We start from the raw sequence: 72,089 nt of genomic DNA, 5'->3' as shown, positions 1-72,089 counted from the left end.
GGCGGCGGAGGCTGTTAGCCCGAATCTAGGCTAACAGCCAGACCAGAAATCTGTCTCAAGCCCATCACAAACTAACTTGTGCAAAACATAAGGAACGATGGGATTTGTTAAGGTGCATATCTAAACTTTGGTGTGTACAGTTAGGGGCCATAATTCCCAAGGTGAAACCCAATCATACCACCATAAATTTGCCTCGATCAGTTGCTGCTCGCATGACTTCTGACTGAGGCCTGCAAAGAAAAAAGCATAAGAATTGTCCGAGAGCCAAGGACCACCTGTAGAGACCTTCAAAAAAAACCTGGAATTAGCAGGTATTGTCACAAGGAAAACTGAATAATGCACTCCGCCGCCATGGCGCCATGCACGGTCACCAGGCAAGGCCACTTTGCTGAAGAAAAAGCATGTTAAAGGTTAAAGTTTGCTGAACAACATTGGGACAAGCCTGTTAAACAATGGGTTAATGAAGTCTGGTCTGATGACGGGAAAACTGAACTCTTTGGATGTCATAATGCACATCACTTTTGGAGGAGAAATGACATTGCATATCACCCTAAAAACACCAAACAAACAGTGATCTATGTCTGCTTTTCAGCAAATGGTGCTGTTAAATTTCACATTATTGAAGGTAGAATGAATTGGCAAATGTATCGAGAAATTCTTGACCAAAATCTGCTGCCATCGATGAGGTCGATGAAAATGAAAGGAGGATGGACAATTTAGCAGGACAATGATCCAAATCATACCGCCAGGGAAATTTGTTTCAAAAGAAAGAAAAAAAAAGCTTCTACAATGGCCCAGCCAATCATCTGACTTGAATCCAAACAAAAACAAACAAAATCAACTGAAAATCAAAGCCCATTAAAGAAACCCACGAAATCTTCTGGATTTAAAGGCTGCTTGTGTGGAATAATGGGCCAAAATCACATCAGAGCGATGCATGCGACTGGTTTCTCCATACAGACAGGTTTTAAACCTGTCATTGCAAACAATTATTAGACACATACATTTCTGAGTTTATTTGTTCAACATTATGTATGGATTACAGCATTTCCCATTATTGGCAGGTGTTGCATTCCTTACACCCCCATGAATAATGGATGCAGTATAAATAAACCTATATATGTATAGTTCCCAAAGTCTGGATGTTGTGGGGCTGTCCTGATTGACAGGTCTCTGCAGCATCTCGTGAACATTGGGGACAGTGCCTGTAGATTAGAAGACTTCTTTTTAAGAAGGGGGACCAGAAGGTGTGCTCCAACTATAGGGGTATCACATTGCTCAGCCTCCCTGGTAATGTCTATTCAGCAGTGCTGGATAGGAGGGTCCGTCGTAAAGTCAAATCTCAGATTCAAGAGGAGCAATGTTTTTTTTGTCCTGGTCTTGGAACAGTGGACCAGCTCTACACCCTTGGGAGCGCATGGGAGTTCACCCAACTAGTCTTCATGTGCTTTCTAGACTTGGAAAAGGTATTCCAATAATTGCAAAAGGTATTCACATAAATGTGTCCCGAGAGGAGTCTTGCCGGGGGCTCCTTCGGGAATATAGGGTACAGAACCCCCTGATATGCCCTGTTTGGTCCCTGTACGACTGGTGTCAGAATTTGGTCCGCGTTGTTCCAGTGAGAGTTGGACTCCTGCCCTTTTTCACCAATTCTGGGGGGAGATTGACAGGTGGATCGATGCAGTGTCTGCTGTGATGCAGGCTTTGTATTGGTCCATTGTGGTTAAGAAGGATCCAAGTCGAAACGCAACACTCTCAATTTACCAGACCATCTACGTTCCTACCCCCACCTGTGGTAACGAGCTGTGGATCATGACCGAAAGAACAAGATTCTACATACAAGCAGCCGAAATGAGTTTCCTCCAGAGGGGGTCTGGGCTCTCCCTGAGAGATAGTGAGAAACATGTCCATCCGGGAGGGGCTCTGAGTTGAGCAGCTGGTCCTCCACATTCAGAGGGACTAGATGAGAAGGCTGGGGCATCTGATTCTGATACCCCCCGAGCGCCGGCCCAGTGAGGTGCTTCAGGTATGTCCTATTGGAAAAAGACCCCAGGGAGGACCCAGGACACGGTGGGGACACCATGTCTCTCGGCAGGCCTGGGAACGCCTTTGGATCCCCCGAGAAGAGCTGGATCAAGTGCAAAGGAAAGTCTGGGCATCCCTGCGAAAGTTACTCCCTTCTTAACCCGATCTGGATAAGCAGTAGAAGATGAATGGATGGACAAAAGCTTATCCCAACAGTAAAATATTTGTAACTAACAAGACAGAATTAAGGTAAAATACTGTACCTCAGCGCCAACAATGTTTGACTTATTTGGAGGGTCAATCTTTTCCTTGGATTTCTCATTCTCTGACTCTGACTGGCTGCCAGAGTCTGAGCCACTTCCTGAGTCGCTGCTTCCTGACTGACTGCTACTGCTAGAAGAGCTTGAACTGGAACCTGAGCCAGATCCAGATGCTGATCCAGAACCTGATTCATCATCAGAATTGCTGTAAAATTTAAAAGAAAAAAAAAAAGGTAAAACAAATGAAAATGTCTTCCAGTGTAAGATTGTGTTAGTCTAAAGCCAGAATACCCAAAAACTTGACAATATTGATGCAAGCCCAACAATTTATTTGTCCGAAGTCTTTACTCAGCTACTTTAATTCATATCTGTCTTGCAATACTTTTGTTTTTTGTACTTACAGTGAAAAAAATAAGCATTTGAACACCCTGCTATATTACAAGTTCTCCCACTTAGAAATCATGGAGAGGACTGAGGTGCATGTCCACTGTGATAGAGATAATATAGAGAAAAATCCAGAAATCACAATGTATGATTTTTTTAATGATTTATTTGTGTGATACAGTTGCAAATAAGTACTATATATAGACAGACTAGTCTAACATTAGACCTTGGATGAAGTCAAAGTAAATCACAATCTCATACTTATTATATTTAGATACTGAAACATTATCTGTTATGTCCCAGAAATTTTTTCAATGTAACTCAGGGGTGCCCAGATACCCTCCAAGATCTGCCGTAAAAACTGTGCCAAACAAATATGAGCGTTTCATCCGAGATGTCACGCTGTGGCGACCCTTAACGGGAGAAGCCGAAAGAAACTTACTATCTACTTTTCAAGCAGCCAACCTCTCGTGATCGACAAGCGGGGCAGGGGTGGCCGGGTGCACGCGCGCATTCCCGCGACTGACGTAGACAGGAGGCAAGCTTGTCATCTCCCCCCCGTCGGTAGCTCACGAGAGGCTGGCTGCTTGAAAAGTAGATCCTCAGGTGATATAGTCTGGGCACCCCTGGTTTACGGCCATGCTACCCTGGGAACGCCCGATCTCGTCAGATCTCGGAACCTAAGCGGGTTTGACCCTGCTTAGTACTTGGATGGGAGACCGCCTGGGAATACCAGGTGCTGTAAGCTTATCTCCCCGGCTAAATGCAGAAGGAATGCGTCAGGAAGGGCATCCGGTAAAACTGTGCCAAACAAATATGCGTTCATCTAAGATGACACGCTGTGGTCCCAGCTTCTTCCTCTGGGCCCGACCTCATCTATGATTGACTGATGCAAAGTGGAAAACTATTCTGTGGTCAGATGAGTCCACATTTGAAATTGGGTTAGTGCCAATGGCATGGTAAAATTTCACATCTGTGAAGGCACCATTAAGCCTGAAAGGTACATACAGGTTTTGGAGAAACATGCTGCCATACAAGCAATGAGTTTTTCATGGACGCCCCTGCTTATTTCAGCAAGATAATGTCAAACTCCATATTGCACGTTACAAAAGCATGGCTTTGTTGTAAATAAGTGCGGGTACTAGATTGTCCTGCCTGTAGTCCAGACTTGTCTTGCACAGAAATTGTGTGGCGCTTTATGAAGTGCAAAATACAACAGAGACATGGGACTGTTGAACAGCTGAAGCTATACATCAAGCAAGAACGAGAAAGAATTCCATTGACAAAGCTTTAACAATTAGTGGCCTCAGTTCCCAAACATTTATTGCATGTTGTGAAAAGAAAAGGTGATGTAACACGACGATGTCCCGGCTTTTTTGGAACATGTTGCAGCCATAAAATTCAAAGTTAATGAATATTTGCTATAAACAATGTTTGTCAGTTTGAACATAAAATATTTTATCTTTGTGGTGGATTCAATTAAATATAGGTTGAGGATCATTTGCAAATCATTGTATGTTTTTTTACAATGCCCGCCATAATTGACCCCTCCGTGGATATTGCGCAATCCGCGTCACTGACCAATCAGAGACCAGAGATCTGCATAAACCAAAGCCCGTTTTTGCTCCCGCTGTTTTCTCAGACAACATTGCTACCGAAGAACGTCTCATTCATTTATACGAGACGTGTATTTAAAATCAAATTTAGGGCATATCTTCGTGCAAACACAGTCTGGTTAAGCTTCGGCCGCGAACCGGCAAGAAAGCGACACGTTTGTGCAGTCCGATCATCGCTAAATATCGCTCAACAAAGAATAAGTGTGTCAATCGTTCACACGCAGCAGTGTTATGCTAGCGAAGAACTTCGAATTCATTTATACGAGACATGTACTGAAAATCAAATATTGGGCATACCTTTGTGCAAACATATGTGTTCCGGTTGATATTAGATGCATTTAGTTGATGATGCGGTCTTCCACAAAGTTTGATCCATCGAAGGCATTTTTCATACTGGGTCTTCGGTTTTGGAAAGGGTACGAATCGAACTCCACCAACTAGCCTTTCAGGATACCTGTCGTCACTATTACAAAGTCCGTTATTACACCTCTTAACCATATTTTTTGTTAAATAAACCATATACGCGATAAAACGCTAACTAAACCTATACTGGACCATGCAATGTTGTCTGAGAAAATGGCGGGAGCAAAAACGGGCTTTGGTTTATGCAGATCTCTGGCCTCTGATTGGTCAGTGACGCGGATTGCGCAATATCCACGGAGGGGTCAATTATTGGCATACCTGGTTAAGATGTGTTTTTTAGCTTCTAATATTTTTTTTCTATATAATATGAGACCTGAATGGAAAAAGAGAGAAAACTCCACCCTTTGGTACAAGTGCATTTGTCCAGTGGGCAAAAAATCCCACATAAAGAAATAATTATTTGACATCAAATAATGTGTGTCACAATTATTAGCACCCCTGGTGTTAATACTTTGTACAACCACCATTTGCCAAGAAAACCTAATCCTCTCCTATAATGTTTCACAACATGGCAAAAGACAGAAAGAGGGATCTTCAGCCATTCCTTATTGCAGAATCTCTCTAAATCATCCAGAGACCTGGGTCCTCTCCTCTACAGCTCAACCCATAGGTTTTCAATGGGGTTGAGGTCTGGGGACTGAGATGGCCACGGGAGGAGCTTGATTTTGTGTCTGGTGAACCATTTCTGTGTAGAGTTGGCCATATGTTTAGGGTCATTGTCTTGCTGAAAGACCCAGTGACGACCAGTCTTCAGCTTTCGGGCAGAGGGCAACAGATTTTGATTTAAAATGTCCTGGTATTTCAAAGCATTCATGATGCCATGCACCCTAACAAGGTTCCCAGTGCCTTTGGAAGTGAAACAGCCCCACAGCATCACTGACCCAACCCCATACTTCACAGTGGGTATGAGGTTCTTTTCACCATGGAAAGATGAATGCAGCAAACTACAGGCTTCTCATGGACGAAAACCCTCCCCAAAGTGTTCAGACTGGGCCGTGCAATCAGTAGCCTGGTCCCAAGCCCGGATAAATGCAGAGGGTTGCGTCAGGAAGGGCATCCGGCGTAAAAACTGTGCCAAACAAATATGAACGTTCATCTAAAGAATCCCATACTGGATCAGTCGTGGCTCGGGTTATCAACTCTCGCCCCCGGCACTGCTAACCTGCAGGGCGTCAGTGGAAATTCAGCTACTGTGGGTCGAAGACAAAGAAGAGGAGGAAACCGGATCCATCGTCAGAAGATAAAGAGGAATGCACAGAGCCTACAACTGAGTGTAGGGACTTTGAATGTTGGGAGTATGACAGGAAAAGCTCAAGAGTTGGTTGACATGATGATTAGGAGAAAGGTTGATATTCTGTGCATCCAAGAGAGCAGGTGGAAAGGTAGTAAGGCTAGAAGTTTAGGAGCAGGATTTAAATTATTCTACCACGGAGGAGATGGGAAGAGAAATGGAGTAGGGGTTATTTTAAAGGAAGAGCTGGCTAAGAATGTCTTGGAGGTGAAAAGAGTATCAGATCAAGTGATGAGACTAAAATTTGAAATTGAGGATGTTATGTATAATGTGGTTAGCGGCTATGCCCCACAGGTAGGATGTGACCTAGAGTTGAAAGAGAAATTCTGGAAGGAACTAGATGAAGTAGTTCTGGGCATACCAGACAGTGAGAGAGTTGTTATTGGTGCAGATTGTAATGGATATATTGGTAAAGGAAACAGGGGCGATGAAGAAGTGAGGGGTAAATAAATACGGCATCCAAGAAAGGAACTTTGAGGGACAGATGGTGGTGGACTTTGAAAAAAGGATGGAGATATCTGTAGTGAACACTTATTTCCAGAAGAGGGAGGAACATATAGTGACCTACAAGAGCATAGGTAGAAGCACGCAGGTGGATTATATTTTGTGCAGACGATGTAATCTGAAGGAGATTACTGACTGTAAAGTAGTGGTAGGGGAGAGTGCAGCTCAACAGTATAGGATGGTGGTGTGTAGGATGACTCTGGTGGTGGGTAGAAAGATTAAGAAGACCAAGGTAGAGCAGAGAACTATGTGGTGGAAGCTGAGAAAGAAAGAATGTTGTGCGGCCTTTCGGAAAGAGGTGAGACAGGCTCTCGGTGGACAGCAGAAGCTCCCGAAAGACTGGACTAAGACAGCCAAGATAATAAGTGAGACAGGCAAGAGAGTACTTGGTGTGTCTTTTGGTAGGAAAGGGGAGAAGGAGACTTGGTGGTGGAACCCCAAAATACAGGGAGTCATACAAGGAAAGAGATTAGCGAAGAAGAAGTGGGACACTGAGAGGACTGAGGAGAGGCGAAAGGAATACATCGAGAAGCGACGTAGGGCAAAGAAAGGTAGAGGTGGCAAAGGCTAAACAAGAGGCATATGAAGACACGTACATCAGGTTGGACACGAAAGGAGAAAAGGATCTCTACAGGTTGGCCAGAAAGAGGGATAGAGATGGGAAGGATGTGCAGCAGATAAGGGTGATTAAGGATAGAGATGGAAATGTGTTGACTGGTGCCAGTCGTGTGCTTAATAGATGGAAAGAATACATTGAGAAGTTGATGAATGAAGAAAATGAGAGAGAAGGAAGAGTTGAAGAGGCAAATGTGAAGGACCAGGAAGTGGCAATGAGTAGTAAGAGGGAAGTCAGAAAGGGACAACAAAGGATGAAAAATGGAAAAGCAGTTGGTCCTGATGACATACCATTGGAGGTATGGAAACAATTTGGAGAGATGGCTGTGGAGTTTTTGACCAACTTATTCAACAGAATACTAGCGGGCAAAAAGATCCCTGAAGAATGGAGGAAAAGTGTTCTAGTTCCCATTTTTAAGAACAAAGGCGATGTTCAAAGCTGTGGGAATTATAGACGAATACAGTTGATGAGCCACACAATGAAGTTATGGGAAAGAGTAGTGGAGTCTAGACTCCGGACAGAAGTAAGTATCTGCGAGCAATAGTATGGTTTCATGCCGAGAAAGAGTACCACAGATGCATTATTTGCCTTGAGGATGCTAGTGGAAAAGTACAGAGAAGGTCAGAAGGAGCTAAATTGTGTCTTTGTGGACCTCGAGCAAGCCCATGACAGAGTACCAAGAGAGGAACTGTGGTACTGCATGCGTAAGTCTGGTGTGGCAGAGAAGTATGTTAAAATAGTACAGGACATGTATGATGGCAGCAGAACAATGGTGAGGTGTGCCTTAGGTATGACAGAAAAAATAAGGTGGAGGTGGGACTGCATCAGGGATCAGCTCTGAGCACCTTCCTGTTTGCAGTGGTAATGGATAGGCTGACAGATGAGGTTAGACTGGAATCCCCTTGGACCATGATGTTCGCAGATGATATTGTGATATGCAGTGAAAGCAGGGAGCATGCAGAGGAACAATTAGAAAGCTGGAGATATCCACTGGAAAGAAGAGGAATGAAGATTAGCCGAAGTAAAACAGAATATATGTGCGTGAATGAGAAAGGTGGAGGGGGAAGAGTGAGGCTACAGGGAGAAGAGATAGCGAGGGTGGAGGACTTCAAATATTTAGGGTCAACAATCCAGACAATGGTGAGTGTGGTAAGGAAGTGAAGAAACGGGTCCAAGCAGGTTGGAACAGCTGGCGGAAGGTGTCTGGTGTGTTGTGACAGAAGAGTCTCTGCTCGGATGAAGGGCAAAGTTTACAAAACAGTGTTGAGGCAGTCCATGATGTACAGATTAGAGACGGTGGCACTGAAGAAACAACAAGAAGCAGAACTGGAGGTAGCAGAAATGAAGATGTTGAGGTTCTCGCTCGGAGTGAACAGGTTGGATAGGATTAGAAATGAGCTCGTTAGAGGGACAGCCAAAGTTGGATGTTTTGGAGACAGGATTCGAGAGAGCAGACTTCGATGGTTTGGGCATGTTCAGAGGCGAGAGAGTGAGTATATTGGTGGAAGGGTGCTGAGGATGGAGCTGCCAGGCAAAAGAGCAAGAGGAAGACCAAAGAGAAGATTGATGGATATGGTGAGGGAAGACGTGAGGGCAGTTGGGGTTAGAGGAAGATGCAGAAGATAGGCTAAGATGGAAAAAGATGACACGCTGTGGCGACCCCTAACGGGACAAGCCGAAATGAAAAGAAGAAGAAGAAGGATTTCAATATGAAATTTGTGAGGCGTCAAACTTTTTTTTTGCATCAATCGCCAACATTTTGCTGTAACTTTGACATTGCGCCCTGCTCCATCCAAAATCTTAATAACATGTACATATCCTTGGGTGAAATAGTTGAGACCTCTCTGTAGAATGCTTTTGGATAAGTCTGACGGATGTGGCAAAAAACATACTGCAATATTATCAGGAACACGTGACAGAGAATTGACTTCAAACATGTTCTGTTCAATCGCCATTTTCGAAGCTTGTGGGACATGAGTAAGGGGGCGGAGCTTAAGATCGCCACCGGAAAGGTACTGTAAAACTGTACTGTATTATGGCCATAACCATATTCACTAGAATGATCAGAAACATCGATGTGTTCCTGTAACTAATGGCATCATGATCTTTTGCAACAATCGATACTTATATATCTATAGCTATATTTATTTTTTTATAGTTTGTACAATATTTGTGGAATTAATTGTGCTCCCTCTTGATATATTATGCTTGTTTAAAGATGTATTATTTTTAAAGTTTTTTTTTTTAAAGAAGTTTAAAAAAATCTGCCATAAATATGATAAAAACATGCCTGGGGTGAATATAGATGGGGTATGACTTAATCCCAAATTTTCTGAGGCGGTGCTCCCCCATTTTAAGAAGAGGGACCAGAGGGAGTGATTAAACTACAGGGGGATCACACTTCTCAGCCTGCCTATTAAGGTCTATTCAGGGGTGCTGCAGAGGAGGGACCATTGGGAAGTCGAATCTCATATTCAGGAGGAGCAATGTGGTTTTTGTCCTAGCCGCGGAACACTGGACCAGCTCTACACGCTTGGCAGCATCCTCGAGGGTGTATGCAAGTTTGCCCAACCAGTCTAGGTGTTTTGTGGACTTGGAGAAGGTGTTCAACCGTGTTCCTCATGGAGTCCTGTGGGGGGTTGTCCGGGTGTAGGGGGTAGAAAACCCCCTGATATGGGCTGTTCGGTCCCTGTGTCAAAGTTTGGTCCACATTGCTGGCAATAAGTTGGACTCGTTTCCAGTGAGTTGGACTCCCCCAACCCTGCCCTTTGTCACAAATTTTGTTCATAACTTTTATGGACAATATTTCCAGCCGCATCCGATTCAGATGCCTCCCGGACACCTCCCTGGTGAGGTGTTCCAGGTATGTACCAGTGTGAACAGACTCAGGACATGCTGGAGAGACTATGTCTCTCGGCTGACCTGGGAACACCTTAGGATCCCTCCAGAAGAGCTGAATAAAGTGGCTGGGGAAAGGGAAGTCTGAGTATCCCTGTTAAAGCAACTGCTTCCGCTACCTGACCCGGAAAAGCAGTAGAAGACGCATGGATCGATTGCATTGTATTGTTTTATATTCATTGTTTTTTTGTTTTTTGTTTTTAAGCAAAATTCATAAATTGTTGGTTGTTTAAACTAATTGTATGTGCAGCTAGTGGAAGGTGAATTTTGTACTGAATATGAAAAAAAATTATATTTCAAATTATAAAAGGCTTGTTGAATGTAAGCATTAAACTTGCAAGGTTTACCACCTCCAACAAAGTTAACTATTACCATTGATTTAAAAAAATATATATATTTGTAAATTTGCTGCCTTTTACCAAAAAGGCAAGTATGACTTACCTTGATTCGCCACTGCTGTTGCTGACACTTTCATTCTCATTGCGTTGGGCCATCCTGAAGTCTTGAATGTAGACTTCCCCCACACCGCCTCCAACAACGTGGTTGAACTGATATATGGGATTAAAATCCACATGATTTAACATGCATTTTACAAAATGTAATTAAACTCTGCATGTTCATCTATGTAGTCTTGTTTACACATCCTATTTTTTGTAACTGTAAAAGTGTTTTAAAGTTGATGCAGCTGAGCCACAGGTTTCCTTTAGACTAACCTTGAATCAAAAATCATCTTTTGAGGACGAACAGTAAATTCCGAAAATTTCCAAGTGCAGAATGAAAATGCTAAATTATTCGTGTTACCGCAACATAGGGGCAAGTCTCTTACTGTGATCACTTGAGAAATGACAGCACACGGCTACACACACACACACAAAGGCACTGAGTGGACTACTACTTGCAACTACGGACTGGGGCCTATTAGGCCTACGCAAACATGGCATGTTTACGTCTCAACAAAAATCCCTAAGCTCACAAAAGTCAAAATATTGTATTCGACTCGGTGGATACCAACGTTTATTGTCGCCTCCCTCTAGTGTCTGTTGAATGTGGGTCGCTTTTTGAGACGGTTACCAATCTGGTGAGAGGACCAGTTTACCTTTGAGCTAACCTGCTAATTCCGGCTAATGCTCGGCTATTGGCGGGGGAAGTTGTGTATGCAGACACGGTTAACGCGCCAGCCACACTTCTAAATTTAAACGGGGAACACTTTTGAAATACATAGAACTTTCATTAACGACATACAGGGTGTCATTAATATAACTTCTGTTAAATACCAAAGTATACAACTGGTTACCAATAGTTTAAAGATTACTATCTCGAGACTTGAAAGACAAACAACTAAAACATAAAGCGTAAAATACCACGTGTATCATAAATAAAGTATTATCTGAGGTCAACGTTCGTTTGGAGAACGTAGGTTACAGTCGGCTGCTACTGCAACGATCAAAGTGGTTGTCAAGTAAAGTGGCGTTAGCGAACGTCCATTCAACACGAGGCTAGCACGGAAGCTAACAAAATGACCAAACTTTGTGCTTCCTCTTTATCAGGATGCACTGTGATGTTTCTTCTGGAGTCACAGGCGCTATTCCGGCTACACCTGCAAGTGGTGTACCATGCAAATGTAATTTGTAAAGGGGATCATTTGCAGAACACTGAAAATACAAATTACATATGAGAAAATCCCATATATACAAATGAGCTAAAACAACTTCTCCATCTTGTTTTCATCCGCCGCTCACTTCTCGCGGCTTTAAAACATCAACATGTAACGGAAGATTGCGTTCGCAATAAAACTACAGAATAAGTTATTCTTGCCTTGTGTTAGTTTAGCTCCTCTGATGAAACTTTTGCCAAAGTCCGCCGGCTCCGCACTTTCCTCTTTTTCTAAGAGCACCGATTTGTGAGATTATAGCTAGAGAGCTAACGCTATCTTTCGTTAGCTGGCTAGCTATCTCCCAGTTTGGGAGAGCAGCCCAGAACGACCCAGCTCGAGTGGACGTTTGGGACTGTCGTAATCTCTATTCCTTGGGGTGGGTGAGAGGCGGAGGGGTGGGGAGGTAATCCCTCTTTACGATGAGATGTACGTTGAAGTTCCGTGTTTGATGGTCTGTGAAGACAGTAAAAAAGCTGGCATTTCATTCCAGGGTCTTCCAACAACCGGCCTCCGCCATGATGCCGTTGGGTTTCATTTCGCGAGGAAACCCCGGGCAGTGACGTCACGACCGCGACCAGCACAACACTGGACCAAGAGAGAGGTTGCAAACTCAACAAGTTGAACTCGTCGGGGAGCAACGACGGGACGTAATTTGATTACATTAGTTATTATAAACCATGACATTACTGGGGATTTTTTTTATTTAAATAACAGTTGCTTTTTCAGATTTCCATGATGACAAATTTAATTCCATTTGAAAAATAGCTCCAAATAAATAAAGTACTATCTAAAAAAAATACTGAAATACACAGTAACAATTGAGTAATTTCAGATTTTTTTAAAATCAGAGCAAGAAGGGAATATAAAATTATAAATAACTAAAATATGATTGTGCAGATTCAGATATTACTGAACATTATCTCTTAATCAAAAACAGTACAGAAAATCTGTAAAAAAAAACATAAACAAGATAAAATCTTTGAAAAATAACATTAAGGGAAGTTCAGCCCTAAGAAATGGTCTTACACCCTATTCTTTCGACAATACTTCAACAGAACAATACTAATTTAAAAAAAAAACAGGAACAAGGATGAAGTGTAGATAAAAAGTATACACACCCGTGTTCAAACGTCAAGTTTTTGTGTTGTAAAAGAGTTTTGACTCAGATAAATAATTTAAAAACCTTTGCTGCCTTTAAATGTTGACCTAGAATCGTACAATAAGGTGTGAATGTGAGTGCAACTAGTTGTTTGTTTATATGTGCCCTGCGAGGATGTTTTATATACTTGATCACAACGGCTATATATTTTCCATTGATACTGTGTTTGATGAAGGACTACATTGTTTTGGAAAAAATCTTTTTCTGCCACCATTAATAAGGAAGCAAACTTGTCTTTTGTGGGTTTTTATTACAAAGAGAAAGAAAAGTCTTTGCAAAGAGTGGAAAAGGTACAAGTCTTACAGGTTTTCACCTCTTATTGAAGTCCAAACTAAGAGTCCCTTCCTTATATATATGAAAGTGAAAGAGACAGACAAAGACAAAACAACACAATTACCTATGTCCAGCTGTACCAAATTTTATACACAAGGCGCCAGCAGAACAACATAATGATAACACCTCTAGGGACAAGTATTCCGAACAGCATGACTGGGAGAGTGAGAACAACAAAATTTGTGAAAGTTGAAGGTAGAACTGATGCAACCATCCATCCATCCGTACCGCCGCTTATCCTCACAAGGGTCATAGGAGTACTGGAGCCTATCCCAGTTGTCATCGGGGAGGAGGCAGGGTACACCCTGATCTGGTTGCCAGTCAATTACAGAGCACATGCAGACAGACAGCAATCGCACTCACAATCAAACCTAGGGGCAATTTAGAGTCTCCAATTAATGTTACATGTTTTTGGGATGTGGGAGGAAACCAGAGAGACCAGAGAAAATCCACACAGGCATGGGGAGAACACGCAAACGCCACACAGGGGTAGGCTGGGATTTGAACCCCAGTCCTCAGAACTGTGAGGCCAACACTCTACAGCTGTGGGACTGTTCCATCCTAACAGAACTAATATTTGATATAGAGACGTCAAAAAACATCACGTAATTTTTTTTGCGTCACCATATTGCCGGTCAAACAAAGCATTGTTGAAAGTTAATTCCGTTGAGAGGATACGAAAATGCACGACACCAAGAGTTTTGTCCGATACCATTAAACATTTAGAATGTAATAATAAAAGAAGGTACTGTATGTGAAAAAATTAGAGATACTTGGCATAGAGGATCCATATTCAATGCTGAAGTCGATGTTTTCGTTGATAATAAATTTGACTGTTAATTCTCTTCCGCTTGTCTTGGAAAACTGGATATACAGATGTATCTGCCTTGTTTAATTGCTGAAGTCTCTCGTCGTTGAAGAACTGTCTCATCTAGTGTGACAACCAACAGCACAATAGGTCTTAGGCATTGTGAAAAATCTGCTCCGGTTTAACGAATCCCGTAATGCTTAGCAGCTTTGTTTGACCGGCAATCCATCGATCTTTTCTGGTCTTTTCAGCAGGTATTCTATAGAATGATATCTTCAAAGAACTTTCTCGTCTATTGTGACAACCAAAAGCACAACAGGTCTCGGGCAATTTGAAAAATCCGCTCGGGTTCAACAACTCCCGCACTGCCAAGCAGCTTTGTTTGACCGGCAATATGGCGCCGTGAAAACAGTGACGTCACATGCACGATCTCTACATATGAAATAGATACAATTTCCAACACAATTCCCCTTTAATTATTAGATAAATCCACAATTAATCAAAATGAAATAGGAAAAGTAATCTAGCCAAAAGCCAGCGCATACAGCTAAAACATATTGCTAAATATGGAAGGACCGTCTTTTCTCAAGTATAATGCTTCCTGAAGTATAATGCACACACCTAAAGTTGACCTTTATAAATCAGGAAAACCCCTCTATCAATGTACAATGTGCATGACCAATTGCTGCTATCCATATGCTCAAAGTACTTGTATTGTTTTTTAAAAAAAATCATCTGTGCAACAATAATTAATAATTATCTTTGGACTGATGCAGCGGTAATATATATCTCGTGACAGGCCACAGGACACGCTTGTCCCTGCAATTGTCAGGACAGGATCCCTCAACCAACTAAAATGAATGCTCAACGATGGCATAACATTTAACTAATACTGTTGATAACACATATTACAGTCTTAAATAAATAAACTAACACTGTTTAACGTAAATATTTTTTGCACTAAATATTTGTGTATAAAACGTTTGTGCATAGTGCAGTTTATCCACTACATTACACATCCTTGGCCAAGACTTCAAAAGAAGTGTCTGACTGGCATCCATGGCGTTTGTGAGGAAACATTTTTTGACCTCGGAGTCTTGGTTCCCTTTATTCCTGATTATTGTCAGCGCTTTGAGGAGAAGGTCCACCATGCTAATAGCGGAGCCTCTTGCCCCCGTTCGACGACAATCTGCAGCTCTTTATAGCGTCAGGTCGCTATCAAGACAAGAGCTTCTTCCAGCTCTTCCGGAGGGATCCCAAGGCGTTCCCAAGCCAGCCGAGAGACAGAGTATCTCCAGTGTGTCCTCGGTCGCCCTTCGGGTCTCTTTCCGGTGGGACATGCCCAGAACACCTCACCTGGAAGGCGTCCAGGAAGCATCCAAATAGATGCTCCAGCCACCTCATGTGGCTCCTCTCAATGCGGAGGAGTAGCGGCTCAACACTGAGACCCTCCCGGATGACCGAGCTTCTCACCCTATCTCTAAGGTAGTGCCCGGACACCATGCGGAGGAAATTCATTTTGGCCGCTTGTATCCGGGATCTTGTTCTTTCGGTCACGACCCACAGCTCATGCCCATAGGTGAGGGTAGGAACTGAAGTATGTCTTGTGCTCATATTTAGTCATGACTACATAATTTCCTCATGTCCTCAGTGGAGCTCTGTTCTGTAGCCAGATGTGTCCTTGAACGCATCTCTGCACGTAGGCTAACCTTGATGAACTGCATACTGGACACTTTGTAATAATCTATTGGCAGCTAGAACCGATAGAGACAGAAACCCTTTGTCTAAGTGGAAGTTGCATAAATTGCAAGTTTAGTGTAGAGCAAGCCTTTGTCACAGCGATTCTGTGCCCTTTAGTTTGACCACGTCTTGTCACATTTCGTAGTTTGCATCATAGTCATCGGACCTCGTTTCATGACCGACACTTCCTCTTGATGATTTTTCTCAGGACCCAATCACCAATGGACACCAACAGCACCTGTGAAGAAGGCACAGTACGCGGCAGATTATTTGCTTCTTTTACAGTTTTATTTAGCAGCATCTCTTTCACCCAATCACTTAAAGTATTTTCTTCTGACTGCTGCACTGGCCGCTCTACCATGGGCAGTCTAATCTAATCTAATCTAATCTAATCTAATCTAATCTAATCTAATCTAATCTAATCTAATCTAATCTACGAGATACTATTTCAAATGGGAACAATCCTTTATCTGTTGGGGTTATTTTCATATACAGTTTTACTAAATGTAGTTTTCCTTAATCAAGACTTCACTGTCCCATTGCTTCGTTCCACTAATTCTGCACAATCTTTTTTTTCAAGTTATTTCTAGATTTGCAGATACTTGACTATTTTTTTTCATTAACAAAATGTGGCACATTGTTGCCATACAATTTTTCTGGGATGCCATGAGAAGGAATAATATATTTACACAAGAACTTTGCCACAGTAATAGCATCAGCACTTGTACATGGAAAAATCTCCACCCATTTAGATAAGGGCCAGATCAATACTAAACAACATTTGTAATGCTGTTTAACTCAATAAAATTAATGTGTAAAAACTGGAAAGGCTGACTACTTTGGGGAAACTGCTCTCTCTTAGGTCTGCAGTTCCCTTGAGTATTGTGTTTGTAGCAATTAAGACATGATCTACAAATTTTTTTTGAGTAAGAATTGAATCCAAAGGTGCGAAAATGTCTGTATATCTACCATTACCATCCCTCCTGTTGAGACATGGCAAGGCCCGTGACTCAAAATTGTCAGTGTTTTAAACAGATTTTTTTTATTTTTATTTTTTTTTGGTAATAGAGGTTTTCCCCTGATTATGTATATCAGTGGTCTCAAAAGTCCATTCACATCAGGGCCGCTGAAGGCACATTCTGGCTATGGCTGGGACGCAGCCTCAGCGCACATGCACACAATTTGTCATAACATGTCATTATTCAAGCCGCTTATCCTCACAAGAGTTGCAGGAAAGCTGGAGCCTATCCCAGCTAACTTCGGGCGAAAGGCGGACTACACCTTGAATTTGTCACCAGTAAGTCACAGGGCAGTTATCGACACCATCACTGAGCGGGAATCGAGCCCACACTGCCCACACCAAAGGCAGACGTGTGTACCACTACCCCCTCAGTGATTCTAGTTGCACACAATTTAAAAGTCTTTGTTTTTTTTATTTTTAAACACAAATTTAGATAAGCAAGAAAGCTGGTGTAAACAGGTTGTGCGCAAAACTAATAAAACCCTCCATGGCAAAATCACTGACTTTCACTCATTGAAAAATGTTTCTCAGCTTGCATCAGGACTTGTCACTGTCACACCCCGAAAGCCACAACCCCATCGTGATTGGTTGGTTCACCAGCTCTGCACACATCACCGTAAAGTGCCATTCATATAAAACTTCAGGGCCACACCATCATTTGACTTTCATAGTAAGTAAGGTGGGGGCCGCAAAACATCATCTTGGGGCCACAAATGGCCCGCGGACCGCCAGTTTGAGACTCCTTCCCTGTAAACCTTGCCATCAATCTTTCTACCAACCTGCTGCATCCTTCAACTGTTAACTTGCCATTTAAGACGTGCTATTTTTCTCTTTTTTTTTCCATTTAAGAAACATTCCCGTTCACCATTATGCTTTTCTACGTTTGTCCCTGAGAGACTACTTGTCCTTTTTAGGACCTAAATCCTAATCCACTACCTTGTGTACTTCACCGGAACACAGACTTCTGTTAGCATCATTAGGTTTCCATCCATGACCTATGATTCCACAAGTACATAATGGCATTCACACTTGCATTCACCCACTCACACATTTATGGATCCTTATAAATACCCTCTTTAAAGGTGGAGTAACCTTAAAACCTCCTTCTGGCGGAGTAGCCTTGAAACCTCCTTCTGGCGGAGTAGCCTTAAACATCCTTCTGGCGGAGTAGCCTTGAAACCTCCTTCTGGCGGTGTAGCCTTCAACCTCCTTCTGGTTGAGTAGCCTTAAACCTCCTTCTGGCGGAGTAGCCTTAAACCTCCTTCTGGCGGAGTAGCCTTCAACCTCCTTCTGGCGGAGTAGCCTTCAACCTCCTTCTGGGGGAGTAGCCTTCAACCTCCTTCTGGCGGAGTAGCCTTAACTTACCGGTTCACGCGTTGTCTGGACGCCAGCTGTTCGTGATCCCGTCAACCTTCGTCCACCGAGGGGAGATTGGACTCTGGCACCGCCCTGGCCACGGATTCACGTCCCACCAGGGCTTTTCTTCAGGAACAGCTAAATGCTCCTGGCTGTCGACAGACTTCGGTGTATCTTCTCCCTCCTCGATGGGCGGTGGTGTTGTTGGTGTGTTCTATTAAAAGAAGGCGAACAGACAAGGCTTCAAGTTTTACATGCTGCAAGGGGAGCGACAGGACTTCCCTGCTTCCAACCAACTCCAACTTGTGTCCCCTTGCAGCTTCTTTTTATTCAGTGAATCACATGATGAGTGTGTGTGAGTGTGTCTGACTGTTTGATTCTTTACATCTGTTAGATTAATTACATCAAGTTAGATTGATTACATCAAGACAGTGAGTTCAAAGGTACAAGCTTGGTGGTGATGTGTAACCAACTACAGTTTGAACAAAATGAGAACATATGGATGATTATTTTAACAGTGGCACTACAAAGTATTAATGCAAGGGGGCCGAATAATATTGCATGCCCCACTTTTCAGGTTTTCATTTATTAAAAAAGTTTAAAATATCCAATAAATTTTGTTGAACTTCACGATTGTGTCATCACTTTTGTTGTTAATTCTTGACAAAAAAAAAACATTTTATATCTATGTTTGAAGCCTGAAATGTGGTGAAAGGTTGAATAGTTCAAGGCTGCCGAATACTTTCACAAGGCACTGTATGTACCACTAGTGGAAAGCTTTTTTTTTTTTTACCATACCATCCATCCCAAATTACCTGAGCTGCATATCCTCACAAGGGTCACGGGAGCGCTGGAGCCAATGCCAGCCATCCCTAGGCAGGAGGCGAGGCACACCCCAAACGGGTTGTCAATTGCAGGACCAACAGAAACAAACCATTTACACTCATAATCATACCTAAGGACAATTTAGAGTCTTCAACTGGAATGCCCGGAGTGTTGAACTAATGGCACATACAGTATGCTAAATGTACTCTATTGCTTCATGTGACAACCCACATACAGTGAAGAAAATAAGTATTTGAACACCCTGCTATATTGCAAGTTGTCCCACTTACAAATCATATAGGGGTCTGAAATGTTCATCGTAGCTGCATGTCCACTGTAAGAGAGATAATCCAAAAATAAAAATCCAGAAATCACAATGTATGATTTTTTTAACGATTTATTTGTGTGATACAGTGACAAATAAGTATTTGAACACCTGAGAAAACCAATGTTAATATTTGGTACAGTAGCCTTTGTTTGTAATTACAGAGGTCAAACGTTTCCTGTAGTTGTTCACCAGGTTTGGACACCCTGCAAGAGGGATTTTGGTCCACTCCTCCACACAGATCTTCTCTAGATCAAACAGGTTTCCAGGCTGTTGCTGAGAAACACGGAGTTTCAGCTCCCTCCAAAGATTTTCTATTGGGTTTAGGTCTGGAGACTGGCTAGGCCACACCAGAACATTCATATGCTTCTTACGGAGTCACTCCTTGGTTTTCCTGACTGTGTGCTTCAGGTCAATGTCATGTTGAAAGACCCAGCCACGACCCATCTTCAATGCTCTGACTGAGGGAAAGAGGTTGTTCTCCAAAATCTCACAATACATGGCTGCCGTCATCCTCTCTTTAATACAGTGCAGTCGTCCTGTCCCATGTGCAGAAAAACACCCCCAAAGCATGATGCTACCACCCCCATGTTTCACAGTAGGGATGGTGTTCTCATCATTCATCTTCCTCCAAATACAGTTAGTGGATTTATGACCAAAAAGTTCCATTATGGTCTCATCTGATCACAAAACTTTCTCCCATGACTCCTCTGTATCATCTAAATGGTCATTTGCAAAATTAAGATGGGCTTTGACATGTGCTGGTTTCAGCACGGGAACCTTCCGTGCCATGCATGATTTCAAACCAGTCTTGGTGTATTACCAACAGTCACCTTCGAAACGGTGGGCCCAGCTCTTTTCAGGTCATTGACCAAGTCCTGTTGTGTAGTCCTGGTCTGATTCCTCACCTTTCTAAGGATCATTGAAACCCCACAAGGGGATATCTTGCATGGGGCTCCACCCTGATTGAAATTGACCGTCATGTTTAGCTTCTTCCATTTTATAATGATTGCTCCAACAGTGGACCCTTTTTCACCAAGCTGCTTGGCAATTTCTCCATAGCCCTTTCCAGTCGTGTGGAGTTGTACAATTTTGTCTCTGGTGTCTTTGGACAGCCCTTTGGTCTTGGCCATGTTACAAGTTTGAGTCTTACTGATTGTATGGGGTGGACAGGTTTCTTTTTGCAGTTAACGACCTCATACAGGTGCATCTGATTCAGGAGAATACATGCAGTGAAGGTGGACTTCTAAGGGTGGACAAACAGGTATTTGAGGGTGAAAATTCTAGCTGATAGACAGGTGTTCAAATATTTATTTGCAGCTGTATCACACAAATAAATCGTTAACAAAATCATACAGTGTAATTTCTAGATTTTTCTTTTTAGATTATCTCTCTCACAGTGGACATGTACCTATGATGACAATTTCACTCCCCTCCATAATTTTGTAAGTGGGAGAACCTGCAATATAGTAGGGTGTTCTAATACTTATTTTCTTCACTGTAGATGCATGCTCCATCATGGTATCAAAGCAAAGCAAATGTATTTGTATTGCGTATTTCATACACAAGGAAACTCAATGTGCTTTATATGATTCAAATGATTTGAATACAAAGAGATAAAATGTTGAAAACTGAAAGAACATTACATACAGATATTAAGCAACATCTCAAGACATCAGTCAGAAAACTCAAATTTGGGCGTAAATTGGGTCTTCCAAATGGACAATGATCTAAAGCTCACTGCCAAAATATTTAAAAAGTGTCTTAAGGATAACAAAGTTGAAGTTTGGAGTGGCTTTCACAAAACCCTTATCTAAATTCCACCCAAATTTTGTGGGCATATCTAAAAAAGCGTCTGCAAGCAACCAACAAACCTGACTCTGTTACTTTGCTTCTGTCTTGAGGAATGGACCAGGATTCCAGAGTACCCAAACTCAAAACGTTTGACCCAAGTCATGCAGTTCAACAGAAATGATACTCGATAAGGAAGGAAAGGAAATGTATGCACATTTTTTACCTTGAAAAAAGTAAAATAAAATTATCTCTGAAATGTTCTCATTATTGTGGCATTGACTAACCTGAAATGGGAGAGGTTTAGTCTGATTTGATTTAAGTGAGACAAAAACTGAAATGTGTAGTGTGAAAGAGAGAGAGAGAGAGAGGAGAGAGAGAGAGAGAGGGAGAGAGAGAGAGAAAGAGAGAGAGACTTTGCAGTTCGTGCAGTTTCGGTAAATATTTACATTTTCATAGGCGTCAAGGAGTGTTTATAACATTCATTAAGCTTGGTGCTAGCTTGGACAGTGTAGAGAGTGAGTGAGTGAGTGAGTGAGTGAGTGAGTGAGTGAGTGAGTGAGTGAGTGAGTGAGTGAGTGAGTGAGTGAGTGAGTGAGTGAGTGAGTGAGTGAGTGAGTGAGTGAGTGAGTGAGTGAGTGAGTGAGTGAGTGAGTGAGTGAGTGATAATAGCTGCCCACTGTTATATGTAACTCAGTAGTTGCATGTGTTCGAACCTCAGGCAGGACTGTGCAAAATAACTACCACTACTACTCCCCAAGTGGGGTTGCGTCAGGAAGGGTTAGAAACTGTGCCAAACAAATATGAGCGTTCATCTGAGATGTTACGGTGTGGCGACCCCTAACGGGACAAGCCGAAAGAAACTATTTACTTCAGATGTACTTATTAAGTTTGTTCATAAAAAACACTTTGCTTCACTATTATTTTAGTTCAAGTCGATCTGTTTCTTGTTTATTTTGTTTCATAGAAGAAATGCTGTGAGCACATTAATGGAAGCAGAAAAAAATACAGTACTCCAATTTGCCTATTCATGCTATTTATTAATTTATTTTGCAGTTTATGGCAAAAAAAATATTTGGTCAAACATTATTTTGGATTACATGATTGACAAAAGGCAAAACAAACGCAAAAATGCATCACACATGATGTGGTTAAGACACAGTTGCGTGTGTGTGTACATGAAGCGTCAAGAAACGAAACATAACTCGCTCCAATGGCTGAAGCGTTACGTTGCCTCGTAAAACTTCATCTTACCATCGCTACATTTGACCTTTTCATCTACTGCCTCTGGGTTGGTATTCAAGGATTTGCGAGCATTGAGTGTGCTCCAGTATTATTGGTCGCCCAAAAGAGCTCATGCCTGTGCATCTGGCCAATTGGAAGTGGTTGAAGGAGCCAGCAGCCATGGGACGGAGACGGAACACCTTTCATGTGATGCCACTGCTGATCCGCTCACTGTACATCACACAATTACAGTTCTCACGGAAGATTCTCAAAATGAATTCATATTGCGCCCAAAATGGATCACGCGAATATCGCGGACTCCGTTCCATCGCGTGAGTATGACCTCTATTCGCATAGCACTGTTTCGCAACACCATTTGTTTCACAAGGCCATCTACCACCAGATGTCAGACATCTCCCAGTGAAAGTGAGCCACAGCGGCAAAGCCATGTGATGCAAGTACTGTAAATGCAGAGAAAATAGAAAGCAAACGAGGCGCAGTAGTTCAATTATCGCTACCAAAAGAGTGCGAAAGGAATAATGCTCCAGGAGTCAAACCAGGTGTTCTGACCAATTTATTTTGCAGTAACAAACTACACAAAATTTAGAGAAACAAAAGCCCATGTGTAAAATTTGCGAGGACACAGAACATGATATGTTATTTTGACAACGTGAGCTGTTGCTTATCTCATATTTTACAATTCATGAATTGGAGAGCTCCAAAAAAAATGCAACACAGACATTTTGTTTTTGAGCATTAAGACATTCAAATTACAAAACTCATCAGACTGTTTGAAATATAGTTCTTTGATAAATTTGAGATTTATAAAAACTACTAAAGACATTTCATGGACTCCAAAACCCCAAACTTTTCTCTGCATCACTTCACATAGATCTATACATACTTTGAAATGAGTTTTAAGCATGTCACAATTTTTTTTTCATGAAATATATTTGTAAAGTGCAATTGACGTGAAAATTTTACCAGATGAACTGGTAATCCTGACATATAAAGACATTACAATAAATACAATAACCTCAGGAATTAAGTTGTCTGTAATAATGTGTAATGCCACAGTGAAAAGCATTTCAAACACCATCTGGTGTTTAATACTTTTTACAAAAGCCTTTGCAATGACAGCTTCAAAACACTTATTTATGAAGAAACTAGTTGCATCCATTGCTCTGGTGTGATTTTGGCCCATTCCTCCACACAAGCAGTCTTTAAATCTTGAAGGTTCCTTGGGCTTCTTTTATAGACCTTGGGTTTCAGTTCTTTCCATAGTTTTTCAATTCGATTCGTCGGGTTTTTGCTGGGCCACTGTAGCAATTTTTTTTCCGTTATTTAAATCTAATTGAAGGGTTTCCTTGCCAGAGGTTTTGGATCATTATGCTGATGAAATGTCCACCCTTAATTTATTTTCATCATTCTCGTAGATGACAGCAGATTTTTGTCGAAAATGTCTCAGTACATAACCCATTCATCATGGGTTCAATAATTTGGAGTTTACCATTACCATTTGCTGAAAAGCAGCCGAACACCGCATTCCAACTGATCTACTCATTGTTGGTACTTATTGTCTCTCCTCCATGCGTGGTGTGCATTATAGCATCCAAAGAGTTCAGTTTTCCTCCCATCAGACCAGACTATATTCTCCCAGTATTGTCCAAATGTTGTTCAGCAAATTTTTACATCCTTTATTTTCAGCAAAGGGGTCTTGCATGTTGAATGTGGGTACAGGCCGTGGCAGCTGGATAAATAACTCACTGTTTTCCATGTGAAAACAGTACCTGCTAATTCCAGGTCCTTTTCAAACTCTCCACAGGTGGTCCTTGGATGTTGGACAACTCTTCTGAGGTGCACCTGATCGAGGAAAATTTATGTAGGTATGATTTGCTCTCCGCTTATAAACTATAAACCAACTGTGCTCACTGAAATGGTGAAAAGCTTCGATATGCATCTGTAACCAATGCCATGATTGTTTTTTGCAACAAATAGTTTGCGATGGTCTTGAGGCACCCTTCAACTCTTATTCATCATAAAATGTGTCTTGATTCCCATCTTGGCAATGAGACCTTTTGTAGGCCATCAATTAGGAGTGGACCAGCTGATAGGGACTGGATTGCTCTTTATTGGTAGATTTTAGGGTCATCTTGGGTTTCCTTGACTTTTTGCACCCCTGCCCCTTTTCTTAATTTACTCATTACTGTTTTCCTGTCATTTCTCATTTTTAAACACAACTTAAATTCTGATCTTATTCCTTGTACTTTCTTTATATGTATGTGTAACCCGAATAAAAGGTGGTACAGGTAAAATTTCAGTATGATAGAGTAGCAATTAAGTTATAGGTTTTCTTTATGCAATGTGGTGGAATATTTGTTAAACTGTGTGTGCTGACTTTATTTTCTTTTGGAGGGATTTGGATTTAAATGGGTTTGATTCATTTGTGAAAAAGAAATACTTTTGTTTGTCATTTTATTGTTGTAACCATTGTTTGAGAAGAACAGGAAGTGACGTGTTGAGTCACAGAAAAGAGAGGGAGAAAAAGGCTAAATGGAGTGCAAGGTAGAGTGGTTGTTGGAGGACAATGATAGGACAAAGAAAGTGAACGGTGGACATTTATCAAAAGTTAGCTTTAGCTTTAGCTAGTGAGGCCCGTGTTTGGAATTCAAGGAAGAAAAAAGTACAAGGACCGTGAGGACGCTGGACAGAGAAAAAACCACCTTCATCTTTCTTCACTCCTGCCTTGTTAAGCACCGCAGTGACATTGGGGTTTGAATTTTGTTTGCTTTGCCGGTAAGGTTATATTTGTTTGGGGCCTGAAAGTAAGTTAAGTCAGATTTGCTTATATGTGCATTGTGCCCCTGTTATATTGACTTTGTTTATTTGACTATTGTGTATACATGTTTGATTTTCCATCCTTTATTTTGTGATTAAATGTTCAGACTTTTTGTTACCTAACCAGGTTTATTATTTGACTATCTGCAAGACAGTTAAAATAGTGGTGAGTTTATTTGGTAGCTTGATTATTTAAATTAGGATAATATTAACTCATAAGGGGAAATATTATTTCAGAGACTTTTTGATAGAGAATTAAATGCACAAGTAAAGAGTAAAGTTGGAATAGACATTTAGAGTAATTACCATTGAGTTAATTTATTAGTTTCCTACTTTGGAGTGAGGAAAGAACTCAGGGGGCTACCTCGTCGAAGTTTTTTATCCTAGAGAGGGGCTACATAAATTGGAAGCATTGCTGGGATATTCCTGAAAATTATTTGTGAATTTGTTTTGTTAAATTTTGTGCTGGCATATTTTGATAGCTTTAGTTCAAAAATGGATACACTGACTGAGTTGGTAAAACAATTAAGAGGATGGTGCCAACAGGAGTCATTAGATCTGGCTCATGGTGTCTTAGTGCTCATGCATGAAGAAGTAAATACTGATGCCATCCAGGAGACAGTGGAAACAGTGAAGAGTCTTGGACGTGTGCGTGTCAGAGGGCAAACTTCCAGCCTGCACCAGAACCAGTACCTGGTTTTGTGTGAATGTAAAGAAGCTGTGAAGAGAGAAATGGTTCCCTTTGATGTGTACCCCATTGATGTTGGTGGACCGTGGTCTGTCATCACAGTAGATAAAGGCCTGCAGACCAATGCAGCAAGTCAGAGGTTTCCTACTTTGGAGTTAGTATAGAACTCAGGTGGCTACCTCATCAAAGCATTTTATACTAGAGAGGCGCTACATCTGGATTATTATTAAAGGTTGTCCATACATACAGTACAAAAATTTAAATGAATAAAGGTCAGTATTACCCAACAACCAGTGTGCCAGGAAAGATCCTGTGGTGGGCAACAGGAAATACTGTAATTTCTCAAGTATAATGCGCCCCGAAGTATAATGCGTACCCTCAAAGTTGTCCTAAAAAATCAGGAAAAGCCTTCTACCAATGTACAATGCACACCACCAATTTGCCACAACCCAAATGCTCAGAATATTAACCCATTCGTGGGCAACGTCCCATTTTCAGATTTTCACGCATTATATCCTTCAGTATATCAAAATATTTACGTGTTTTAATCTGATTTTGATTTTTGGGACGATCTACTAAAAAAACCCAAGTACCCTCTCGCGGGCAGGGTCCCATTTTTGGGACGAGATTATAAATGAGTAAAGTTATCATATCACTTGAAGCCCAAGTGTCATCGTATAAACATTCTAAAATAGATATTGTTATGAAAAATACATATAACATTATTCACTTCAATGTCTATACAAAAAAATAAATGTGAGTGGAAAGCGTGTCATCCATGCGCAAAGTTGCAGAAGTGTCATTCAACGATATCCAAGTGGTCGCTATATTGGCTGCATCCTCTGTCCATGACGTTACCCGGACATTCGGCAATGAACACGTGGTGCACCCTAAATATGGGAGATGAACACACCCCTTCTGACACGGATGATCTTTTCGAAAAGGAGAACACCACACAACCGAATGAAGTTACCGGAGCAATATTACACTATTGTTTTGAACCCTCTGGGCAATATTACACTATTGTTTCGAGCCATATTCAGATGATATGCACGGCCTAACCCCATCCCCGTCCGATCCACTTCTTTGGCAGAGATGAGCCATCGCGGCTTATCACAGCCGGCCGGTGTGGCTTATTTTCGACGTCGAGGTGGCTTAGGACGGAGCCGAGCCGTGCTGCTTTAAGGGGTTGTTCATAGCCACCGCAATACGCGATGAACAACACCATCGAGCCAGGGCGCTTTACTGCATTGTCGTTGCACGCGGCTGAGTGAGGCAGAGCCGAGCCGTGCTGCTTTAGGGGGTTGTTCATAGACGCTGCAGTACACAATGAACAACACTGTCGAGCAGGGGCGCTTGACTGCGTGAACGGAGTTGAGTGAGGTATTCTCGGCTGGGTTCTTCAGAGCCGCCACCGCCCGCAAAGCCCTACCCGCAGAATTCGCAGAAGCCGTGACCGCCGAATGCGGCGCCTTAGCCGGTATGGCTCATTTTCGGCGCCGTGGTGGCTAATAATGGAGCCGAGCCGTGCTGCTTTAGGGGGTTGTTCATAGCCGCCTCAGTACGCGATGAACAACACCATCAAGCCGGGGCGCTTTACTGCGCGCACACTGGTGAGTGAGGCATTCTCGGCTGGGTTCTTCAGAGCCGCCGCAGTCCGCGAGCCTAAAGCTCAGCCTTCCCTGGTAAAGCGACGTAGCGGCCCGACGCCGTCCGACGCGCACGTCGACATATTTCGTACTCGGATCTTTTGTTACGTTATGAGAGACCGATTACGTGGTCAGCGCCAAACTTTTATTAGCTGTATACACACCTGTTATTTGGAACCCACAAAGCTCTCGTTCTCTGCACCCGTGCAATTCATTTTTCACGATGAACCGGGTCTCTTGCAAATTTATAAAGGGTAAATCCATCCTCCCAAGTGTTCAAGCAATCTCCAGCAATGCAACGAGCCAGCATTTTGCCCAACACGAAGGAACAACGAGCTACCTTCCCGGAGGTAAAACTAATGGAAACAAACGAGTCCACTTGGGGGCCCTTCTGTCCTTTACGTCACTTCTTGCTTCTTCTCGAAAACAAATCCCTTGAGAGGATTTTCATGGCGGGAGTTACAAAAAGCTGTATACGTCAAAATCACTTTTTGTGGTGAAAAGACGCACGGGCCCAAATTGGCTGCCGTTTTTTCATTAATAACATACGAAAAATCATCAATTTCATGACAGTAGCCCTTTAACCATAAATGAAAAAGAAGTGTTATTTCCTTGATTGTGGCCTGTTTGGAGACTTTTATCTAAATAAGGCAAATAATTCCCACCCTACCCATGAATGGGTTAAGAATGGTCTGGATTTATATTTTGTTAGGTTTGTACTTGTATTTAAAAAAAAAAAAGTCCGTACAACAATCATTAATAATAATGTGCCACAGGACACGCTTGTCCTGGTCCCTGTAATTATCAGAACAGAATCCCTCAACCAACTAAAATAAATGCTCAATGATGGCACAAAATTTTATTATTACTATTAACACATATTTCAGCCTTAAAAATATAAACTCTTTAACATTGTTTATTAAACACTGCATAAAGTATTTGTGCATAAAATGTTTGTGCATAGTGCAGTTTATCCACTACATTACACATCCTTGGCCAAGCCTTCAAAAGAAGCATTATGACTCATCTCCAATCCGAAAAAGATTCATAGTCGCTTTCTTTGGTGCATCGCTGTGGAACTCACCATTGATGACTAAAATTTTTTTTTAATACCAAGAGTTTGGGTTGCGAGGCGCAACTTCTCCCACTCCATTCGGCTCCAATTTGTAGCATCTTTCACTATGGCGTCAGGTGGCTATCAAAAACAACAAGAGCTCAAACTACGTAGAAACGAGCGAATAGGGCAATTTAATTTAAAAGGAAGCATTTCAATTGTGTGCGCTCTCCCGTTTTTTTAAATCTTCCCATGACGCTCGTATTGCATAGTTTGAGTTCTCGTTGTTTTGATACCCACCTGAAGCCATCGAGGCGAGCTATCGTTTTTTTTTTTTGGACTGCGGCGCGACTTCCGGGTTGCCGGCTTCATTGGCACAAGTGATTACACGTTTCTTTTATAAGCAGCTGCACAACTAGCCGTTGTAGTTGACATTTTTTTGGGTCTTAGTAGGGTTAAAGTTGTAGTAGTAGGTTAGTAAGGTTAAACAAACTCATGGGCATGTTCTCGTTTCTGACCTTTGGTGCAGTAGCAACAAGCATGCTGTGCTAACAATAATATGCTAACAATAAAATGCAGGCTCCCGGACGAGCTCTGAGAGCTCAGTTTGGGGGTGCACATTACCGTAATATATAACAATGTGTAACATCGAATATCATATCGAAATGTATATGTGTACGTTTTTTTTTTTTTTTTTTTACCACGCTATGTACCTGTATACGACTATATAATGTGATTGTATTTTTTATTTTTCTTCCATACCGAAATATAATGCCATCTATTAACATTTTGAAAATATTTTTAGAAAACGTTGCGCATTATTTTCGAGAAATGACGATAGTCCAATTTCCCATAATAGCTCCAAAAATGATTAATTCACTACAAACGTAACATTGGTCATTCATGTATAACAGTGTCAAAATAACAAGCAGAAGAGTTTACAATGGACCTTTGCATCCACTTTTTGTGACAACCATTGAGATTTTTGGTTATGAGAAAAGAAAGCGTAAGGTTAATCCATACACCAATGATCCAGTATCATTCAGTATCTACTTGGGGTTCAGCACAGATAAAAGGGTACAAGTACAAGGGTAAACTGTATCATACAAATGTAGTAATGAGAATATTAAATATTTAAAAAAACATTTACAGTTGGGTGGGGATGGCAGATGGTGGAAGTGATGACGCTGAGTGATGACGCTAGTCTGAGGCTGACTTGACAGATGATGTGTGACTGGGAGGTCAGGAATTGGCCAAAGTGAGCATGTCCAGTGGACATAAAAAGTATACACACCACTGTTCAAATGTCAGGTTTTTGTGATTTGAAAAAATGAGAACAAAATTATTTCAAAAGTTTTTCAGTAGAACTAAATAAAGGTTTATTTCATTGCACAAGTGTGCAAAGCCACTTGGAACTGGGGATCCGGCCAAAAAGTTCAACCTTGGTTCCATCCATCCATCCATCCATCCATCCATCCATCCATCCATCCATCCATCCATTTTCTGAGCCACTTATCATCACAAGGGGTCGCGTGAGCGCTGCAGGCACTCCCAGCTGTCATTGGGCAGGAGGCAGGATACACCCTGAATTAGTTGCCAGCCAATCGCATGGCACACGAAGACAGAAAACAGTCGAACTCACAATCATATCTAGAGGCAAATTAGAGTCTCCAATGAATGCAAGTTTTTAGGATGTGGGAAGAAACCGGAGACCTGGAAAAAACCCACGCAGGTATGGGGAGAATATGCAAATTCCACACAGGCGGGGCTGAGATTTGAACCCCTGTCCTCAGAACTGTGAAGCCAACGCTCTACAGTTGTGTCACCGTCGTGCCCCTTGGTTTCATTGTACCATAATTATTTCATGATGTTTTTCTTTGCAAGATACATTTCTTTGCTGCCCTACCCCATATACCAGACGTATGGGAAGACACGAATGTTGTCGTCTCATCCTAAACACCCAGAACTTGCAAGAAAATCCTCCAGCTCCTTCAATATTGCTTCACCCTCTTGGCAGCCTCCTTGACCAGTTTTCCTCTTGTCTTTTTATAGAGGGCTGCCCAGTTCTTGGAAATGTCACTTTTCTGCCATATTTTCTCCACTTGATGATGGTATTCCATTGTATATTATTGCCTTGGAAATTCTTATGTCCCCTTCTTCAGACTGATACCTTGGGAATTTAAGATCGCTCTGTAGCTGTGGAAGCATTCTGTGCTCCATGGCTTGTGCTGTTTGATGCGACTCCAAAAATGACAGAAAAACCCTACAAGAACATCTGAACTTGATTTGGGGTTGAACAGAGGCCATTCATTCTACATGGGTTTAAATGTGATTGGTTGGTTCTGAACACAGCCATATCCCAAATTATGAGGGGGGATTACACACTTCTGCAACCACATTTTATCATGTCTATCCACCTCGGGATTTTTTTTTCTTGAATTGTAAAGGCTTTGGGTCACATTAATGATGGAGAAAGCATTGAACCTATTTAGATTGGTTTCATTTTTTCAAATCACATAAACCACCATACAGTATGTACACATAACCTCAGAGTCAGATGTGATTCGCTTAAACTCTTCAACAAAAACAAACTCACAAACAAATAAATAAGCTTCACTTCCAGCCAAATCACAACTTAAATTTACTTGAGGCTCTTTTGATATGATTCATGAGCATGTTTCTTTTATCGGTTAGTTGTCCAATTCGACCGAGCAGAACTCCATAGTTATTTGATTCTGGTTAAAATATGTTAAAAAATGGCCAACCTTATTCTCATCAAAATGTTCGCTTTTCTTGAAATAAACTTTTCTCATACATTACTACTAACACCATGAGACTATTGTGGTATGCAAACCACACTGGAAGAAAATGAATTTTAACTGGTGTACTATAGAAGCAACTTGAGGAAATAAACCGCCAGATCATTGAGATGTGGGGTTGACTTAGATACATACAGTAATTTTAAATGTCACAGTGTTGAGCAATGTATGCCAGTTTATGTGGGAGAGACACTGATAAATGATGCTTGCGCAAGAACATTTATGACCTTTCCTTGGTAAATGTAGCAACTTCACTAAAACAATGTGCCATATTCTGACAGACCAATGTATCATCTTCTTTACTGAAATTACAATGGCTGAGCCAAAAAGACTTCAAAGGTAATATTACAATTCCCATGATCTCAACCTTGATCCCTATTGAAAATAAACCAATTTATGAGAAGCAACTGTATTCTTAAAATAAGTGAGAACTGAAGGTTGTGAAACCAAATAAAGCCACCAGATGCTTCCTGAATGGTGAGCACAATTTGGTCATTGCACATGACTTACTCACATAGTTGTGAGTCAGTCACTCTAGGTACTTCATGTAAAAGACAATTTATTTTATTCTGTTTATTTGGCAGAAAGTAAAGCATCAAAATTGTACTTTACTGAAGTAGTTACATCGCCAAAGTGATTGATCCATTAAATTTAAGAATAGATTGGTTAATGGATTTTTAAAAATAAATTTTAAGACACGCCTTTTCCAATTCTAGGTTTAGCTCGATATCTCCCAACAAGTAGGTTCAGTTCTCTTCAATTTCTCCAACTAGGGACAAATCAATCAGAAGTTCAGGGGTGATGAGCTCTTGGTTGGGCAAGATAAATTTCAGTTTTGTGCATTTCAAAATAATTTAATTCCCAAGTGTTTGAAAGAGAACTGTAACACTTTTTGGGAAAGTCTGTGACTAAATTTTCAAAGTTTATTTAAATATCGAGACAGCAAAACACAAATGGATTTGAATCACAAAATAAATATAATCCAACTAATTTCTTCTGGAACACAACCTGATTTGATACACAATCACCTCAACATTCACATTAACAACATGCATTTTTTTCTGGAGTAAACCAGGCCTCTATACTGAGTATCAAAAATGTACTTTTTGGAGGAGCTTAAAATGAAGTGTAATGCATTATGCAACATGTAAAACACAAATGGAAATGTTTTGTGAATATTTTCAGACTGTATTTTTGTAGTTAAAATATGATGTTTCAACCCAGAACTGTATGGTTATACACTTTAGTCACTTGTTTAAGAAGGACTTAGAGTAAAATTGAATAAACAACCGGCCATGCCGCCAGCTAAATAACAATATCCAGAAGCAAGCAGGAAACCGTCAGTTCCTCCTGGGGTGGGGTGCCAAGTGTGTGTCAATGACCTATCAACTTCGTTGAATGACAATATTCATTATTAAACATTCAGTGACTGAGGTAAACCTATACATATGATGACAACATGGAAGCATTTATACCATTTTACTACCCTTTCATCTTTTCTAGAAGTCATTATATTATTGACCGCAAAGGATTTTCATTGCATTTTATTGATTTTGAACATTGTCCCAAAGTGTAATAACTCACTTTGTTTCGCTCATGGACCTTAGCCTGAGTCATGTAAAGCTAAATTGGGTGGCAAAAGAAATAGTGCAGGATTCAAATTTGAAAAAAATTAGAGTATATTTGTGCCCTAAATTGTCTTTGGAAACATTGAGCTCACAAAGATCAGTTCACTACTCTCAAATGCCAATTCCACCTCCTTAAACAGCATACTGCCCCCCCCCCAAAAAAAAAAAACATTTTTTTTTTTTGCTTTCATAATTCACATTTCTTTTTTCCATTGTTCTCTTGCTCGCTGTTTGGTCTTGACATTTTCTTCAACGTTCTCATCAGAAAAGGGGGAAGTAAATCATCCATCTGTCAAGGAAGTCTGAAATAAGGAAGCTTCAGAGTGCCACCATGCTACTGTTTTCATGTTTCAATGGGGAATATCTTTTTGTCAGTTACCAGCTGAATTGGACCTGCTGTCGTGTTGCTTACATTGCTGGATTGCCTGAAAAGCTGAAGGATATATATTCTGAGTAAATTCCTCACTACGAAAAATTCAGTAAGTATAAGATTTGTTTCTTTTCTCTGTGAATAATTGATCACATTATGTTTCTCTCAGTCAGTGTTATTTTTTTTATTTTGAAAATATGTTTTAAAGAATTATGAGGAATGTTAGGTGGGAGATATAGTCACCCTCTCTTTGTCTCTGTAAAGGCTGTTTTTGAATATTAAAATTTTATATTAATAATTCATCCTATTGCTGCTCTTTTTTCCCTAACCAAAAATGCTTGAATTTAAGCCATTGAGGTGTTGTGGAATAAATTCTATTAAATTTCTCAAGTAAATGAGAAATTCAGTGATTATACAGTGTTGTTTAACAATACTTGGAAAAAAAACATTTTACTTCGCTTTGCCAATACTGTTTTGATCTTCAATTGTTGTAATGTTTTCTATACAGCGTAATTTAAGAGACATATGAGTGTAGATGTGCAAAGGTATCCATCAAAAAAATTCCATTGAAATTTCAATTTGGTGGGGGCTGCCAAAATTCGATTGCATGTTATTTGTAGGGCTCTTTTTGTGACAGGAAGAAATCTCTCCTGTTTGTATGTTCAGCCTTACTGGAAACTAATTTTTGTTTCTGAAAAGGTTGTTGCTAATTGTGTGAGGAAGAGCACACAGCAAAGTAAATCTTTTGTTAGCTGTCTAATTTCAATGTTAGTGAGCAAGTTGTTGTAAAAGTTACATCGTGCGACTTAACACAAAGCTTCTCTTTGGCTCCCTTGGCTTGGGAGGATGGCCACGCTTCCCCATGATGGTAATTCTTGAGATGTGCCAACACAGCTTTTTCTACACTTTGGAGAGCACCCAGTTCAGATCTGTGAGGGGATCAGTGGTTTCTCCTGCTTAAAGGGCCACTGACACCTAAAACATTAAATTCTGTATGTTATTAACCTAGAAAAAATCAGCCAGAATGCACTCATCCATCTGTTCACAGTACGTCAGGATGTTACTGTACATTGATTTTTTTCATCTCCTGCCATGAAAATTCTTTCGACCAGTTTGAGTTGAAGAACCAGGAAGTGACATTTTTAGTCGTAGCGAGGTCGAGTGTTTATATTGGTTTATACCTATTGTACCGGTGAGAAATTACCTGTTTTTTCTGCGTGTTAGCCAAAGTGGCAGCTTGTTGTATTGCTGGATTTTGCTTGAACACTCAGGAGGATGGATTCACATGTTTCCAAAAGACCCGATTCATCATGAAAAATGGATTCCACAGGTGCAAAGGACAAGAGCTTTGTGTGTTCTAAATGATGATCTAAATGGTAGGTGTGTAACCCTAGCTCTATTGAAAAAATAATAGTTGGGAGGGACTAATTTGTCTCACAGTTTATAGCATATGTTACGCGTGAATTTAAAATAAATCCCTTTGGTCAAACCGACAACATATAACAAAGCACTTGTATTGCATTTAAAAAATTTAATCACACACAATACAATATAAGACAAAACAATAATAAAATAGAAGTACCAAGACAGTTTGGTAGCGTGTAACAGGAGCTAGCTAGCCATACGACGTATAGTCACCTAACTGGAACAAATGTTATTTCCAGCGAATGTTCCAGGAATGCAGTGTGGTGTCCGTGTACTTGTCCGAAAGTAGCAGGATTAATAAAACGTCCAACGACGTAATCCTTCTCTCAGAACGTAACAAAAGATCTGCGTCATATCGCCGGTGGCTGCCGTTGGCCCCGACACAGAGATCAATCAGGCAGGGAGGTGGTTTGGCTGTGTACGTTGAGGAGAAACGAGCGATTTATTTATTTATCCATCCATCCATTCATTTTCTTCACCGCTTATCCTCACAAGGGTCACGGAGAGTGCTGGAGCCTATCCCAGCTGTCAACAGGCAGGAGGCGGGGTACACCCTGAACTGGTTCCCGGCCAATCGCAGGGCACATAGAGACAAACATCTGCAGTCACAATCACATCTAGGGGCAATTTCTATCCAATTAATGTTGCATGTTTTTGGAATGTGGGAGGAAACCGGAGTGCCCGGAGGAAACCCACCCAGGAATGTGTAAACATACAAACTCCATACAGGTGGGTCTGGGATTGAACCCGGGACCTCAGAACTGTGACGCCAACGCTTTACCAGCTAATCTACTGTGCCACCTTATTTATTGATTGATTGATTGATTGATTGTACACTGTACGGGTGTTTTTTCTTTTTCCAATGTTTAGACTTTGTTTAACAAGTGCTGCCTCATACAAACAATGACTGTCATTTATTACAATATCTATAATTGGTTCAGGATTCATGGCATGGATGACACCCCAGAGTAGTCTATTCAGGTGGGGAGCCATAAGTCCTTTAATTTCCCTTCTCTTCTGCGGTAGTGAGCCTGGTTTAAGTCACTTTTTACACTCCCCTTGGTTTTTTTTACACACAATGTAGGTGCGGAGCCATCTTTCCCGTAGATTTCAAGCAATACAAGCAATAATGTCTCTTGCTATACATTATTTTGGTGCTTTTCTTTTCTTTTGAGTTAGCACAAATAATGACATGGTCATTATAACTTTGTGTAGATGTGTTTTATCTAAAAAGAAATCGTTTGACCTTAGAAAGCACCTTCTAGATTTGAATATCGCTAACAAAAAGGGGTTTACTTTCCGTTTCACAGGCTTAGCTATCATAAACATTGAGCCTCAAATGAAAATCGTCTTTGTAATAACCAAGTATGGTAGACCCACATGTCCTAATCAACACTGGTAATGAATTACCAAGTATGTGTGCGGTGATTCTATGCAGCGGGGATAAAAAAAAAAAAATCCACCTCAGGGGCCTTAATTCTTGCTCCCCAGACAACAAAGCTCCCCATGGGTGATGGTGGAAACAGATCTTTACCTGGGTTTACATGCTAACTTTTTTGTCATTCTGATTTAATTTATTCTGACTAGAGATTTCTGGTCAACTTTTTATGTGCCATATGATTGTTTCCGATCGGATATACAAGTGCACTACATTTAATTATAATAGCTGTGCGACACCCACGTTGACATAAATGTCACATCATTTATAAAGATGGTGGTCTGTTGTCTATTTAGCATAGTAATTGGGCTTGTTTTCAAACTGTCATTAAAACAGCATGATAAAGACTAGTTACATGCAGTTGAAAAAGAAGGTCATCATCTACAATCTGTGGGTGAAAGCTGCCAGTGGCATAAACGACAGTCATGGTGCATTTACATCAAGACAGAGCATGTCAGTGCATGTGGACAGAGAGCACTGCTGATTTACAGTTTATATGACAAAAATTTACTTCAGATCAGTCAGAGAAAAGGAATATTCTCCTCCTGTGAAATTGAATAAAATTCCATTTGGATTTTGCCTGTTTATTCGTCATCAATTGAGTTGTTTACATGGACCATTTTCATTTTGTTTAGGTTTCTAAATGAGATTTAATCAGAATAGAGGCTCCACGCAAACCCGCAGATGTCCTCATGATGTGCTGAAAAGAAATGCGCAATCACACGGACACACTCACAATCACACCTTAGGGAAATTTAGAGACTCCAATTAAAGCATGTTTTTGGGATGTGGGAGGAAACAGGAGTGCCTGGAGAAAACGGGGAGAACATGCAAACTCCACATAGACGGTGCCGTGATTTGAACCACTAACCCTAACCCTCCTCAGAGCTATGAGGCCAATGCTCTACTGCAGTGCCAGCATGTCGCCTTTGCCAAAACAAGTAATTCTTTTATCTGTTTTATTATTTGCCAGTTATGCTATGCTGCTGTAGTGTGATAATTTTAGTTTCGATGTTACACCATTAGCGTGACCAACATTGTCAGTCATGACCTTTCTACACAGGCGGTGTGTGAGGCAATGTAAACTTCTTCTGCTTACAGATGTAAAATGCAATTGTTCCTCATTGCCTCATCAATGGCATCTTATGCTTATGTACATGCTAAAACATTTGCTAGCATACATGCTAACAGTTTAACCAGTGTGTTTAAGTATATCTTATTGGACAACGACAGCAAATGTTGGAACTCAGTGTCCACATAAGGTGCACCACATTGTAAGGCACCATGTCAAATGTGGTGCCTCATCTAATTAGAAGAGCATTTAAGACTGATAGTGATTGTAAAAATACAGTACATAAAAAAAAATGGAACAACTTGGAGAGCAAAATCTGCAAATGTGAATGCGAATGGTGAACTGCGAATGGGCAAGGGCACATTATAGTTGGAAGCCGGAAGCATTATGGCACATTCTGGGATACATTTGCATAGCCATGTCTCTGTGAAGAAGAGGGTGGTGGAATGTCCAAAGTCTTTACTGTTCATTGTGAGAAGATGAGGCTCCTCCATTTCATTGGTTAGAGAGCATAGATTTGCAAAGTGAATCTTTGTGTATGTGTGTGTGTGTGTGTGTGTGTGTGTCCTGTTCGGCAGTCAGATCAACCAGAATGGAGACTCTGCATTACCTTTATGCTGGAACAGTTTTATTGTGTCAGAGTGGAGTTTTTGAGCTTCCTCTCGAATTTCTTCATATTTTAATACAGTTTCATTGAGGATGAGAGTCAATCAAAACAACACAAATTCTAGAGGGGTTTGAGAGAGAAAAAAAGACAAAGCGTCAACTGTAAACTAAATGAGAAAATAATCATTCCATAGCTATGACAAAAAACAAATATGGATGTTACGTGAGACTGTAGTGCTACACCCTGTGAAGGAAGGACAAGATAGGACAAGACAAGGACAGGAGAAAAGGCATGCAAGAAAAAGATTGTGGACCCAGCTACACAACCAGAATTTGGTGGCACCTACAGTGAATTATAGAGGTCTATGGAACGAGAATGTAAGTGCGGCGATACATACCATCTTTATGTATACATGAATTGTTTATTGTAATGAGTGAGTAGTCCCACACCCAGTGAAAGGTGCGAGGTGAAACAATGGGAGCAACATTCAGAATCCTTTTTTCCAGCGTTTCCTGCACTCAGTCATGCTTCCACACCATGTGATGTCACCTCCTTGCACTGTAGATTAAAGTCCCTCTACCAGTGAGTAACAGTGAAAAAAAATTCTAAAAGTTGGTGGAAGAAAATCCAGAGTAGACTCATCAATGTTTAGGAAGTCTTCTCTCATGTAAATAAATTGCACAAAGATGGAAAACCACAGAAATAGACATGAACTAGAGACCACATTACTGAGGTGACAACACGTTAAGGCGCAATGACATATTAACATCGATCGACTGATCGACGATGACATCCATTGCTGCCTGGTCATGCTGAAACGGGGCTTCCCTCCCTCCCCATCTCCGTCCCTTCTTTAGGTCCGTTATTTCTCACCTACTGGGGGTTTGAGTATTTCCTTGCCTGATTGCGAGGCTTACATTAGGACAGTGGTTTTCATACTGGGATTTGTGGCATGATGACGTGGGGGTTACCGTGAACATAATTATAGTAATATTAACTTACACTCAGCAGTTTTTTACGTTTTTGTTCATTCTCAAGAAATAATGTCTGTAAGTGGAGGGGGGGAGTCCCGAAAATGTAATCTCCAAAAAGGGAAGCACTGCAAAAAAAGTTTGGGAACCACTGGATTAGGAGAATGTTGTCAATCATTGCCAACTGTGGGCCTCATTTAAGACTCTTTTGTGATTAAGGGCGATACAATTAAAGTTAACTTGACTTATTTTCTTCATTAGCACTGAATTTGACTAATCAACTGTGAAATGAATTGATAGTAGTATTACATTCATTTGTTTTTTTAGGTTATATCTTGGCAGTGCACCTTTTGAGTGGACCTTTTGAAGTTGCCTGCCAACAGTTGGCTAAAATGGCTGACAGAGTTAATTGTCTGCCATTCTTCTACGGCAACATTACAAGAGAGGAGGCAGAGGATTATCTGCTGCAGCTCGGTGCAGATAATGGCTTGTATTTGCTACGGCAAAGTCGAAACCATTTTGGAGGTTTTGCCCTCTCTGTATTACATTCTGGCCGCTGCTTCCACTACACCATTGAAAGAGAATCCAATGAAAAGTACGCTATTGCTGGTGGTAAAAGCCACAGCAGCCCTATAGATTTGATTGACTACCACTCCCGGGAGATGGACGGCCTTGTGTGTCGGCTGAAAAAGCCTTGCAACAGACCCATGAACATGCAACCAAAGGTGGGACCGTTTGAGGACTTAAAGGAAAAACTGATCCAGGAGTATGTAAAGCAAACCTGGAACTTACAGGTCAGTCTACCGCCTACAAGCAAGATATTTTTTTTTTGGTGTACAATATAGAGAATCTAAAACATAACTTTTCTGAGTAGGGAACTGCTCTGGAACAAGCCATTATAAGCCAAAGGCCACATTTGGAGAAGCTGATTGCAACTACTGCTCATGAAAGAATGCCTTGGTTCCATGGAAAAATAACTCGTGAAGACTCGGAGCCGCGGCTTCAAAATGGCACACGTACAAATGGAAAATTTCTGTGAGTATTTTGCCAATGTCTGTCTTGAGTTTTCGCTGCAAAGTTATATTTTGTTCAGAAAATACAGCGCACGTCTAAAAGCGTTTCAGAACGTAAAATACAATATTGTTCTGAATTACATTAGAACTTTTACTTACGAAATTAATCCGTTCTGGAAGTCGTTTCGTAACATGAATTTTTCGTAAGTAGAAGCTCATTTTACATGGAAATAGTTTAATCTGTTCCAAGCCCTCCAAAAATCCCACCCCCAAAATAAGCATTTAAAGTACATAATGTAAAGAATAGGAAAAAGAAGAAGGAAAGAAGAGAAGGGTGAGTGACAAGGAAAAGGCATTGTGGGGGACGGAGGAGGAGCCAAACATTGCCAGCCGAAAGAAAACACATGTACACGCGCATACAATTTAATTCCACAAAGGTTTATTGGGGCCCAGGGTGCAGAAAGATTCAAACTTGCAAAAAAAAGAAAAAGATGTACTTTTCCAATGCGTGTTAGCTTGTGACAACGTGTGACAGCCCAAGCATGATTAGGTGATAGTCGAGTGTCCAACACAATCAAAAAGCATCATGGGTAAAGACTGACGTCCCTGATAGCCAATGGGATGCGAACTGGAGACTGAAGAGAGCTGCTATGCACACACTTTAAGGCAAGCATCAGAGGTCTGGGCCTGCAGATTTGTTAATCTTTTGTTGTTTGAATATGCATCTCACACCCTGTCGTGGGTAGTCAAAAGCAGAAGTTAAAAGTATGATTGTGGTTGGTGGTGCATCTTTTTGGATGTGGGGTGTGAAAGTGTCCTTTTCAAATTTGCATTAGGCATCATTGAATAGTTTACTATTGTTCCGACTCTCCTTCTTTTCCTTTCGGCTTGTCCCATTAGGGGTCGCCACAGCACACCATCTTTTTTCATGTAAGCTTGTCTCTAAAACCAACAGCCCCCATGTCTCCCTCACAACATGCATCAACCATCTCTTTGGACTTCCTCTCGGTCTTTTTCCTGGCAATGTCATCCTTATCACCCTTCTATCAATATACTCACTCTCTGGACGTGTCCAAGCCATCGTCATGTACTCTCTCTAACTTTGTCTCCAAAACATCGAACTTTGGCCGTGCCTCAATTTCTAATCCTATCCAACCTGCTCACTCGCAGAGACAACCTCAACATCTTTATTTCTGACACCTCGAGCTCATCTTCCTGTTGTCTCTTTAGTGCCCCTGTCTCTAATCTGTAGATCATGACCGGCCTCACCACTCTTTTCTTAACTCTATCTCTCACTCTAGCAGAGACTCTTCTGTCACATAACACACCTGACACGTTCCACCAGTTGTTGCAAAATGCTTGGACCAGTTTTTTCACTTCCTTGTCACACTTACCATTGCTTGTTCAAGTCATCCACCCTTGCTTTCTCTTCTCCTTGAAGACTCCACTTTCCCCTTCCAACTCTCTTATTCATGCACATATGGTCTGTCTTACTTTGGCTAATCATTCCTCTCCTTTCCTGTGCAGACCTCACCCTTTGTAATTCTTCCTCCACCTGCTCCCTGCTTTCACTGCAGATCAAACATCAAGGCAATTCCAGTCTGACCTAATCAGTCAGCCTATCCATCAACACTGCAAACAGGAAGGTGCTCAGATCTGATCCCTGATGAAGTCCCACGCTCACCTTAATTTCTTCGGTCACACCTCACAATTGTTCTGATGCCCTCATACATGTCCTGCACTATTCAAACATATTTCTCTGCCACACTAGACTTACCCATGTAGTTCCACAGTTCCTCTCTTGGTACTCTGTCATAGACTTTTTCCAGATCCACAAAACACAGTGAAGCTCATTCCGACCTTCTCTGTACATTTCCATTAGCATCCTCAACACAAATAATCCAACTGTGGTACTCTTTCTAGACATGAAACCATACTCTTGCTCGTAAATATTTCTGTCCTAAGTCTAGCCTCCACTACTCTTGCCATAACTTTATTGTTGTGACTCATTAACTTTATTCTTTGATAGTTCCCACGGCTCTGCACATTGACTTTGTTCTTAAAAATGGGAACCTGGACCCCCCCCCCCCCATTCTTCAGGCATCTTCTCACCCGTGAGTATTCTGTTGAACAACTTGGTCATCTTTCAATTTTCATCCTTGTTAGTGCCTTTCTAACGTCCCCCTGTCTAATCATTGCCACCTCCTCATCCACCACACTTTCCTCTTTTACTCTTCCTTACATTCTTAATCACCATAACCTGCTGCACATCCTTATCCTTAATCACCCTAACCAGCTGCACATCCTTCCCATCACCATCCCTGTGTCTAGCCAACCTGGAGATATCCTTTTTTCCTTCTTTAATGCCCAACTTGGTGAACATACCCTCATATGCTTGTTGTTTAGCCTTCGCCACATCTACCTTTACCCTACATTAGATCTCAATGTATTCCCTTCTCCTTGGTAATCTGTGTCCCAATTCTTCTTTGCTAACCTCTATCATTGTATGACTTCCTGTACTTTGAGTTTCCACCAACAAGTCTCTTTCTCTCCTTTCATACCAGAAGATACATCAAGTACTCTCCTGCCTGACTCTCTGATCACCTTGGCTGTAGTAGTCTACCGAGAGCCTTTCTCACCTCTTTCCGAAAGGCTGCACAACACTCTTCCTTTCTCAGCTTTCACCACATGATTCTCTGCTCGTCCTTTGTTTTCTTAATCTTCCTCCTCACCACCAGAGTTATCCTCCACAACACCATCCTATGCTGTCTACCTACACTCTCCCCTAACTCTCCCGAACCTCCTTCAAATTACATCGTGTGAACAAAATGTATTCAACCTGCATGCTTCTAACTCCCCTCTTGTAGGTCACTCTATGTTCCTGCCTCTTCTGGAAAAACGTGTTCACTACTGCCATTGCCATCCTTTTTTCAAAGTCTACTACCATCCGTCCCTCAAAGTTCCTTTGGAGAATGCCGTATTTCCCCATAATTCTTCATCAACCCTGTTTCCTACACCAACATGTCCATTACAATCTGCACAAATCACAACTCTCTTTATATCTGGGATGCTCAAAAAAACTTCATCTAGTTCCTTCAATAATTTCTCCTTCACCTTTACTTCACACCCTACCCGTGGGGCATAGCCGCTAATTACGTTACACATTATTCCCTCAATTCAGTTTCAGCCTCATCACTTGATTTGATACTCCTTTCACCTACAAGACATTTTAGCCAAGTCTTCTTTCAAATTAACCTTTACTTCATTTCTCTTCCAATCTACACCATGGTAATATGATTTAAACCCTGGCCCTAAACTTCTAACTTTACTACCTTTTCACCAGCTCTCTTGGATACACAATATATTAACCTTTCTCCTAATCATCATTTCAACCAACTCTTGAGCTCTTTCTGTCATAGTCCCAACGTTCAAAGTCCCTGTCATGCTCCTGACATCCTGCCCAGGCTGGGCGTGGCCAGCCAATTAGTCGGCACACACCTGCACCTTGTTTCGGCTGATCACGCCCGGTAGTTATAGGACCCGGTGACCACTGGTCCTCCGTCAGATCGTTGAGGTTCATGCCCCGATCCCGCATTCTCGTATCCCTGATTGTCAACCCGTGTGTACCAAACTTCGCCTGTTCTCCGACCCCGTAAGCCTAACTCCGTTGATACTCCTGCCTGCTTTGATCGTTCTCCTGTGTACCGACTCCTGCCTGCCCGCTGACCTGCTCTCTACTCCCGACGTCCCAACTACCGCTGCTGCACCTGACTGCCTGCCCGATCCCCGACCATTGAATAATAAACGTTTTTCCCGAATTACCTTTGCGTCTCCCGTGTACTCCTGCATTTGGGTCCTACCTCCGTTCCGATGGGTCGTGACAGTCCCCACATTTAGTCGTTCGCTCTGTGCTTGCCGCTTCTCAAGTGCAAGTAACTTGATTGTCAGATGTGTTAGACACACATCCATTCATCCATCCATCCATCCATTTTCTTAACCGGTTATCCTCACGAGGGTCGCGTTGAGTGCTGGAGCCTATCCCAGCTGTCAACTGGCAGGAGGCAGGGTACACCCTGGACTGGTTGCCAGTCGATCGCAGGGCACATCAAGACAAACAGCCGCATTCACAATCACACCGAGGGGTAATTTAGAATGTCCAATTAATGTTGCATGTTTTTTTGTAATGTGGGAGGAAACCGGAGTGCCTGGAGGAAACCCACGCAGGCACAGGGAGAACATGCAAACTCCACAGAGGCGGGTCGGGCATCAAACTTGTTGTGGGTGGATGCTTGTTTAAATATGCTGCAGTCTGTAGTGGTAAAACAGCCCTTGAGTGCCTCTGATTACTTCCTCTGGCCACACCCGGATTTGCTTCTTGGCTGGCTTTGCCACATTAACTAGCAGTCTGTATGTGAGCATTAGCATGACAGGCGAGGAGGGAAGGGCTTACTAGGCTCCTTTTTGAGTTGTGTTGACAATATCCAGGATTTAACATGTCCATGAAGTTGCGGAAAGTCTTGGTGTTGGGGTTAAAATCCCCAGCCAGGATTAGAATGTGATGTTTGCTGCTTCCTGATGAGCCTGTGGAGTTTTTACTGTGTCTCACTCCTGTTGTTAGATGAGCTGGGAGGAATGTAAATGGCTGCCAGGAAAACAGCAGTAAATTCTCTGGGCAGATAAAAACGCTGGCACTTAACAATCATCATTTCCAGCAGCGGTGAACAGTGTTCATAACAGCGTCATAGCACCAGATATCGCTGATGGAAACAAGGTCCCGCAGCAAGAATCTTCCCTCCCTCGATGAGTGTTCTGTCTTCCCAGTAGCATGTTAGCCAGCCTAGCCAAAGGCCGCAGTCCAGGAAGGTATCGTTGAGCCATGTTTTCACAAAAGCAAAGACACAGCCCTTACTCACACTTTTTGTAGATGTGCAGAGTAAATGGATATAGTCCATATTGTTGTCCAGCGAGCATATGTTGGCCAGCTGGCCGGTATGGGCTAGCTACTCATCTAGCTTGGACACCTCCGCACTTGCCCCTCTTTTGGTTGCTTCTATTTTGCCTATGGCTCTTTCACTGTGGGTGTTGGTGACTTGGTCCAGTTCTGATGCCTCCTGAATTTATGAACAGTGATCCTATTTTCCTCCCACAGCATGTCATCCTCTCTGCCATCCATGGTGTTTGTGGGGAAACATTTTTTTAATCCCAAGAGTTTTGGTTCCGCAGCGCAGCCTCTCGCCCCCTGGCGCCATCGCTTTCCTATGGTGTTGGAGATGTTGCTGCCAACCCATGCTTTCCTATGGCGTCAGGTGGCTATCATGTCAACATGAGCTCAAACTACGTAGAAACGAGGGTAATGGGCACATTTCAATTGTGTGTGTGCTTCTGTTTTTTTTTTAATGTGTCATGATGCTCGTATTACATTGCGTGCGCTCAAGTTGTTTTGATACCCACCTGAAGCCAGTGATGTGAGCTATCGTTGTTTCGCACTGCAGCGCAACTTCTGGTTTGCCGGGGTCATTGGCACGCGTGATGACATTTCTTTTAAAAGCATCTGCACAACTAGTCATTGTAGTCAACATTTTTTGTCTTGATTTATGTTAAAACAAACTCACGGGCAGTCATTTCTGATCTTTGGTGCAGTAGCAACAAACTTGCGATGCTAACGATCATAAAATGCAATGCCCCCCGCCCACCCTTCCGAAGAGCTCAGACTTCAGGTTGGTGGCGCACATTACCGTAATAAATATGTTTGTGTACCATAAGACATCAAATATCATGTAAAAATGTAAATGTATACCTTTTTTTTAACCACTCTACGTATGTACCTGTATACAACTATATAATGTGATTGTATTTTTTTACTTTTCATCCATACCTAAATATAATGCGCTTTATTAACTTTTTGAAAATATTTTTGGAAAAATTTGTGCATTATTTTTGAGAAATTACAGTATATATATATATATATATATATATATATATATATATATATATACTGTATTATATATTGACATGTGCTGTTTAAGCAAGGGAACGTTCCGTGCCACGCACGATTTCAAACCATGATTTATTCGTGTATTACCAACAGTCACCTTGGAAACGGTGGTCCCAGCTCTTTTCAGGTCATTGGCCAAGTCCTGTCGTGTAGTCCTGGGCTGATTCCCCACCTTTCTAAGGATCATCAAGACCCCACAAGGTGATATCTTGCATGGGGCTCCACTTCGATTGAGATTGACCGTCATGTTTAGCTTCTTCCATTTTCTAATGATTGCTCCAACAGTGAACCTTTTTTCCACCAAGTTGCTTGCCAATTTCTCCGTAGCCCTTTCCAGCTGTGTGAAGTTGTACAATTTTGTCTCTAGTGTCTTTGGAAAGCTCTTTGGTCTTGGCCATGTTATAAGTTTGAGTCTTACTGATTGCATGGGGTGGACAGGTGTCTTTATGCAGCAAACGACCTCACACAGGTGCATCTGATTTAGGATAATACATGGAGTGGAGGTGGACTTTTAAAGGCGGACTAAAAGGTTTTTGAGGGTCAGAATTCTAGCTGATAGACAGGTGCTCAAATACTTATTTGCAGTTGTATCACACAAATAAATCATTTAAAAAATCATACATTGTGATTTCTGGATTTTTGTTTTTAAATCTCATAGTGGACATGCACCTACGATGAAAATTTCAGACCCCTCCATGATTTGTAAGTGGGAGAATTTGCATATAATATGAGCGTTCATATAAAGAACCCCATACCGGATCGGTCGTGGCTTGGGTTAACAGCACCGGCCTCTGGCACCGCTAACCTGCAGGCTGTTGGTGGAAATTCAGCTACTGTGGGTCGAAGACAAAGAAGAGGAGGAAACTGGATTCGTCGGCAGAAGAAGAAGGGGAATGCACAGAGCCTACAACTGATTGTAGGGACTTTGAATGTTGGGACTATGACTGGAAAAGCTTAGGAGTTGGTTGACAAGATGATTCGAAGAAAGGTTGATATATTGTGCATCCAAGAGAGCAGGTGGAACGGTAGTAAGGCTAGAAGTTTAGAAGCAGGGTTTACATTATTTTACCCTTGAGTAGATGGGAAGAGAAATGGAGTAAGGGTTACTTCAAAGGAAGAGCTGGCTAAGAATGTCTTGGAGGGGAAAAGAATATCAGACCAATTGATCTGTCCAAAATTTAAATGGAGGGTGTTCTGTACAATGTGATTAGCGGCTATGCCCCACAGGTAGGATGTGACGAAAGAGATGAAAGCGAAATTCTGGGAGGAACTAGATGAAGCAGTTCTGAGCATCTCAGACAGAGAAAGAGTTGTGATTGTTGTAGATTGTAATAGACATGGTTGGTGAAGGAAAAAGGGACGATGAAGAGTGATGGTGAGTACAGCATCCAGGAAAGGAACTTTGTGGGACAGATGGTGGTGGACTTTGCAATAAGGATGGAAATGGCTGTGAACACTTTTTTACAGAAGAGGCAGGAACATAGAGTGACCTACAAGAGTAGAGGTAGAAGCATGCAGGTGGGTGGATTGTGGATTCTATTTTGTGCAGACAATATAATCTGTAAAGCAGTGGTAGGGGAGAGTGTAGCTCGACAGTGTAGGATGGTGGTGTGTCGGATGACTTGGTGGTGGGTAGGAAGATTAAGAAGACAAAGGTAGAGCAGAGAATAATGTGGTGGAAGTTGAGAAAGGAAGAATGTTCTGTGGCCTTTCGGAAAGAGTTGGCACAGGCTCTTGATGGACAGGAGAAGCTCCCAGAAGACTGAACTGCTACAGCCAAGGTGATCAAAGAGACAGGCAAGAGAGCATTTGGTGTGTCTTCTGCTAGGAAAGGGGAGAAGGAACCCCAAAATACAGGAGGTTATACAAGGAAAGAGATTAGCAAAGAAATGGGACACAGAAAGGACTGAGGAGAGGCGAAAGGAATACATTGAGATGCGACATAGGGCAAAGGTAGAGGTGGCGAAAGCTAAACAAGAGGCATATGATGACATGTACATCATATTGGACACGAAAGACGGAGAATTGGATCTCTACAGGTTGGCCAGACAGAGGGATAAAGATGGGAAGGATGTGCAGCAGGTAAGGGTGATTAAGGATAGAGATGGAAATGGTTTGACTGGTTCCAGTAGTGTGCTAAATAGATGGAAAGAATAGTTTGAGAAGTTGATGAATGAAGGCACCACGAGGAGGTTACTTTCAGCTTGTCCATTTGCGGGTCGCCACAACGTGTCATCTCAGATGAACGCACATATATGTTTGGCACAATTTTTTTTTTTTTTTTTTTTTTAAAACGCCGGATGCCCTTCCTGACGCAACCCTTCTCAGGGAGTCTAGGCCCCAGTGGGATACGAAACCACAACCCCTGGTTTACCAAACCAGTGCTCTAACCACTGAGCTACGGGGACTCTGAACGAAGGCACTACAAAGGATAAATAACATAAAGGCAGTTGGTTGTGATGACATACCTGTGGAGGAAGCAATTTGGAAATATGGCTGTGGAGTTTTTGACCAACTTATTCAACAAAATACTAGTGGGTGAGAAGATGCTTGAAAAATGGAGTAAAAGTGTGTTAGTTCCCATTTTTAAGATTAAAAGCTATGTTCAGAGCTATGGGAACTATAGAGGGATAAAGTTGATGTGCCACACAATGAAGTTATGCGAAAGAGTTAGGCTCGACTCAGGATAGAAGTAAGTATCTGAAAGCAACAGTATGGTTTCATGCCTAGAAAGAGTTCCCCAGATGCATTATTTCCATTGAGGATGTTCGTGGAAAAGTACGGAGAAGGTCAGAAGGAGCTACATTGTGTCTTTGTGGATCTAAAGAAAGCCTACGACAGAGTACCAAGAGAGGAACTGTGGTACTGCATGCGAAAGTCTGGTGTGGCGGATAAATACGTTAAAATAGTACAGGACAGGTGGCGTGGTGGCGCAGTTGGTAAAGCGTTGGCCTCATAGTTCTGAGATTACATCCCGGACCCGCCTGTGTGGAAATTGCATGTTCTCCCCCTGCCTGCGTGGGTTTCCTCTGGACACTCCGATTTCCTCCCACATCCCAAAAACATGCAACATTAATTGAACACTCTAAATTGCCCCTCGGTGTGATAGTGATTGTGTCTGTTTGTCTCAATGTGCAACTGCACTGGCAACCACTTCAGGGTGTACCCGGCCTCCTGCCCGTTGACAGCTGGGATAGGCATCAGCACTGCTTGCGGCCCTTGTGAGGATAAGCGGCGAAGAAAATGGATGGATGGATGGATGGATTGATAGTACAGGACATGTATGATGGCAGCAGAACAGTGGTGAGGTGTGCCGTAGGTGTGACAGAAGAATTTAAGGTGGAGGTGGGTCTACATCAGGGATCAGCTCTGAGCCCCTTCCTGTTTGCTGTGGTAATGGATAGGCTGACAGACGATGTCAGACTGGAATCCCCATGGACCATGATGTTTGCAGAACAGTGGTGAGGCTGGCCATGATAAACGGATTAGAGACGGTGGCTCTGAAGAAGCAACAGGAAGCAGAACTTGAGGTAGCAGAAATGAAGATGTTGAGGTTCTCACACAGAGTGAGCAGGTTGGATAAGATTAGAAATTATCGAGGAACAGCGAAAGTTGGATGTTTTGGAGACAAGGTTAGAGACAGCAGACCTCGATGGTTTGGACATGCTCAGAGGCGATAGAGTGAGTATATTGGTAGAAGAGTGGTGAGGATGGAGCTGCCAGGCAAAAGAGTGAGGGGAAGATTAAAGAAAAGTTTGATGGATGTTGTGAGGGAGGACATGAGGACACTGGGTGTTCGAAAAGAGGACGGACGAGATAGGCTTAGATGAAAAAAGATGACATGCTGTGGCAACCCCTAATGGGACAAGCCAAAAGAAAAAGAAGACTGTCGTTGTAATGTTATGCATCTTGGATAAAAGATGTTTGACATTTTTTCAAAAGCAGATCTTTCAATATTTATTCATACGCATGGTCTGAGGCATTTCTAAATTTGTTTGCGGAGTCCCAACAAAAACAAGTCTGACCATATTGATAAATCACTGACAGGTAAACTGCTTCTTCACGATGTAAGTACAAAACCGTGTCCATGTCGTCAGTCTGAGCCCCATTGTGAGTGTGAATGGTAGTTTGTCCATACAGTAGTTTCTCTGCGATTGGCTGGCAACCAGTTCAGGGCCTCTTGCCCAACAACAATAGTCACTGGTCGTGTTTTGGTTCTCACACCTGATTTTGGAGCAGGCAGCATGGGTTCACTTCCAACTTGGTGATAATGCTCGTCTCTAAATGTGCCCCGTGTTTGAGTGCTCACAAGTCCAGTGTAGTTTGCCTTTTGCCTTAGTCATCGAGATAAACCTGTATGTAAAATTTTATCCATCCATTTTCTACACCAATCATCCTGTTCAGGGTCACAGGGAGCTCAACCCTATCCCAGCTGACTTGAAGAGAAAGCCAAACTCCACCCTGGACTCTTTGCCAGTAAATCACAGGCCATGTTTCGAGACAGATAACTATTCACATTGTCAATAAGTAGAAAGTGAATCCACGCTCCTTGCAACACAAATTCATGATATGCGGATTGGGGGTTAAGTATTTCCCAAATTCACATAATATACAGTAATTGTCATTGGATTTACAAAGTACAGAGTTCAGTGCATCACAATGTAGCACATGGTGGAGTACATTGCTTCCTTTTTCGTGAGCACAATGTGAAGTATTTTAGCTTCTCATGCGTCAGTTGAGAAAAGGTCGTGGTCGGCTGAAGAAACAGATCACATCAACACATACAGGCGGACAAGCGGTTTCCGTTCAATGCTTCCTGAAATAGCCTTAAAAGAGGAAGAATAACTGCATGCAAATATGTGACTGTTAGATTTCTCATGTCACCAACAACACAAAGCATTTTACTTTGAAACATCTCTTAGATATATGAGCTGATTGTAAAACATGGTGTGCCTGAAAGTGGAATTAGAGAATCATAGAGTTACTGGCACAAGGATCATCAAAAGGAAAACTTCACTCCTAATCCATACGTAAACATCTTCTTTCCAGGACTTTGTTAGATTATTATGTGAATGCTCATAATGTAATATGCATCACATCACATTCTGTATCTCAGGAATTGCTTATGGTAGTAAAAGATACTGTATGTGCACAATAGACTGTGAATAGACTGGCTCTGTGAAGGGGAGAAGAAGAAGAAGAAAATTCAGGGCCATGTTGACAGGAATGGTGATGAAAGAACAGATTTCACTCTGGGTTTTCAAAACATGTTTTATTCTAACATTCATGGTCACAGCTGCTTCTAACTGTGTCCAGAGCACAATGTTCAGAAAAAAAAACATTACAACAGGTTTATGGCTTTGTCATTCAGTCGAGAAAAATCTGATATAAAATAACCAGAGCTCTTTCCTACCATTTTATTTCTTGTCCTATTCCTTATCTTGATTTTCTTCTGTCTTTAGCATTCGGCAGAGGGATGGGAATGGATCCTATGCGCTTTGTTTACTACACGAAGGAGAAGTGATGCATTACCGCATCGATGAGGATAGGAGTGGCAAGCTTTCTATCCCAGACGGCAAGAAGTTTGACACTCTCTGGCAGGTTACAAATGTCTTTATGATTTTGTGTTACATTTGTGTCAATATACAGGTTTATCAATATGCTAGTATTTTCCTTATTCATGAGTGGATGTAATCAATATTTCATAGATTTCTACTGACATAGGAAGTACTGCATTCCTTTCCAAAAGCAGACGACTTTAGTACTAAGGTGTCATTCATCATAGAATCCCATCATTAACATTAACTGACATTAACAATGACAAAGGCTTGTGTTGAGAAGTTTCAACTACTGCCAAAACAAGTATGGGACAGCAAATATTGTAATTTTAATTACCATTAAATGCCCGACATTTTATAGATGACTAAAAGATGTTATATAAAATGGTGATAAAACTTCATCTTCACATCAGTTGGTGGAACATTACTCATATAAACCAGATGGTCTACTACAAGTTCTCACCGAACCTAGTCCGCGGCCCACAGGAGGTACAGGTACAAATATATGCAAACCTAATCCAAAAAGAGAACAAACATAAAATGCAAATTACATCGCTTTCAAAGATTTGTCAAGACAAACAAATCATGCCCTATTTATTTTTGCCTTTGTTCTCAGATCTTTTAGGACAGTCGCTACTACCACAGGATACATCTGGATTTGGGTGTGTTTTGGTAAGATATTTGTGTGTTGTGGATGCTTTGGTGGCATTAACATGTGCACATACTTTGAGTACAAGACTTCAAAAGTAATGTCAAGTAAAGTAGGAAAGGAAGTTACATTTGTCTGGTCAACACTGCAGTTCAGATAATGTAGTGGAATTTCTATGGTTGTACGGCTGTACCAATCGTAGACCTCAGGTCAACCATTGTTCTGTAGTAACATTCTTAATTCTCATACACGTGTAAACACAAGCAACTGCTATAAATGTGCAGACCACTTTGCTGGATTGGCAAACACACAGTGGGACTCGGTCCTGCATGAAAATCAAGATATCTCGGGTTTTGCTCTCCCCTGCAGTTGGTTGGAGGCGGGTAGGAATGCATTACATTTACTCAAATAACATTTTGTATAAATTTAATTTTTTGGAGTTGTTTTAATAAACCATACTTTTTACTTGAGTATCGATGTTAAGAAGAAACCGTACTTTTATTTCCTTATAATTATCTACATTCTGCTTGCTACTTTCATTGATTAATAACTGTGTGCGCTATTTTCAGACTTATTTTTGACTTCTGTATCGGGTGCCATTACTCCAGTCCACCTTAATTACCATGGTGATGTTTGTATACATTTTATATCCACTGCAGCCTTTTTCCTGTTTTTGTAATGTGCTTGGTGAGCAGACAGAATTGGACTTTATTATGCATTAGATTAAGTGGTATTGTTCAACAATATCTGAATGCGTACATTTATATTTTATTGAGTTATTTGCATTTCATTTGCTGTTCATACTCTTATTTGAAAAATACATCAGAAATTACTCAATAGGCATTTAGTACTTTAATTTTTTCACTGAGTACTTTATTACAGACTTGTGTTTGCTGTGTTCATTGCTGTGATAGGTTAGATGCAGAGGCAAAATTTCATTAAATGCTTGTGTTCATGACAAAAAAAACGACATCAACTCTTTGTATAATATCCTAATGGAGCGCCTCTCTAGTATAAAATACTTCGACGAGGTACTTGAGTTCTTTCTTCACTCCAAAATAGAAAACTAATAAATTAACTCAATGGTAATTACTCTAAATGTCTCTTACAACTTTACTCTTTACTTGTGCATTTAATTCTCTATGAAAAAGTCTCGGAAATAATGTTTGCCTTATGAGTAAATGTTAACTAATGTAGATAACGCAGCTATCATACAAACTCCCCACTTCTAACTGTCTTGCAGATAGTCAAATAATACACCTGTAACAAAAAGTGTGAACATTTAATAACAACATAAAGGTTAGAAAAGCAAATCTCTTTACTCAGTAGTCCACTCAAACGACACACTATCCCAGTTGAACTTTCAACAGTCCTTATCGAACACGTTGATCAACTTTTGATAAATGTCCACCGTTCACTTTCTTTGTCCTTTTTCTCAACCACATCTCCCAGTCACACCATCCAACTTTTTTCCTCTCTCTCTCTCTCTTCTCTCTCTCTCTCTCTCTCTCTCTCCTCTCTCTCTCTCTCTCTCTCTCTCTCTCTCTCCTCTCTCTCTCTCTCTCAAAACTCAGGTTACCACAATAAATCAACAAACAAAAGTATTTCCTTTTCACAAACGAATCAAACACATTTAAATACAAATCCCTCCAAAAGAAAATAAAGTCAGCACACACAGTTTAACAGATATTCCACCACATTGCATAAAGAAAACCTATAACCTAATTGCTACTCTATTATACTGAACGTTTACCTGTACCAACTTTTAACTGGGTTACACTAATAACCTCTCTGACTTTGAGTTTTTTTTCAGCAAAATGCAGCAGAGGGATTTCTTGCCAAAATCAGGACTGTTCCCATACCTGGCAGGCAAAAGGTGATTTAACACTCACTGCTACTGTCTTTTATCCTTGTACATTGCTGTTTGCTGACCCAGCTCAAATTTTTCCATGAACTCATGATACTTAGCCATATAGCGTCGCCCTGTAGTTACACTCACAATAGCACAAAGCTCCTTGTTTATACAGTATACACGGCCGGTTCTCAACCTGTTGGTTGTGGTGATGACCCTTGTCAAAATCTCCATGAGTACCAGTACCAATGTAGAGAAGTGCTGTCCCATTTACAGAGAAAGTAGAATTATGTACTTAAAGTAAAGTTACAAATCAAGCCATTATGTTGGTCCTAACCAGTAATTTGAACAATTGGACAGCAGTTAATATTTTCAGTGCAAGGAACCACAAAACTGTTACGACCATTTGAATATGTAAGGCAAGTGTTCTTATTTTTCTGAAGTGTTCTATTACGTACATACATGCTCTCGTACAGTGCAGATGCTTTTTCCTTGATGTGCTTGCTTTACCTTTGTTTTTTCTTGCTGAAAAAAAAAAGAAGCAGCAAATCCTGGATGCTTTAAACCTGTGGGACAGTACTTTTATTTTGTAGATAGTTGTTACTATATTCCAATATTTTCTGATACCCTCTCAACATTACACAAGTGTGGCCTGCTAATTTGCACAAGCCTGGTGTTAACAACAAGCCCAACCGTCAAGATCCCTCCCTTTTCCACTGAGGACTATCAGGGGATGATGCAGAGGAAGGCAATCCTAGAAACGGAAATCCACCAGTCTGAAGTGTATGTGGATCAAAATGGATAGTCAGGGAATGAAACCACACTACTGATGTCTCAAAATGTTGTATGCTAACAGGCAGCCACTGAGCTCAACAACGAGGAAAGATGTGGAATGTGGAAACAAAAACAGATCATCCAGCAGTTTCGCCTGTAATTTAATGGAAGCAAAGCCCAAAGATATGGGACATCTAAAAGGGAGGACACATCATCAGCATATTACCGAGGAATCCGGCTGGTTTACATTGTTGGCTGCCTCAATCCCGAGTGAATGCCCACGGACGGTCGCTACAGCAAAGAGCAAGAAAAAAAGAACAAAAGTCAATGCAAAACATTGATATCAGACTTGCAAATACTGTAGATTTGAGCCACTTTTACAAGACCCTGGCCAAGATTGCTCACCCCCCACTGGAAAGTATTAAATTCAATCTTGAAGAAATTGGGACCCAAACATTAATAGTTGGTGAGTGAGCTGTCAAGGATATGAAACATCATCATGAGAACATCACAAAAGTACTTTGTTTTTCCTAAGACAAGGTGTCTGATATCACTCAAAAAGTACTGGAGATCACTAATCAGCACCCAACTGAACTCTGTCATGATACACACAGGGTCCCTGGATGTTGTCGAACCGCAATGAGAGGTACTAAAGTGAGATTCCAGTGATCTCCTCACAGAATTTCAATGTTTGGATGGTGAAGTCTATATAAGTGGACTTCTCCCACTTGTATGATGTGGAGATGAACGTTTCTCGAGGCTTCATCAATTAAATAAGTCGCTAAGAAGTGTGTAGTCCACCATCTGTGATGCAAGAACGCTCTTGGTGTGGTGTGGGCTGGAGTCCAACATTGATAATTGCCACAATCAGCTTTAATGGCTAAGTATGTAACAACACACAAGGAATTTTCCTCTGGCAGTCGGTGCCGCTCTGGTACAACAATTATGTTGAGTCCAGAGAAGAAGAACAAACAGGGTAGCAAGAAGGAACGACAATAGACATTCAATTATTAGGAAACTATTCCTTATAAGTCCCAGGGTTGCAAAGATCAGAATCAGAATCAGCTTTATTGGCCAACTGTGTAAAAATGCACAAGGAATGCAGAGTCTTTTAGCATTGTGAGCAGGTAGAGTTTGTTAATGCCCAACATTATGTTAAGCTTATACAGAGTTCCCTTATACATTTTGGTGTTCACAGTTATAGACCAGTGCAATGACAATTGTGCAAAGGGCGCAGTTTAAATTGACGAATTGTGCGATAATCTACAGCAAGGGTGCTCAATGCATCGATCGCGATCAACTGGTCGAGGCAGTTTTGGTCGATAGCGATGGCGTGCCACGAGAAAAAAAAAGACATCAGCCATATTTTTCAAACCTTTAGCTCCCCGGGCATGTGCAAACAACGACAGTACAGGAAAACGGTATTCAGTGAGTTCCCCCTATTTTAAGCCCTTGCTTAAGAAATCTTATCAAAGACGAGTATGGATGAAGGAGTAAAGAAGACAAAAACGTATCACTTTCATACGGAATGTCAGGTGGACTTTTTGCACGATGTCATTTTCAAAATGCGTTTGCCTCATCTGCCAATGTAGTGAGATGTGGAGCGGCATTTTTGAACTGTTTATGGAAAATACGACACCGACATTCCACCAAAAAGTGAAATGAGAAAAGTTAACGAACTAAAACCGCAATTGGCTGCACAGCAGTCACTTTTCACACAACATAGTTCAACAGCGAAAGCCTCCACCGAAGCATCGTTCCGTGTTCGTCACATCATCGTTAATAACAAGAAGTCCTTCGAAGACGGAGAGATGGTAAAAGAGGCATAGCTGACTCATTGTTCCGATCTTTTAAAAATAAGGCGGAAATATCTTCAATAAAATCTCTGCAGCTGAAAAGGAGTACAGTTACACAGTGCTGTGAAGCCATGGCTGATGCGTGGAAGGACATTAGAGATTGCGTTTTTCACTGAAGTTGGACGAATCCACTGATGTGAGTGACACAGTCCAGGTGTGCATTTTCATTTGTATGTTGTTTAGTTCATTGTGAACTCAGATAGTTTCAAAAAATGTTTATGATTCACAATGTTGTGTTGAGCAATATTGGCTCATGTGGTTATGCAAGGCACACAAAAATACATTTACACATAAAGAATCCTCAATATAAATTAAAATAAATATGTTTTGCATTTTTGTCGTGGGTAGAACTTTGTGGCTTGGTCATTCTATTTCATTATTGGTTGTTCTCAAAAAAAAAAAAAAAAAAAGCTAGTCAGCCCCCCAAAGGGTCGATCACAGGAGGCTGGCTGCTTGAAAAGTAGATCTTGTGGTAAAAAAGTCGGGCACCCCTGATCTACAGTATATATTTCTAATGCCAATACTGATTGGACCAGCAGCATAACAAAGATTGTTGAGAAACTTATTTTTAATCAACTCAACAATTTCTTGAATTTAAACAGACTTCTTGACAAATTTCAAATTCCAAATCAGATTTCTGAACTCATCACAGGAAATAATCTCCTCTCATCAAATTGTTAAATGATGTGAGGTAGAATACTGACTCTGGAAAGGAGTAAATTTTGGACTTGAATCTCAGCGCAGTTTTTTATACGGTAGCTCAGGGGTGCTCAATGTGTCGATCGCAATCGACCAGTCAATTGCCAAGGCAGTTTTGGTTGATTGCATGACGGTGTGCCAAAAAAAAAAAAAAAGACATCAGCCTATCATCCATTTTCTGCGAGCATCAGTATGGTTTCATGCCGAGAAAGAGTACCTCAGATGCATTATTTGCCTTGAGGATGCTCGTGGAAAAGTACAGAGAAGGACAGAAGGAGCTACATTGTGTCTTTGTAGACCTAGAGAAAGCCTACTACACAGTACCAAGAGAGGAACTGTGGTATTGCATGCTCAAGTCTGGTGTGGTGGAGAAATATGTTAGAATAGTACAGTACATGTATGAGGGCAGCAGAACAGCGGTGAGGTGTTTCGTTGGTGTTTCAGAAGAATTTAAGGTGGAGGTGGGACTGCATCAGGGATCCGCACTGAGCCCCTTCCTGTTTGCGGTAGTAATGGACAGGCTGACAATGATGTTAGACTGGATTCCCCTTAGACCGTGATGTTCGCAGATGATATTGTGAGCTGCAGTGAAAGCAGAGAGCAGGTGGAGGAACAATTAGAAAGATGGAGGCATGCACTGGAAAGGAGAGGAATGAAGATTAGCCAAAGTAAAACAGAATATTTTATGCATGAATGTGAGGGGCGGAGGAGGAGGAGTGAAGCTCCAGGGAAAAGAGATAGGAAGACCAAAGAAAAGGTGAGTGGATGAGTGAGAGGACATGAGGACAGTGGGTGTTAGAGAGGAGGACGGACGAGATAGGCTTAGATGGAAAAAGATGAGATGCTGTGGCGACCCCTAATGGGACAAGCCGAAAGGAAAAGAAGAAGAAGAAGCCTATCATCCATCGAGCAAGCTGGCCTCGCATTTCTGGTTTCTCTTTTACTTTCTCCACGGCAGTTGCGGCTATCTTCGGGCAGGAGGTGGGGTACACCGTGAACTGGTTGTCAGCCAATCACAGGGCATATAGAAACAAACAACGATGCTCCCTCACAATCACAGCTACGGGATATTTAGAGTCTTTAATTAATGCATGTTTTTGGGATGTGGGAGGAAATCGGAGTCCCTGGCGAAAACCTACACAGGCATAGGAGAACATGCGCCACACAAGCACGGCCAGGATTTGAAGCCCTGCCCTCAGAACTGTGACACAGATGTGCTAACCTGTCGTTCACTGTGCCGCCAACATAGTTATCGTTCAATTTAAAGGGCCAATGTCATGAAATGGATGATTTTTAGTATGTTATTAATGAAAAAACGGCAGCCAATATGGGCCCATGCGTTTTTTCATCACAAAACATGATTTTGACGTATACAGCTTTTTGTAACTCTCACCATGAAAATCCTCTTGAGGGATTTGTTTTTGAGAAGAAGCAGGAAGTGGCGTAAAGGACAGAAGACCCCCCAAGTTGACTCGTTTGTATCCATTAGTTTTACCTCCGTTCATTGTTCCTTCGTGTTAGCCAAAATGCCGGCTCGTTGCATTGCTGGACATTGCTTGAACACTCGGGAGAATGGATTTACCCTTCATAAGTTTGCAAGAGACCCGGTTCATCGTGAAAAATGGATTGCGTGGGTGCAGAGGATGAGAGCTTTGTGGGTTCCAAATGACAGGTAGGTGTGTATACAGCTACTAAAAAAATAATAGTTTGGGGCGGACCACGTAATCGGTCTCCCATAACGTAACAAAAGATCCGCGTACGAAATGTGTCGATGCGTGCGTCAGACGGCGTCGGGCTGCTGCGTCACTTCGCCAGGGAACGCTGAGCTTCAGGCTCGCGGACTGCGGCGGCTCTGAAGAACCCAGCCGACAATGTCTCACTCAGCCAAGTGCGTGCAGCAAAAACGCTCTGGCTCGACGGTGTTGTTCATCGCGTCATGTAGCAGATATGAACAAACCCCTAAAGCAGCACGATTCGGCTCCATTATAAGCCACCACGGTGCCAAAAATGAGCCACACTGGCTGAGGCACCGCGGCTTCGGCAAAGGCTGCGCGTTGGGCTTGCGGACGGTGGCATCTCTGAAGAACGCAGCCGACAATGCTTCACTCAGCCGCGTGCGTGCAGTAAAGCGCCCCGGTTTGACGGTGTTGTTCATCGCATACTGCGGCGGCTATGAACAACCCCCTATAGCACCATGGCTCGGCTCTGCCTCACTCAGCCGCGTGGGACGACAACGCAGTAAAGCGCCCCGGCTCGACGGTGTTGTTCATCGCGTACTGCAGCAGCTATGAACAACCCCCTAAAGCAGCACGATTCGGCTGCATTATAAGCCACCACGGTGCCAAAAATGAGCCACACTGGCTGAGGCACCGCGGCTTCGGCAAAGGCTGCGCGTTGGGCTTGCAGACGGTGGCGTCTCTGAAGAACGCAGCCGACAATGCTTCACTCAGCCGCGTGCGCGCAGTAAAGCGCCCCGGTTCGACGGTGTTGTTCATTGCATACTGCGGCAGCTATGAACAACCCCCAAAGGAGCTCGGCTCTGTGATAAGACACCTTGGCCCCGAAAATGAGCCACACTAGCCGGCTGCGATGAGCCGCGACGGCTCATCTTCGCCGCGACGGTTCATCTTCGCCACGACGGTTCATCTTCGCCGCGAAAGTGGATCGGATGGGGAGGCGGTTTGGCCGTGATCACATATCATCTGAATATGGCTCGAAACAATAGTGTAATATTGCCCCGGTAACTTCGCTCGGTTGTGTGGTGTTCTCCTTTTCGAAAAGAGCTTCCGTCTCAAAAAGGGCATGTTTGTCTCCCATAGTAGGGTGCACCGCGTGTTTTCATTGGCGAATGTCCAGGTAACGTCACTGATAGAGGATGCAGCCAATATGACCACTTGGATGTCGTAGAATGACACTACTGCAACTTTGCGCATGGATGACGCGCTCTCCGCTCACATTTATTTTTTCGTATAGACATTGAAGTGAATAATGTTATATGTATTTTTCGTTATAATATCCATTTTAGAATGTTTATAGGGATGACACTTAACCTTTAAGTACCAAATCATCCAATACTTTTTGTTTTAACTGCGCAGATGCTTCAAATCTCTAATCAATTCTCATTACTTCAGAGCCGTGGATCTCGACACGAAAACAAACAATCTAGTAACCTCAACACCTATGGAGGACAAGTCCCCAATAACCGGGTAGTCACCAAAGGTATGTGTGTGTAAATACTTTACTGACTGATACATGTATAGAATGGGGCAAATACTGACCTTTCAATTATTTAAATTTTTCTGTCAGAGTCGTTGCCAATGGACACTTCGGTATATGATAGGACATATGCAGACCCAGATGAACTGAGGAGTACCACAGTGAATCATGAACAGCTTTTTTTGGAAGATGAAGAACTGGGTTCAGGGAACTTTGGTACCGTCAGGAAGGGAATCTACAAGACAAAAATGCAAGCAACAAATTTTAATCCATCTTTTCTCTCTTTCTCTCTTGCCCTTTAAAACAACATGTCTCTGGGACAATTCGACATTGTCAAGTTTTAAAATTAAATTAGTGAAAAATATACTCATCTATATTCTAGTCATGAAGGAACATGGACTCGTCTAGCACTGCTCTTTCTGGAGGCTCTGGCAAGTTAGACTGAGATAGAATATCATAGCTGCTTGGATAAAAATACAAAACATTCACATACAGTACTGAAATTAGTGAAGTCAAGAGAAACACAAAAGTTTCTTTTGGCTTGTGCTGTTAGGGGTTGCCACAGCGTGACATCTCAGATGAATGCTCATATTTGTTTGGCGCAGTTTTTACGCCAGATGCCCTTCCTGACCCAACCTCTCCTGGGGAGTGGAGGTCTCAGTGCGATATGAACTCACGACCCCTGGTTTACCAAACCAATGCTCTAACCCAGTGATTTCCAACCTTTATAGAGCCAAGGCACATATTTTACAATTGAAAAACCCCACGGCACACCAACAAAAGTAAACTTCACCAAAAATGTATCGATTAATGACTGTATGTACTTCCTGCCATCTAATAGAAGAGGATTTTTTTGTTCTGTCTGTCATTGTGCCTCACTGAAATGAATAGATGAATAAAGATCCATTATTTCCTGGAATAAATGTTTTTTTTTAGCAATTATATAAAATTGGGTAACTTCTCACGACACACCTGAAGAGCGCTCACGGCACACTAATGTACCCTGGCACACTGTTTGGGAATCACTGCTCTAACCACTGCGCTATGGGGCCTGCTATTCAAGAGAAACTCTATTAAATGAATAGAATGGACTTTTGGAAATAACTATCTCATGGAAGAAATATAAAAAAAATCAGGTTGTAGATGTAAGTTAGTGCTTCTGATAGTATTTAGGACAACAGAGAAGGCCTGGTCAGCCCTGACGAAGCACCACTGATTAATGATCCACCTTGTGCATTAGGACAACGCAGCCAGTGGCCATCAAAATCCTGAAGAATGACGACAGCAGCACATCAGTTCGGGAGGAAATGCTCCGAGAGGCAAATGTCATGCAGCAGTTGGACAATCCTTACATTGTGAGGATGATCGGTATCTGTGAGGCACAGAGCCTCATGCTAGTAATGGAGCTGGCTGAGCTGGGACCACTTCATAAGCTCCTCCAAAAAAACAAGTATGCCTTTTTTCCAATCTTCTCACTTGGGTAATTTTGCAGAAAACCATAACAAATTGGTATATAATTTAGGTGAACAGTCTTTCTTTGGATTTTAAAATATAATGAGAAGGCTCCATGGTGTTCCGGCTGTAAAGCGTTGGCCTCACAGTTTTAAGGACCTGAGTTCAATCCTGGCCCCACCTGCGTGGGTTTTCTCTGTGCACTCCGGTTTCCTACTTAATCCCCAAAACATGTGTTAATTGGACACTCTAAATTGCCCCGAGGTGTGAGTGTGAGTGCAACTGTTGTCTGTCTCCATGTGCCCTGTGATTGGCTGGCAACCAGTTAATGGTGTACCCTGTCTGTTGACAGCTGGGATAGGCTCCAGCACCCCTGCGACCCTTGTGAGGATACGCGGGTAAGAAAATTGATGGAATATAATGAGATGCAATGCAACGCAAAAGTAAAGGTGGCAAAGGCCAACAAAAAATAGAAGCATATGATGACATGTATGCCAGGTTGGACCGTTAAGAGGACGGATAAGACCCATATGCAGCTGGGCCAGACAGAGAACTACAGATGGGAAGGATGTACAGCAGGTTAAGGAGATGAAGGATAGAGATAGAAATATGTTGATGGATTCAAGTAGTGTGCTGGATAGATGATGGAAATAATACTTTGAGGTATTGATGAATCAAGAAAATGAGCGAAGGAAGAGTAGAAGAGGCAAGTGTGGTGGAGCAGGAAGTTTTGAAAGTCACAAAAAAGGTAAAAATTATATATTGTACATGTATATGAATGAATCTATTGGTGATAAACAAATATTGCATATATATATATATATATATATATATAAATATATATATATATATAAATACACATGTATATACACACACACACACACACACACACCGTAATTTCTGCACTATAAGCCGCACCTGATTATAAACCTCAGCCAGTACATTTTTAAAGGAAAAAGCATTTTGTACATACATAAGCCATGCCTGTCTATAAGCCACATATGCCCACATTGAAACATGATATATTTACAAAGAAAGCCAGTGCACAGAGTTTTCAAAGTTTTAATAATATACCTGAGCTTTTCTTTCCAAATAGTGCCTGTGACGCGGCAGTAACACAGCAGCAATACGGTAGTAACAGAATGAACAGGGCTGGTTGAAAAAAACATACCTGCAAAAGTCACTGAGACGTGGCAGTAACACAAAAGCAACACGGTTCAGGCCACCTGCTTTTATTACCTCTGAAAGCTTTTTTTTTTCGTCTATTTACATTGCTCCACTTCTTCCCGATGCAGTTTCCAGCATCTCACCATTGCTTCACTTCTGCCAAGTTTACGTGCAGTAGCTCTGTTTCCTTCTTTATTGGCCAGCTCGATTGGTTTAAACTTGAAAGCTGCGTCATATGGATTTCTTCTTTCCATGATGAAGGTCTGTTCATGCTAATTTTGTTCGTGCACAAAGTGTAAAGTTATATAAAACTTGCGTCTTCCTCGACACATGTATTCCACCTGTCTCACTCTAACCTTTTCTGCTTGAGCGCCCCTGGTGGCCATTAGAAAAAAAAAATGCAAAAATTATTGCATAAGCCACAGGGTTGAAAGCGTGGGACAAAAGTCGCAGCTTATAGTTCGTAAATTACAGTATATAAAACTATGAGGATGATAAAGAAGCTCACTTGAATATAGTGTGTTGTGTGTATTTCAAATGTTAAAATCTCCATTACCTGCAGATGGACCTGTTATTTATCAGGGTTTTGTTAGTTGTGAAAAACTCATTGCCAGTTATAGAAAACACTTGATTTCAGTTTGTGACTGCTGAGGATGGGCCAACAAAAGGTTTTGTGGGCTATCACTTTTCCACACAGATACAGGAAACTGAGTAGTTTTTTTCCCCCAGTAATAAACTAAACACAATTAATGAACACGCATACGCACACAAAGCCATCCATCTTCTAACACATATCCAGGTTGGATTGCAGGGGCAGTAATTTTAGCAGGGAAGCATGTATGGGGTTTGTTAACCCATACTCCCTAAGAACCCCCCACAGGACTCCCTGAGAGACACGGTTGAACGCCTTCTCCAATCCCACAAAACACATGTAGACTCATTGGGCGAGCTCCCATGCACCCTCGAGGACCCTGCCGAGGTTGTAGAGCCAGTCCACTGTTCCAGGGCCAGGACAAAAAACACATTGATCTGCCTGAATCTGAGATTCGACTTCCGATGGTCCCTCCTCTCCAGCACCTCTCAAACCCATCTGGAAGTCTTTCTCCACGGCCTCCATGTCCGAGTTTTTGCTTCCGCTTGGCCATCTGGTAGGACCCCATGATCATTGGGAAGATATAGACATAATATTTGCAGATTTTGCTCTTCAAATTTGAGGTGTTAAATTCTATTAGACCCACAGGTCATACAGTGCTGCCTTACAATGTGGTGCACCTTATGTGCACACTGAGTTCCAACATTTGCAAATGTTTTGTCCAACAAAGAACACTTAAACATACTGGTTACATTGTGTGCGTGCATGGCAGCACATTTTAGAGTCTATGAAAGCTACCATATGATGGCAGTGAGGAACAACTGCATTTCACATCTGTAAGCAGAAAAAGTTTGTATTGCCCCACATCCTGCCTGTGTAGGCAGATCATTACTGTACGACGATGTACAAACTCATGCTGTCACATCAAAACTAAAATTATTACACCACAGCAAACAGAATTCCATAACTAGCAAATAATAAAACAAAAGAATCCATCCATCTTCTACGCTTTTCCAGTTAGAGTCGTGGGGTCAGTAGGTTGAGCAGGGATACCCAGAGTTTCCTTTCTCCAGACACTTCATCCAGCTCTTCTGGAGGGATCCTGAGGTGTTCCCAGGCCAGCCGAGAGGCAAAGTCTCTCCAGTGAGTCCAAGACAAGACTCCAAGTTACTTGAATTCCTCCACTTGGGGCGGGATCTCATCCCCGACCAGGAGAGGGGACGCCACTCTTTCCCGACAGAGGAGCATGGTCTCAGATTTGGAGGTGCCGATTCTCATCCTCGCCGCTTCACACTTGACTGTGAACCGATTAATGATGCCAACAGAACCATATCATCTTGTTCATGAGTGAGGGAAGAATGGAGCGGGAGATCGACAGACGAATTTGGTGCAGTGTCTGCAGTGAAGCGGACTTTGTATCGGTCCGTGTTGGTAAAGAGGGAGCTAAATCAAAGCTCAATTTACCGGTCTATCTACGTTCCTACCCTCACCTATAGGGACGAGGTGTGGGTCGTGATCGGAAGAACAAGATCTCGGATACAAGCGGCTGAAATGAGTTTCCTCCACAGGGTGTCCAGGCTCTCCCTTAGAGATAGGGTGAGAAGCTTGGTCATCCGAGAGGGGCTCAGTGTCGAGCTGCTGCTCCTCCGGATCGAGAGGAGCCAGATGAAGTGGCTATAGCATCTGATTCGGATCCCTCCTTGACGCCTCCTTGGTGAGGTGTTCTGGGCATGTCACACCGGAAAGAGACCCCAGGGACAACCTCGGACACGCTGGAGAGACGATGTCTCTCGGCTGGCTTGGGAACACCTCGGGATCCCTCTGGAAGAGCGGCAAGAACTGGCTGGGGAAAGGGAAGTCTAGGTATCCCTCCTGAAGCTACTTTGCCTGCGACCCGACCTGGAGAAGCGGTAGAAGATGGATAGATGGGTCTGGTACCAATTAACTGCAAAAAATGAGGGATTACTATATATGGAGGAGGGATGGGGGGGATAATTTCTAAATTAAAACCGAGGTTTCACTGAACCATAGTAGTAACATACACTACATTTGTATGCAATGCTATTCAGCGCCTTTCGAGTCTTTTTGTGATGGTGAAATTAATTATGGCTGTTTGTTCAATACAATTTGACAAATTTATCATTTCAATTCTGGTTTTGCTGACTGTGAGGCAAACATGCAAACCACTGTCCACCATATTACCCCAAACTGACAATCATTTTAAATCTGATGAATGAATTAACGTATTTATTTATTTTTTGGTAGTTGAAATACAGTAACTCTTGATTGTTTTCCACAGGCAAATATCCATTGCCAACATCACTGAGCTGGTGCACCAGGTGTCAATGGGGATGAAGTACCTTGAGGAGAACAACTTTGTCCACAGGGACCTTGCTGCTCGTAATGTGCTACTTGTCACACAGCACTACGCCAAAATCAGTGATTTTGGCCTCTCAAAAGTAGTTGCTGAGGACCAGAACTACTACAAGGTAACTGCTGACACTGAGTGGAAATGAAAGAGTATTGTTACTTTGGTTAACATGACTGGATACCCATACTCATGAAAGTCGCTCCCAGGGACACCCAAAACAGCTGAACACACTTGTGGTATTAGCTCTAAAATTGAACTCAAATATTCTTCAGATAGTTCTTCCCAACCCTGATGTGGAAGTTGCCATCACAGCGGGGCAATATATTCTATTTTAATTACTAGAAATTCAATGAAAATAAAAAACCCAACACCTCATTAAAAACTGCCTCATTATACACTTTTTAAATGGGATTTTTTTTTAAAATTGAAACTCAAGTATTTGAATTCCATTAAATAGTTTGAAATGCTAAAAACTCAGTGGTGAACTTCTAGAGGTTGAAAAAATGGCTTGTTCTAAAACCTTTGACGAGTATAGCAACTGGTTAAAAGTTTCAAAAAACATTTTTCCCCTTTTTTTAATTAAAAATAGTGCCACTGCCCCCCCCCCAAAAAAAAAAAAAAAAAAACTTGGGACAGAGACAAAGGAAGACTGGAAAAGGAGAAAAAGAAATTCTGGAACAATCCACCAGGGAATATCTGAATTGGAATCCAAGCAACATCTTTATCATGGATGTCCCTGCTTGTTTAAGCACGACAATGTCAAGCCACAGTCTCCCCCATGCTACAACAGTGTTGCTTGGTAGAAAAATAGTGAGCTTACTAAACTGACCTGCCAGCCATACAGACCTGTCCCCTATTGAAAATCTGTGGTACATTATGAAGTGTAAAATCTGACAATGGAAACCATGGACTGTTGAAGAACTGAATTAATACATCAAAAATGGGAAGGAATTGCACAAAGCTAAATCTTTCCAAATGTTTTTTGAGTGTTAGGATAGGTGATGTAACACAGTGGTAAAAATGCTCCTGTTCCAGGGAACTAATTTAAAATGAGTGAATAAATGATCAATTTAACAGTAAGTGTATTTGTAGGGTATTGAATTGAACATAGGTTGAAAATGGTTAGGAAATGATTGTTTTTATTTTCATTTTGTGAAATGTCTCAACCATAACCATAAGTCTGGTTGCTGATGGAGACCATATGGACTCAACTGTTGCTCATGAGGATGGTGTGAATGATTTTTTCAGGCAAAAGGACATGGAAAGTGGCCGCTGAAATGGTACGCTCCAGAGTGTATTAATTACTTCAAATTCTCAACCAAAAGTGACGTGTGGAGCTTCGGTGTTCTCATGTGGGAAGCATACTCATATGGAGAGAAGCCATACAGGGTATGAACTATAATAGTGTATATCGTAACAGGTACAGCATAAAAGTACATGGGAGTACTTCTATTCTGGCAGGAGCGTGAGGGAACATTTCTTCCCTGCTCACAGGTCACTGCAGGTCTGAGATCTTTTTTTTTTTTTTAAATGCTCCTTGACGAGTAGTTACTGTATGTTACAAAGCATCCAGCTCCAATAGTCGGAAAAAAATCCCAGAAACCTCAGAAGTGCCATAGCATTCGTTAATACAAATATATTACCCCAAACTTTTACTTCTGGAGAACAAGACAGTTTCTGACTTATCCAAATATTTTATTTTTTCACAGGGAATGAGAGGAAATAATGTTTTGCAATTGATTGAAAGTGGAATGCGGATGGACCCCCCACCAAACTGCCCAGAAGAGATGTATAACCTTATGAAGACCTGCTGGACGTACGAGTGAGTGTCAGGAAATGTCAGTTGTTGGTATATGAGGGAAAACTGGATACAGTAAGTGCAGGAAAACCTGTATACAATCCAATAGTAGTCAAACATTGCAACAATTTCTTCATCTTGACATTTTTGAGACTTTTCATAACACAAGGGCCTTGTTTTCATGTTTTACAGAGTGGAAAAAAGGCCTGCCTTTGCTGTTATTGAGCCAAGACTACGGCAGTATTATTATGACATTGCACAATGAATAGCCATACATATGTTGTGCAAATATAATAGAAATCGTAGATATTAACTGGAGATCAATTTCAAATTAATCTATTGTACACTGAAATATGAAAGACATTTTCTGCTTCAGCAATAAATAAATCATTACACTATTAACATTTCTGAAACAATTTAATCACATTTTAACAAGTGTATAATTAGCAAGTACATCCCTCACTCACACACATACAAGAATGCCATTGTCCAGTATCCATTATGAAGTGTCACCCAATCAATTTTGAAGCATTTGGCCCTTAAACAGGTCTTTGTTACATTCATAGTAGTCACATCACAAAATACAAGTGCACCCACACATTCTTTCATGTTTGACACATGACGTGATATTCTTTGAATTTATGAGATGACACTTGAAATCGGGTTCCCACAGTGTTCAATTCCCAAAGTAAAGATCTGCTTCTTAGTTTATTAAAATGTTGTTGAGCTACATCTTTTGAGATATACTGTAAATGTGTCATATAACATTCCAGTACTGTATATGCATTAGGTACCCATATGCAAAATAAATCAGAACAGTTCCATTGTTGTTTGTTGTTGTCGTGATCACCACCAGATGATGTTGTCTTAATCCAAGGAGGGGAGGGGTGGTTTGATTTGCATTATGGTCTGGATTTCTCCCCAGCTCCCCCCTGCGTATCCCAATATTCTGCCTTAGCAGGTCTCCTATCACATATCCTATCCCTTTTAAGGCAGTGCACATCAGTTGAAGGAAAAGCCATCCATTTTCTGTGCCATTTATCCTCACAAGGGTCGCGGGAGTGCTGGAGCCAATCCGAGCTGTAATCAGACAGGAGGCAGGGTAGACCCAGAAGTGGTTGCTAGTCAATCACAGGGCACATTAATACAGACAAAAGTCACACTCACAATCACACCGACGGGCAATTTAGAGTCTCCAAATAATGCATGTTTTTGGGATGTGGGAGGAAACCGGAGGGGCTAGAGCAGTGGTGTCAAACATACGGCCCGCGGGCCGGATCCGGACCGTCTGGTGGTTTGGTACGGCCCGGGGAAGAAAGCTGCATTGTATAAAAAAAATATGAATTTTCTTTAAAATTTGTAGTTCTTGTATTATCCGCTAGGGTGCGCAGTGTTTTAGTACGTGCAGACAACATGAAAGCAACACTGCGGCGGAACTAGGACCACCTTGACCTGGTAAAATTGAACGTCTGTACAGCGTCTATTGGCGACAATTGCATTATCTACTTTTCCGTTTGCCTCGCACCCTCATCAGCAAAATGTCTTTGTCAAAAAGGAGAAAAGTAGACACAGAGTGTCGGACTTTTCAAGAAAAATGGACATGTTCTTATATGTTTACAGAGGTGAATGGGAAACCCGTGTGCCTGGTGTGCCAGCAGCAAGTTTCGGTGCTTAAAGAATACAATATTCGGCGCCATTACGAAACTCAGCATGGTGAAAAATACAACAGTTTGCATGGAGAATTGAGAAAACAGAAGGTAAATGAAATGATGGCGCGTCTGAAGAAACAGCAATCTGTTTTCACCCGGAGCCGAGAAGCCAGTGATGCTGCGGTGAAAGCCAGCTACCTAATTGCGAGCCAAATAGCAATGGCATCAAAGCCGTATAGTGATGGAGAGTTCATCAAAAACTGCTTGCTGACGGCTGCTGAAATTGTGTGTCCTGAGAAGCGACATGCTTTCGCCAATATAAGCTTGACAAGAAATACCATGGCAGACAGGATTTCGGAACTCTCTGCAGATTTGGACCACCAACTAAAACGCAAAGTGGGGTCATTTGTGGCATTTTCTGTTGCGATTGATGAGAGTACTGATATCACGGACGTCGCTCAACTGGCCATATTCATTCGTGGAGTTGACAAGACTTTGAATGTCACAGAGGAGTTTCTCGAGCTGGTGCCGATGATCGACACCACAACAGCTGAGGACATTTTCAGCTCCGTCGTTGGAGCGCTGGACAGAGTCGGAGCGGACTGGTCACGCGCCGTAAGCCTGGCAACTGATGGTGCGCCGTCAGTGATCGGTAAAAAGGCAGGTGTTGTGACAACGTTCAGAGATAAAGTACAAGCCGCAAATGGGGGAGGTAATTTTTGGACATTTCATTGCATTTTGCATCAGGAGGCATTATGCAGCAAATCGCTAAGAATGGATCACGTCATGGAGGTGGTTGTCCGAACTGTTAATTTCATCAGAGCCAGAGGTCTCAATCATCGTCAATTTGACAGCTTTCTCAGTGACTGTAACATTATCCATGGTGTGCCTTATCACACGAACGTACGATGGTTAAGCAGAGGTGCTGTGCTAAAGCGCTTCTTTGATTTACGTGATGAAATCGGACAATTCATGGAGAAAAAAGGTAAACCTGTTAAGGAATTACAGTGCCATGTGTGGCTGCAGGACCTTGCGTTTATGGTTGACATCACTGAGCACTTGAATATTCTTAACAAAATGTTGCAAGGACGCAAAAAAATCGTAACACAGTATTATGACAGCATACGTGCATTCAAGTTAAAGCTCGGGTTATGGGAGACGCAGGTGGCAAGCGGTGACCCTGCTCATTTTCCCTGTTTAAAAGACATGTGCGCAGCAAGCGTTAATTCTGACGTGAAACGGTACAAAGAGAAGATTTCAGGGCTGTTGATGGAGTTTGAGAAAAGATTTCAGGTTTTTAGCAAACTCGAAACAGATTTTGCAGTTTTTCGCTCACCATTCACAGTCAAAGCTTCTGATTTGCCCGTTGCCATGCAACTTGAAATCATTGATTTGCAGTGTGATGTAGAACTGAAGGACAGATTTGCCTCTGTAAGCTTGGACACATTTTACAAGTACCTCCTACCAGGCTATCCCGCATTGACAGCACTAGCTGCTAAAACATTGTCCATGTTTGGGACAACCTACCTTTGTGAGCAAGTTTTCTCACTAATGAACATTAATAAAACAAAGCTGCGCTCAAAGCTCACACATGAGCATTTGAATGAGATTCTGAAATTGGCTGCTTCTCAGGACATGATGCCTCATATTGATGCACTTGTGCAGGATAAACAATGTCAAGTTTCAAGGGCAAATTCCAAGCAAGATGAATAATTGCTGTGAAAGTTATTCATTTGTTCAAATTGCTTTCCAGATGTTGAAAAACAGTGTTTTTAAGTTCCACAAGGCTGGTACTAAATGTTTTTTGAACATTGTTACTATTTCTGCGATCAGTTTTATGTACAACACACTTAAATATATGTTTAACTGTGTAAAAGTGTTGTTAAAATTGCACATACTTTATTTATGTTCTCATGTTATTCTCTTGTTCATAATATATTGTTCATAATGTAAAAGGAAAATTCTGTTAATAAACATTTAGATAATTTACTCATTCTTTGCAGTAATTATTAGTATTAGTGACTAATACAAAGGAAAAAAGTGAGCTTATTGTTAGTTCTATGTAATTTTGCAATGAGTTTACTAGTCCGACCCGCTTGATCTCAAATTAAGCTGTATTCGGCCCGCAGACCAAAGGGAGTTTGACACCCCTGGTCTACAGGATAAAATAAATATGAGCAGAGAGCGTGTCATCCATGCGCAAAGTTGCGGAAGTCTCATTCGACATCCAATTGGTCGCCATATCGGCTGCATTTACTGTCCGTGACATCACCATTGGACATTCGCCATTGAAAACACGCTGTGGCTCCTACTGTAGGACATGCCCCTTCAGACACAAAGCTCTTTTCGAAAAAAACATCTCACAACCGAGTGAAGTGCCCGGGGCAATATTACCCAATTGTTTCGAGCCATATTTAGATGACATCCGATCACGGCCAAACCACCTCCCCGGGGCAGTGATAAACGCCCACTTCCGCGGCGGACATGAGCCACCGAGGCGACGAGCCACCCCGGCTGACAAGGCCGGTGGAAAGTTCAGCCTTGTCGACAAGGCCGATAGCGATCCACAAGGCCTATGGAGGCCGTCCTTCAGCGGCGACTGCATGGAAGCTTTCCGATGAGCACATCGACACATT

General features: G+C 41.8%; 2 protein-coding genes and 1 pseudogene across 8 annotated transcripts in view; 2 read left to right on the top strand and 1 right to left on the bottom strand.

Annotated features, from left to right (window-relative positions):
- Positions 1-12,366, bottom strand: part of chd1 (chromodomain helicase DNA binding protein 1) — a 97,938-nt gene extending 85,572 nt beyond the window's left edge. The window contains exons 1-3 of one of the 5 annotated variants that reach the window (XM_061847601.1): positions 11,833-12,366; positions 10,459-10,565; positions 2,289-2,490 (exon numbers count right to left, since the gene is read on the bottom strand). In XM_061847601.1, coding sequence (XP_061703585.1) covers positions 2,289-2,490; positions 10,459-10,511 — 255 coding nt within the window. In that variant the 5' untranslated portion in view covers positions 10,512-10,565; positions 11,833-12,366. Of the gene's footprint in view, positions 1-2,288; positions 2,491-10,458; positions 10,566-10,730; positions 10,988-11,029; positions 11,557-11,832 lie in introns of those variants that run through there. The other 4 variants (XM_061847606.1, XM_061847602.1, XM_061847605.1 and 1 more) reach the window with 4 other exon arrangements.
- Positions 3,299-3,417, top strand: LOC133491280 (5S ribosomal RNA; annotated as a pseudogene).
- A 20,896-nt stretch (positions 12,367-33,262) lies between the features above and the next one.
- Positions 33,263-68,628, top strand: syk (spleen tyrosine kinase). Of its 3 annotated transcripts, none has more exons than XM_061847607.1 (14): positions 33,263-33,408; positions 39,140-39,606; positions 39,687-39,847; positions 51,283-51,421; positions 51,792-51,873; positions 51,995-52,050; positions 53,841-53,903; positions 60,340-60,427; positions 60,515-60,674; positions 61,665-61,874; positions 65,935-66,124; positions 67,255-67,395; positions 67,716-67,828; positions 67,997-68,628. In XM_061847607.1, the coding sequence occupies exons 2-14, from the start codon at positions 39,205-39,207 to the stop codon at positions 68,067-68,069; spliced, it is 1,878 nt and encodes a 625-aa protein (XP_061703591.1). In that variant the 5' UTR covers positions 33,263-33,408; positions 39,140-39,204; the 3' UTR covers positions 68,070-68,628. The 3 variants fall into 3 exon arrangements, with proteins under 3 accessions (XP_061703591.1, XP_061703593.1, XP_061703592.1); XM_061847608.1 differs by having other exon boundaries at positions 33,305-33,408; positions 51,792-51,867; XM_061847609.1 differs by lacking the exons at positions 39,140-39,606; positions 39,687-39,847 and having other exon boundaries at positions 33,265-33,408.
- The last annotated feature ends 3,461 nt before the right edge of the window (positions 68,629-72,089 follow it).

The sequence above is a fragment of the Syngnathoides biaculeatus genome, chromosome 17 (genome assembly GCF_019802595.1).
Source record: "Syngnathoides biaculeatus isolate LvHL_M chromosome 17, ASM1980259v1, whole genome shotgun sequence".
NCBI classification, from domain to species: Eukaryota; Metazoa; Chordata; class Actinopteri; order Syngnathiformes; family Syngnathidae; genus Syngnathoides; species Syngnathoides biaculeatus.
This window is presented reverse-complemented; position numbering and strand designations above follow the sequence as displayed.

What these genes read in the sequence shown, in the direction of transcription:
- syk (XM_061847607.1), top strand. Translation starts at nt 39,205, where the DNA reads ATGGCTGACAGAGTTAATTGTCTGCCATTCTTCTACGGCAACATTACA. An exon ending in AGCAAACCTGGAACTTACAG is followed by an intron (nt 39,607 to 39,686) that starts GTCAGTCTACCG and finishes TTTTCTGAGTAG; the next exon opens with GGAACTGCTCTGGAACAAGC. An exon ending in AAGCTCCTCCAAAAAAACAA is followed by an intron (nt 61,875 to 65,934) that starts GTATGCCTTTTT and finishes TGTTTTCCACAG; the next exon opens with GCAAATATCCATTGCCAACA.